General features: G+C 35.9%; 1 protein-coding gene across 2 annotated transcripts; it reads right to left on the reverse strand.

The window, feature by feature from the left end:
• Positions 1 to 4,005: 4,005 nt before the first annotated feature.
• On the reverse strand, positions 4,006 to 58,872 carry SLC36A4 (solute carrier family 36 member 4). Of its 2 annotated transcripts, XM_032167144.2 has the most exons (11): positions 58,686 to 58,872; positions 46,399 to 46,522; positions 45,131 to 45,221; positions 43,541 to 43,629; positions 42,422 to 42,517; positions 41,531 to 41,615; positions 28,831 to 29,058; positions 26,715 to 26,813; positions 23,518 to 23,687; positions 14,334 to 14,503; positions 4,006 to 9,073 (listed from the first exon to the last, which is right to left on the reverse strand). In XM_032167144.2, exons 1-11 carry the CDS (start codon positions 58,738 to 58,740, stop codon positions 8,766 to 8,768), a joined length of 1,515 nt encoding a protein of 504 aa, XP_032023035.1. In that variant the 5' UTR covers positions 58,741 to 58,872; the 3' UTR covers positions 4,006 to 8,765. The 2 variants fall into 2 exon arrangements, with proteins under 2 accessions (XP_032023035.1, XP_032023037.1); XM_032167146.2 differs by lacking the exons at positions 45,131 to 45,221; positions 46,399 to 46,522; positions 58,686 to 58,872 and having other exon boundaries at positions 43,570 to 43,618.
• Positions 58,873 to 72,089: the final 13,217 nt, after the last annotated feature.

The following is a 72,089-nucleotide window of genomic DNA, read 5'->3' on the forward strand; positions in this document are numbered from 1 at the left end:
GGGTGATCCAGATCTGTTTTTGCTGTGCAAAGTGTAATATTGATGCCTCATCTTCTTCCAGTGGCAAAATTTATCTGTTTTATACTGAAAAGTACTAATACCGGTTGAGGTGGGTTTTTTTTCCCCCCGACAGAGCACACTCTGCTGTATGTGCAAACAATATACTTGAGCAATGTCTCATGAAAGGCAATGAGCTGGAGCAAATGCATTTTCAGTTACATAATACCCATTTCCAGATATTGTGATTCTTGTTTTTTACTTTTTGAGCTATTTCTATACAATGGCCACCTTGGCCAGGCCACATAGAGATTCTCATTCTTGCTTTGCATTGAGTTGGGTTCTGTTTATGACATATACCAGAATGCACTCAGACAATAGGTAGGCTCTCAGAACAGCCAGAGAACGCCCTCTTTTGTGAGAAGATCCACAAAAAACTACTGAATAGATGATTCTTTTACAAGCAGGGAAACTTTAGGCATCAAAAGTTTAGAAACATAGCTCTGGGTGTTACGCTTTTGTCTTCTTAAGACAGAAAAGGATCACTTGCAGTCCAGGTTATATCTAATTTTACAAATAATGAGTAGGAAGTATAACTGATTTATTTCCAAAATTTAATCTGCTCATGTAAAATATAAAAACAGAAAGGGCTGTGAGGGTTTTTAATCTTTTCCTTCTTACAGACTTCACGTACCTTACTTGTGAATATGTTTTTAAGATCTGTCTGATTCATATGATTTTCTGTAAGACACTGAGATGTGGATGTCTTTGCTTTACAGTATTGTAGCCTGCTGAACTAGCATACAAAGTGGAAAAGGTCGGTCACATTCATTCAACAAAAAGACACAGGGCAGAGGACAGACAGCACAGAAAGCATGGCTTTGCCCCTGCACTTGACGATTTTAAGTACCAGAGCTCTAATATGGGCTTTTCTGTCAATTCATTCATTCATTCGATAAAATTTTTTGAGTGTCTGCTATGTGCCTGACATTCTTCTAGGCACTGTATTTTCAGAATTGAACATAATTGATCAAACTACCTTACTCATAGAGCTCATAGTGTCTAGGGTAGGGCAGAGAAGAAATGAAAAAAATGAAGGAATACGTAACTCACTCCAGGTACAGGTAAGGTTGTATGTGAAGGCTTCCTAGTAGAAGAGCCTCCTAAGCTGAATCTTAACTAAGAATTGACCAGGAAAAAAATGGAGGAGGGAGAAGGAAATCATTTTAGTATGAGAAGGTTCTGGAGTCATGCAGATGAAACAGAGTGTGTAGTGTGCTTGTGGTGCTGGCAGCAGTTTCGTGTTGCTGTAACTTTTGGGGTGAGACACAGAGTGAGGCCAGCTATGGTACCACATTAAAGAGCTCAGTCTTTGTACAGCCAGGACTGGAGAAGACAATAGATTTAAGAAAGTGACAGGATCAAATTTTCAAGCACTTATTCTGTGCTCTTGTGGGGTACTGCTGGGTGTGGGGACTACAAAGATAAGAAGACACTACAGGTCCATGATCTGAAGTGTCACTTCTGCACTGCCCACTCACCTCTTTTTTTCTTTTTGGTCTACTTTACTTTCCTATTCGACTCTAGTCCTGCTCTCCTTCGATCCACACCCAGCACACCCTTCCTCTCCCTTCAGTGCAAGTTGGGCATTTGGTGGCCAGTCCCTGTCCTTTTGCACAGAGATCCAGCATGGAGAATAACAAAACTATTTCATAACTCCTCGGCAAGGCTGACATATTAGCTTTAGTTTCTATCATCAATACCTGCTAGTCCCATGATTCATGGCACCAGAAAACTGATGACCAAAAGACCCAATTCCCTCACATTTTAAGCCATCAAACAAATCTACCTTTACAGGGAAACTTGAAACCAAATCTGTTCTTTAAAAACCAATGCACAACAGACACATAAACCATGGAATAGAATAGAGAACACTGAAAAACAACACCACACATCTACAACCATCTGATCTTTGACAAACCTGACAAAAACAAGCAGTGGGGAAAGGACTCCCTATTCAATAAATGGTACTTGAAGAACTGGCTAGCCATATGCAGAAAACTGAAAGTGAATCCCTTCCTTACACCATATACAAAAATTAACTCAAGATGGATTAAAGACTTAAATGTTAACACCCAAAACTATAAAAACCCTAGAAGGAAATCTAGGCAATACCAGTCAGGACATAGGCACAGGCAAAGATTTCATGACGAAATTGCCAAGAACAATTGCAGCAAAAGCAAAAAAATGACCAATGGGATCTAATTAAACTAAAAAGCTTATGCACAGCAAAAGAAACTAGCATCAGAGTGAACAGGCAACCTATAGAGCGGGAGAAAATTTTTGCAATCTATCCATCTGACAAAGGACTAATATCCAAAATCTACAAGGAACTTAAATTTACAAGAAAGAAACAACCTCATTAAAAAATGGGCAAAGGATATGAACAGACACTTCTCAAAAGAAGACATTCATGCGGCCAACAAACATGGAAAAAAGCTCATCATCACTAATCATTAGAGAAACTCAAATCAAAACCACAATGAGATACCATCTTATGCCAGTCAGAATGGCAATTATTAAAAAGTCAAGAAATCAAAGATACTGGTGAGGTTGCAGAGAAGTAGGAATGCTTTTACACTGTTGGTGGGAATGTAAATTAGTTCAACTATTGTAGAAGACAGTGTGCAATTCCTCAAAGATCTAGAACCAGAAATACTATTTGACCCGGCAATCCCATTACTAGGTAAATATCCAAAAGAATATAAATCATTCTATTACAGAGATACATGCATGAGTATGTTCAGTGCAGCACACTTCACAATAGCAAAGACATGGAGTCAACACAACTGCCCGTCAATGATAGACTAAAGAAAACATGGTACATATACACCACGGAATACTGTGAAGCCATAAAAAGGAATACCACCGTGGAATACTATGCAGCCACAAAAAGGAACAAGATCATGTCCTTTGTAGGGACATGGATGAAACTGGAAGCCATTATCCTCAGCAAACTAATGAAGGGGACACAAAACCCAAACACTGCATGTTCTCACTTATAAGTGGGAGCTGAACAATGAGAACACATGGACACAGGGAGGGGAACACCACACACTGGGGCCTGTTTGGGGGTGGGGTGGGAGGAGGGAGAGCATTAGGAAAAACAGCTAAGGCATGCTGGGCTTAACACCTAGGTGATGGGGTTGATAGGTGCAGCAAACCACCATGGCACATGTTTACTTATGTAACCAACCTGCATATCCTGCACATGTACCCTGGGACTTAAAATAAAACAATGCACAACCTTTCCCAAAGAAAGTTTTCTTCCAGAATTCATAAAGAAAGGTTTCTTTGGGAAATGTTGTGCATTGGTATTTAAGTAACAGAGTAGTACCTTGTTCTATCAATTAAAGTAGTACCAACCATCTTTATTTTTTTTCCTCCATCAAGTACCCCACCGGGCTTTTCATCACAATTTACATGTACCTAGTCCTATCCCTAATTTGGGGTGTGTGTGTGTGTGTGTGTGTGTGTGTGTGTTTTGCCTTTGTGTTCTTTCTGTTGCTTGCCAGAAGCACATACCACTACTAACGCTTTATAAACTTCCTGTCCCCAAAACCATTTCTCTCACATTCCTCTCACATTCCTCCTTTCACTAGTCATTTAAAAACAGTAAAACCCATTTCTTTATCCTGACACTATGGTTCCATTTTCCACAAATCTCCTTGTCTTGGCCCAGAAGCATATTTTGCAGACCTGCAATTAAAATTTACGTATTTTTTAACTTCCCAAATTATCAGTCCTTAGTATACATTTGTTGTAATATAATCGTCATTGTATTCTAGGTTATCGTAATTTATGATCCCCCTCTTGCTGAACATGTAGGTTGTTTCCAATTTTTCATATTAAAACATAATGCTGTAACACACCTTTAGGCATAGCATCTCTCTTCTGTGAACTATGATATGTCTTTATGCTAAGTTCACAAGAGCAGGATTACTGATGTGAAGGTATAAATATCTTTATGATCTTTTATTACAGGATTGGCATAATGCTTTCCCAAAGCATTAATTTTGTAATGCAAACAAAATGATTGATACATATTCTTGATCTTACAAAAGCAGTAAATCATGAATGCAGCATCTGCAGACGGCTCATCCTGCATTCATGCTGCAGGAAGTTCAGGTCACAGTTTTGAGTGTGTCCTTTCATTTTTAATCAACTTCTGCTTTTAAAACTTAGAAGTACACATTATCAACTTCCAGCATAACAGAGAATTAACCATAAAGACTGCTTAAAATGTTATTATGAGAATACTAGTGCCATTTTTAGCTTATGACCCTTATCAATGTCATTTAACCTTAGAAAAATGTATCTAAAAGGCAACTGCAAGCAAAATATTTCATTGAAAATTCAGAAAAGTTACAATACTTTAAGACAGCATTTTTCATATTCTGTTATAAAGAAAAATGTTAAAAGAATTGACTTGCGTGCAATGATATTTAGGTTTCAAACTAACAAAATCATTTTGAAAAACAAAAATCCACCCACAGCTGAATTTATTCAGGGTGTAAACGTATATTTTCCTATTTGTTATCAAGAAAACTCTAATGAAATATTTTTAGAGTGTTGTTTTCAACAGCATCTTTCTGGACCCAATTTAAATAGTAATTTAGTATTAGTATCTAGTTCACATAGATTACTGATTTGTGTGTGTGTCTGCATATACTTGTGCACGCATGCATGTAGGAACTAATTTTAATATGAAATTTCAAGAATCAGAGTGATTTGCTATTTCACTTATCATAGGGCAATAAATAGCATTTCTAGCCATTTCTTAAGCATGTTTCCTTATCTCATAGGTCAAAACCGATCAGTTTCAGAAAGTTTAGCCTAGTAAGTGCCAATGGCATAAACAAAACTAACCATAATGCTGCCAAAGTATTAATTACTACAGCCAGGAATTTAATGTTAGGAAGTATATTACTATACTTTTCAGATCCAAGTTTCTCAAATTTTCTTATTAAGGGAAGCTAGGTGAGCCAAAAAGATGACTCATTTTTTAAAAAGTCATTATTGTATATTATCGATGTTCTATATGTTAACCAAATTATTTTATTCCTCAACAGATGGTATTAAGCCACTGATGTTATTTAAATAATTTTATTTATTATTTACACTAGCTCTATTTCAAATCTTCTCCCTTTTAAATGAAGAAAGAAGTGAGGTCAAGACCTAATTTGTGTATACTGTCAGTAAATAGATCCACTACTCAGATGCTATACTGAAATCTATGAGAAGACATAAGTAAGCTATAGTAAGACTTGTGCCTTGCCACAGCTAGAAATGGCACTAATACTTTAATATTTCAAGTAATATTTTATAGTATTTTGCAGTTAAAGAGATTTTACATAACTACTATGAAACTACTAAGATTAGACAGTTAGGAAATTCAAAACATGCACATTGACATACAATGCTTGTAAATATGTAAGTGCATTGTCTAGGCAAGACACAGAAATCATTTTAATAAAGGAGAATTTAGTGAGAATACGACTAAATATAATGTGGCATTTGCTAATACAGACTTGTTTTCATTTGGTAACATCATCTAAACTGGTTTTTAACCAAGAATGCGCTGTAGTTTTACAACTCAGAAATAAATTTGTGTATGCCTGTGTGGCTTGAAAAAAAAAAAAAAAAGAAATCTGGCCATGTGGGGAAAAGAAGTCCCTCTGAAAAAAACGTCTGAGAACCAGTGTTTTGACAAGTTGACTCCGATACTGATGAAACTCTTGGGTGTAAGGGAACAGTGATTAACTGACTTAGAATGGAGCTCATTAGAGGTAAATAAAGCTTTCCTTTCTTCCCCCTCAGTAGCAGAAAAGGCTCTCAGGCAACTGATTAACTTTCAGGGAATAGTTCTTCACTGTGGTGGCCAACAAAATGCTGAAGTCATTTTAGTCACAGTGTGATGATACAAAAGCGATGAGATATAAAATTTGACAGGTGCAATCACTCTCATTTCTCCAGGCTCCCAAAATAAAAGTAAGAGCTGGTATAATCGAAATATCATCTCCAAAATCTTTAGGAAATTTTATGACTCATTAAAGCTAAATTTTCAGAGAAAACATTACCCACTGGTTATTTTTGCAAATAAAATGCATCATCAAATACCCTTAATAAGAATACACATTTAAGCTTTCCATCTAAATAGTGTTTCTTGTTGAGAATTAAAACTTTCTTCCTTTTTAGCCCCTCTTTTCTGCAATTCAACTTTTTCTTGTATTTAAAGTATTCATCATTTATTGAATTTAGTACTGGATGTTGATTCACCATTCTTATTGCTAAAGGAAGCCTGGTTGATAATATGCTCAAGATGAGTTTGTGCTGAATTTAAAAATTATTTATTGCTATGATCAATTTTATTCAAATTTCATTGCATTGGATGAATTCCATAAGGAAAATAAACAATGGGCCAAAGTGTAAAAATTAAATAACATACATAGACTAGAAATATTATCTGACAACAGGTGACAAAAACCTAATGCTGCTTCCTATTAAATAATTTTCAACTCATTTTATATGAAGCTATAAAGTTTTTTAAACATCTAATTCAAGTCTATATAATACTAGTTTCAGTGAAGATTCGTTTTTCTATAACTTCTTCTGCATTCTCTTAGTATGACTAAAGGCTCAGTGTAACAGAATTGATATAAAAGTATCTCAAACAATTACCGTTGATACCTAATGTGAATCGTTAAAAAAGTTTTGAGTCTTATGACTTTGTACCAAAATAAAGCTTCTGATATATCTTTAGGATTGTATTTGATGATCAGTTAACGATATAAGCAAAAAATACTTGAACTAAGTTAACATTTACATATAAAAATAGAGAATATATACAACTATAGTGATCTTGATGATATCTTCAAGTATAGTATACTAACAAACTAGAGTATCACCAGCCTGGGTAAACAGTTCATGTTTTAAAGTATGAATTTTTTTTAAAGTCAGAAGACAATTCTATTCTTAATAATTTTCATTTTCCCCACCAACTGAGAGATTCTTTATCTTGGTTAATAACTTGAAAAATATGGAATAATTAGAAGTTATTTGTCTGAAAGAAGCCTGGAGTGTCTCAATATTTAAAGGGAGTTTATTGATTTTTTCTAAGCATGAATCCCTTTATGGTTTATGATTCTTGTATATATTTTTTGTTTAGTTTTTAAGAGTTGGGATCTCCCTGTTAATCAGGCTGGAGTGCAGTGGCACAGTCATAGCTTACCACAGACTCAAACTTCTGTGCTCAAGGGATCCTCCTGCTTCAGCCTCCTGAGTAGCTGGGACTACAGGTACACGCCACATCAGGCTAATTTTTTTAAATTTTTATGTTTTATAGAGTCGAGGTCTCACTATGCTGCCCAGGCTGGTCTCGAGCTCCTGGCCTCTTAAGTGATCTTCCCAACTTATCCTCCAGAGTAGCTGGGATTATAAGCACAGACCACCACACCTAGCCGATTCTTTTATTCTGCTCATAATAAATAAAAGGCTGTGATAAGAAAAGCCACAGGGCTGGAAAGAGTCCACAAATCCTCTGTTTTCTGAGGTGTCTATTTTCTGCCATTCAGGAAAATGGTGCCTACAAAACTCAGGAAAGGAAGGTAATAATAAAAAAAGCTCAAGCCACAAATAGTATAGCTGGACACACATCTTACTAGCCAGGAGTTTCACCAGCAAGCGGTCTCTATTCTGTTTTAAAAGAACATAGCTTCTTTCTCTTGCTGAGGTTTATATGGCCACAGTGTAGGCTTCTTAGAGTTCCCTGATTTTCTGCTCAGGTCACATATACTATTAAAAATCACACATTCATTTTCAAAGTATTAAAATATAATCAAATAGATTCAACACTAAAATTAAGCTGAACATATTCTTTTTCTTGGACACAATGTGAGAAATAAAACATCCTGGCCTGGGAGTCAGAAGATCAGGTTTTCTTGATCTCAAGGCTGAATGGTCTTGACCAAGTTACTTCACCTTTCTAGGCTTCCTTTTCCTCTGACGAAAAACAAGGGAGTTGCACTGGATAACTTTTAAAGTCCCTTTTCAAATTTCATTGAAACACTAAGTCATGATCTTGAACAGTGCCTCTTGATTATGAAGATCAGCTACCATTAGAGTGTAAAATTAATTCTAATGTTTGCAATTTTCTGATGCTTATATTATGTTAATGGCAGTTTTCTATACTTCCAGGAGCTAATCATTAGTATTTGGCTCACTAATAAAAACATAATAGAGATTTTTTTTTTTTTACATTATACATAAAGTTTACTTTGGCATTCACAGGGATGATCTGGAGAGAGCTTTTTGTTATACATGTTCTTATTCTCTTATTGTTGAAATCCTATTCCCTTCTCAAGTGAGTGGCAAAAGAGTAGCATAAAAGAGAGATATCTTGGTTAAGGTATTTCTTACTGAGATAAAAGAATAATAGAAGTATTTTTATTCTTTAATTTTTTTATATTTTAATTTTTTCAATTTTCAGAACTTAATTTTTTGACACTATTGCTAACACTTAAAAGCAAGGATTTGTCATAGGTTTACCACTACTGGTAAAGAGTTACGATTACTTCCAAAATATTAATATTGTGCCAAAGAAAACAGAGTTTGTTACCATTTTTATGTATATAGCAATGTATTTTACTAGTTATCTTGATAATTTTCAGAAATGAGACAAAAATAGAAGACTCATGATTCTGCTTTTACTATTTCAAACCAGATGTTAAGCATGTTGAATTCAAATGTAGAAACGGACTCTGTGGAGTGCCAGCTACAACTTTGGGAGTAGGATAAATAATTTCTTCAACAGTTATATATGTACCTAACAAGAAGCCAACAACTCCAGTGAATGCTATGGAAATATTTTTCAGGACCATCCATATATTATAATGTTCTTTAGAAAATGTAAGAATTTCAACCAAAGGTGGCAGGATTAGGGCCAATGTGCTGCTGCTCACAGCTCCAACGAAGGAAATCACAATGTCTAAACGAGGAATAAGAATTGCTCCGGCACCTAGAAAATGAAAATACATTTATTTTTCTTATTTAAATGTTTGTTACTTACATGAATATTAAAAGTAGGTATTTTCAATACTGAAAGTAATTACTAAAAATAATTAATGAAAGTGGAACTACTAAACTATTGCTTGTGAAAAAAATCTGCCATATTTTGCTCTAAGCTAGAGAGAGCCAGAAAGACCAAAATAGTGAGTGACATTTCCTAGACTTTCACTTGTCAACAGTTTCTTATGTAAACAACTTTTAATTTTTTTGCTTTAAAATTCTGGGCAAAGAAGTTTTGATAGTTTATTTCCACAGCATTTGCATTACTTTGTCTGCCCATACAGCTCAATAATGCACAAGACATAGAGTGGTGGGACATAAATGAGAGAGAAGAGATAGCTATTCCTTAAAGTAGAATTCCAATTAATCAAAATAGAAGGAACAATGGAAACAGAAAAGCATTAAGCAAATACCACAATAATCACTGGATAGGAAGAGTCACTGATGAATGCTGAAATTAGTGGGCAAAAACTGGATGAGATCTGGATAGTTACAGAGTTTCAAAATATCTTCCTTCAAGATACTTATTAATTATAAAAGGAAAACTAGTACCTTTACAGTGGAGAAATATGTCAACAGACCACCTTAACCACGTAAACAAAATTAACATCACCAATAAGACACTGATACTACGATGTAATACACTGAGAAGTGCACAGCATCACTTCTGTGGGATTCTTGTTAAAAATGCTGAACTTCAACCTAATCATGAGAAAGCATCAGAAAAATTCAAATTGAAAGAAATTCTATAAAATTACTGACATTTTGAAAGTGTCAAGGTCAAGAAAGACTAAGTCAAGGACAGTCAAGATTGGAAGACACAAATGAGTATGACAGCTAAATTCAAGTGGGACCATGGCTTATGTCCTGGACCAGAAAAGGATCTTAGTGGGAAAACTGGCAAGATTATAATAAGGTCTATAAAGTAGTTAATAGCATTGTATCCATGCTAATTTCTTGGTTTTAATAACTGTACTGTGATTATGGAAGCTGTGAACATCAGAGGAAGCTGAGTAGAGGTTTTTTTTTACTTTCTTTTACTCCCTTTCTGTCTAAATTACTTCAAAATGAAAAGTTTAAAAAAAAAATAGTACTCCACTATTGTCAGCAGATTTCCAAACTGTTGACAAGTTTCCTGCAAATTCTGGTCTGGCGCTTTCATGATCTTATCAAAATGCATCAACAGAAGATTTGCAACAACCAAGACTCATATTCCTTCTTTATTTGTCCTTAAATGTTTTGTTAAATGATTTGTTGAGGGTTTGGAGTTGCCACCAGAAATAACAGCTGTGTTTGCTCATATACAGGCTGTGACAACTACATCACCACTGCCATCAATGATGATTATATCACCACATTTCCTCTTTGGGGACTCCAATTATGGCATGTGTTGGAGATATATATATATATATTCCTGTTAGTAATTTAGTTTTCAGTTTGCAGTACACTGGTTTCTCTACTTCTTAGTTTTTAACTTATGATGTTTTATTTTTCCTTTTTCTATTCTTTCTGTGGCTCTCAATATTTTCCAGGAGGTTGTGGGATCAATTTGGAACTAAGTTGCCACCATGTTCCTCATATAACCAGAAGTTATTATTTATCATTCTGTATTCAAATTATTATGAAAGCTAAAGCCCTAAAAACTGTTTTGAAATTATAAACGTAGCTTTACATCTATCTATAGGGCTGAAGTGGCACAACCCTTTATAAATGAAATAATTGACTAAAGAGGTAGAAATAACTAGCTCTAAAGACCTCGAAAGTAGAAACACTTTATAAAGTAGATTCTTCATCTAATAGATGCTTGTTATACATAGCCTTTTAACTTTGGTCTCTAGGGAGCTATAGAGCATAACTCTCAAACATAGTTAGGACCTCTCAAAATTCATTGAACATAATCATTCGTGGAGACATGTTTGTTTCACCTACTTATAGTAAGTAGTAGTATAAAAGTGAGGCCAGACAAATATGACCAGAATCTTGCCACCTGAAGAGGCTTTCAAGTTGGAATCCATTTTTCTTTGTTTATCTATAATCCAAGCTGTCACTGGTAAATCAAGTGAAATATTGTTGGAAAACTATGTGGGGGAGTACTATAGCATTTTAGAATTTATAGACAAAATTTCCATCTAGCAAACACTTTTAAATCATGAAGTATAATTCTCATCTAAAATCTGTTTAAAGTCAGATTTTAAACATTACATTACCAAAAGATATTTGCTTGTAAAAATGGCTTGAAATATGCTATTGGTAATGTTATTAGTAGACAAAGAAGTATATATACTTTTAGCCAAATCCAACATATATTAATAAAAACTCAAAGCAGAGTTTAAAATAAGGATAGTTTTATTCATTACAAATACTATGTCATTTACAGACAGCTATTATGAATAGATCTATTAAGTACTAATCAGACTTATTCAGTATTTACCAAAACTATATATAGCAAGAAAAAGAATGTATTCTTAGAGCATAGAGTTCCCTCTGATATTAAAATAAAAGCCTATTTAAGTCCATTATTTGCATCTGAAGGGTAAACGCAGATACATCAGAGCACAAAACAAAGCACTTGATATTACGGCACCAAAAACAAAAATGTGGAAAATAACTTAGCACATTAATTTTAATTATACAAATAGTTAATGATGCTCTCCACATACCTACTGACTCTAAGACAGGATATCAGGAAACAGAATGGTACTTTTCTAATCTGCAGAGGCAACTAACTTAAATGAAGGATTTTAGTGGGTTTTCTCTACAAACTACTAAAGATTTATAGGTTTTGATACTTATATAGTCACAGTCTACTACAGATTATAAAAACAAGGACTTTTTAAAAATTACAAACAGTAGAAGGATCAACAAATTAGAGAATAACAGAAGTAAATAGTACTTAGTATATTTTGTTGATTCAATTCATACACAGAATTGAAACACTGGTTTCAGTGTTTATTATAATACATTTAAAACCTCATAGTATAGGTTTACTCTTAAAAGGTATTTATGTCCATGGTGACCTTTGGCTGGTTTCTACCGCCCCTCCTCCCTCACTTGTGAGGTGCCTATATACCAGGTAACCACCTAAAGGGAACACGCAGGAGGAGTCTGAATCATTTCTAAAGTTTTTCAATTTCACTAAGAAGGTATTTTGAGATCGAAATTCAAATGCTAAATGGATACTTGGACACAACCAACATAATCCAAGCTGATAAGTCCACTTCTTTAAAGACTAATACAACAAACATGGATTCAGTATTTGGAAAGGATTATGGAACATTGAAAGACATTCAATTTTCAATGCAAATCAGGCTGAGCCTCCACTCTCATTGCTAGTGCTGCTGCACAGCCTACTCTACGAACATGACAAGGTCCCATCGACTGTCTACCCACATTTATCAGTAAAGGGCATGCCCCCAAATCTTTTCTAGTGCTTTGGAAAACAGAATAAAAAGCAGTTTTGCCATGAATATCAGTTGGCTTTTACTTTAATTTGGAAGGATATGTGCTAAAGATACAAAACAAGCTCAGTGTCCAGTGATGTGTCCCGATATAGCAGAAGGAAATATTACACAGTTTTTGTTCTCTTTCTCCAAGGCATATCCCTTATATGGATGAGAAGCTTTAATGACTTTTAACTAAAAGAAAGCAGCAGCCAAGAAAAGGCTGCAGTTCTCTGTGCTATGAACTAAGCCACTGATTTCTGGAAACAAATTCATGGAAGCAGATGTGGTGTGGTCTGTGCCTCAGCAGATTCATAACTTCAATACAACAATGCCAGCCAATGTGCAGAAATGGGTGAAGTTATAAAAAAAACCTAGACCCCTTTTCCCATTGCCCTCAAACTCCTTTACCTGAATTTCCATTACCAACTTTAAAAGACAATATACTTTCAAAATAGAATTGTCTTCCATCTATTGATAAAAATACTTTTACTGAAATTAGTCTTTTTATTTAGTCATTACCAAAATGTCAATAAAAGAAATGTATAAAAATATTTCAAAATGTCTTAAAATATCTTTTTCCTACTGAATGTTTTTTCGTTAGTCATCAGAGTATGGGCTTATTGACTTCATTCGTTAATATGATTTCTCTTATTAGTGATGTAATTCATTTAAGTACTTACTTGGAAAAATACATTTTATCTACTTTTTCAGCTTTGCATTTCCCTTTTCAAACAAAATGTAATACACTCAATTCTTTAAATCTAGGCATGAGCTCCACGGCAGGCTGCTCAAATCAATTTAGTGAGTTGCCCCTAATTTCTAGCTCTATCATTCTAAATAGTGCAAGATGTTTATTAATATCTTACACAAAGAATTTCCAAAGCTGCTTGTTCCCCAGAACACTAGTAATCTGGTCCCTGGTATCATTTTAGGCAATCCCAGTTTAGTTTGGTGATGTAATCATCTGTGTATTTGTAGTTACAGTAATGTTTACAATAATGATCATAATAACTTCCAGCTATTAATACTTTGTTAATATTATTTCTAACCCCACCGAAATGCCATAAGGAAGTTTTATCTTCATTTCATAGTTGAGGAAAGAGGGGCTCAACAATGGCATGTAACTTGCCTAAAGACACCAGCAAGTAAGTGATAGGCTTGACTTTGAATCCCCAGATCTGTCTGACTCCAACACTTACATTCTTTCCACTATACCGAACTCAAGCTCCCTTTCCATGAGTCTCTATTATGAATGCTACCTTGAGAAGGCATTTTATGATGAAGAGTCTTAATAAGAGATTATATACACTTCTTCAAATAATAAGAAAATAAGCCACTAAAATTATGAAAGACCAATACAAGTAAAATTAAACACTTTCCTGTAGGTAGTTATGGAGAAGTAAACTGTTAAAATATACAAAAACAAGAATAAAAAACCTGAGAAAAACTAAAACCAAAATGTGTATCAAAAATGGAAGGGGTCCCATATACACGTTATTTTAATCACCAGTAATGTAATTTTCAAAATAACTTCATTAGTTATTTTAAGTGTGATGGGATCTGGTTTGTGTTTTTCTTATGTAGTAGTAGAAAAATAGAATTTTAACCTGAAAAGTAACCCAGCTGGGTGAATACAATTGTTTTAAAAATATTGAAAAATACATCTTATGTAGCTTTCATTTTAAGAAATTACATCTTACGTAGCTTTCATTTTAAGAAATTCAACAATAAAAAATTATTATGATATAAATATATAATGATACTTACAAGTAATACTAACCAAGAAGGATCTTATCCCAAATTCACAGATTTGCTTCCATTTAGTATGAAATTTGGATGTGATCCCAGGGATAATGATCTCTGCTGGAACATAGAACTGAATTGAATATGTCACAAAAATGCCAAAGGAATACAGAATTTTCACTGATTGATATAACCTGTTGAAAAAAATTTTCAAAATTTAGTCATTTTTAATGTGAATTTAGCTTTTCTCCTTTATTTTTAATATTAAGATAAATAAGAAATCCAGAATACCAAATTAGGCCGGAACCTTACTAACTAAAAATTCTTGTTTATAAAAAAGGCAAATGGATCTCTAACTAAATTTCTAGATGATACAAGAACAATTCATTTTGACAAGACTGAAAAGTTTGAACATGCATGCCAGGGTTTGGGGTATATTGGTAAAAAGATTTCATTTTGGGATAAGCCAGTATTCTGAAGGGTAGACTCAGCCCTCTGAAGAGCTAAAGTTTTCTCAACTTTCTTTTTAAAAATTGAGCCTACTATATGTCTTAAATCCTGAGTCATACCCTCATCGATCTTTACATAAAAGAAAAACTCATATTAAATGTAAACATAGTTCTTGGGTGAAAATCTTTGGAGGTATGTCATTAGTTGCAGAAATGTCATCCATCTTAAGTCTAAAAGCAAGCATCTAAATGGTTTCAACTTGCAAAGTTCTCTAAATTATACATACAATCTATGTTTAAAATTACATTAAATAAAGGACAGAGTTGCTGGGTAAGGTTGTTGTTATTCTTTTGTGCAAATTAACTTATCTCTTTGTTATACAGTGCTTCAAAACAGCACAGCAATTTTCAGTTTTATAAATATATTTAGATTTCTACATTATGGACAACCTGTCAAAACTTCGCATGCATGTCTTGATAAAGGCTTTAGTAACTTTCCTAAACCCAGAAAAAGAAGACTTTTTAAACGTTGATAATGACATGAAGAGAAAAAATAGAATTGTAGGACCTAGAGGAAGGAACATTACAGAATCCACTCTTTTGGGTTGCAGAATAATAAAATTAATGTGCTGTATGTTAAAAAACATTTTAATATTTTATAACATTCAAAAGAAAAGCCCAACCATCTTGCATTTTTTAAGTAACAAAGCAGAGAAAACACTGTGGGTTCAGTGTGCTGCAGTATGGGGGCAGTGATTAACACATATGTCCTCTTTCAGCAGAAACATCTTCCCACAGTTTTCTCATTTAAGAGTTCTACTTTCCCACCTAAAATTACCATGCACAGGGAAGAATGTTTTCTTTCTTACAAAAAAATGCAATCATTTTAAAAGGATTATATTCTACTTTTGGTATATAATGTCAAGGTATATAAACCTCGACATTAATGGAGCTTTAAGTATAAATGTACTTAATATATAAGTATATAAACATCGACATTAATGGAGCTTTATTTCTGATGTCTTAAGACTTAAAGTAGTAAGGATTTTTTAATTCGACTTTTACAGTTCAGGAGTACATGTGCAGGTTATATAGGTAAATGTGTGTCATGGGGGCTTGTTGTACAGATTATTTCATCACTCAGGTATTAAGCCTAGTACCCACTGGTTATTTTTTTCTGATCCTCTCCCTCCTCACACCCTTCACCCTCAATAGGCCCCAGTGTGTGTTGTTCCCCTCCATGTGTCCATGCGTCCTCATCATTTAGCTCCCACTTGTAAGTAAGACTATGTGGCATTTGGTTTTCTGTTCCCATGTTAGTTTGCTAAGGATAATGACCTCCAGCTCCATCCATGTTCCTACAAAGAACATTATCTCATTCTTTTTTATGGCTGCATAGTATTCCATGATGTATATGTACCACATCTTCTTTATCCAATCTATCACTGACAGGCATTTAGGTTAATTCCGTATTTTTGCTATTGTGAATAGTGCTGCAATGAACAAAGGCATGTATGTGTCTTTATAATAGAACGATTTATATTTCTTTGGGTATAAACCCAGTAATGGGACTACTGCATCAAATGGCATTTCTGTTTTAAGGTCTTTGAGGAATTGCCACACTGTCTTCCAAAATGTCTTGAACTAACTTATACTCCTGTCAACAGTTTATAATAAAAGTGTTGTTCCTTTTTCTCCATAACCTCACTAGCATGTTATTTTTTGACTTTTTAGCAATAGCCATTCTGACTAGTGTGAGATGGTATCACGCTGTGGTTTTGATTTGCGTTTCTCTAATGATCAGTAATGTTGAGCTTTTTTTTTTTCATATGATTGTTGGCAGCATGTATGTCTTCTTTTGAGAAGTGTCTGTTCATGTCCTTTGCCCACTTTTTTTTTTTTTTTTTTTGAGATGGAGTCTCACTCTGTTGTCCAGGCTGGAGTGCAGCAGCTCAATCTTAGCTCACTGCAACCTCCACTTCCCTGGTTCAGGTGATTCTCCTGCCTCAGCCTCCCGAGTAGCTGGGACTACAGGTGCCCACCACCACACCTGGCTAATTTTCGTATTTTTAGTAGAGATGGGGTTTCACCATATTGGCCAGGCTGGTCTCAATCTCCTAACATTGTGATCTGCCTGCCTTGGCCTCCCAAACCCTTTGCCCACTTTTTAATGAGATTCTTATAAATTTCTTGAAGTTCCTTTAGATGCTGGATATTAGACCTTTGTTCGATGCATAGTTTGCAAAAATTTTCTTCCATTCTGTAGGTTGTCTGTTCACTCTGTTTATAGTTTTCTTTGCTGTGCAGAAGCTCTTTAGTTTAATTAGATCCCATTTGTCAATTTTCGCTTCTGTTGCAATTGCTTTTCAAGTCTTCATCATATAATCTTTGCCCATTCCTATGTCCAGAATGGTATTGGCCAGGTTTTCTTCCAGGGTTTTTATAGTCTGGGGTTTTACATTTAAGCCTTTACTCCATCTTGAGTTAATTTTTTGTATATGGTGTAAGGAAGGGGTCCAGTTTCAGTCTATCCCATATGGCTGGCCGGTTATCCTAGCACCATTTATTGAATAGCGAATCCTTTCCCCATTGCTTGTTTTTGGCGGGTTTTTCAAAGATCAGATAGTTGCAGGTGTGTGGCCTTACTTCTGGGCTCTCCATTCTGTTCCATCGGTCTATGTGTCTGTTTTTGTACCAGTACAATGCTGTTTTGGTTACTGCAGCCCTGTCATAAAGTTTAGAGTTGGGTAGTGTGATGCCTCCAGCTTTGTTCTTTTTGCTGAGGATTGCCTTGACCCTTCAGGCTCATATTTGGTTCTGCATGAATTTTAAAATAGTTTTTTCTAGTTCTGGTGAAGAATGTCAACGGCAGTTTAATAGGAATAGCATTAAAACTATAAATTGCTTTGGGCAGTGTGGTCATTTTCATGATATTGATTCTTCCTATCCATGAGCATGGAATGTTTTTCCATCTGTTTGTGTCATCTCTGATTTCTCTGAGCAGTGTTTTATAATTCTTGTTGTAGAGATCTTTCATCTCCCTGGTTAGCTGTATCCCTAAGTATTTTATTCTGTATGTGGCAATTGTGAATTGTGGCAACACAATACCATTCACAATTGCCACATAAAGATTTGGCTCTCAGCTTGCCTGTTATTGGTATATAGAAATGTTGATGTTTTTTGCACATTGATTTTGCAGCTTGAGACTTTGCTGAAGTTGCTTATCAGCTTAAGAAGCCTTTGGGCTTACTATGGGGTTTTCGAGATATAGGATCATGTCATCTGAAAACAGGGATAGTTTGCAGATCTTGTAGTTTTTCCTATTTGGATGCCCTTTGTTTCTTTCTCTTGCCTGATTGCTCTGGCCAGGACTTCCAATACTATGTTGAATAGAAGTGGTGAGAGTAGTAAGGATTATAAACAGTCTCTCAACTATGGCCAAACAAGAAGTATAGTATTCTGCTATAACATATTTATCATACAAGAGTAAGAAGAAATTTAAAAGCTGAGTAAAAATAGATGTGAAGATACACATCACAATTAGGAAGGAAAGAACTCCTTAGAGCTAACAACATTTAAAACTTAATTTTAAAAATCAGCTAAGGATGTATTTCTCAGCTTGAGGCTTAAAGGTTACACATAAATGGTCAAGTTACTGAATATATACCACATAAATGAAAGACACGTTTCCTACACTCTGATATGTAACTGTGGATAATTAAACAAATATTCTTGTTAGTTTATTAGTTTAACAGAAGGACATTCCTTTTTCTTAATTATCTTTTCACTTACATATTTTTAAAATGTGGTAATAATACATTTAATATTTTTAAAATAAAATAAAAATACATCATTTTGCATATAAGTACTATTACTTTTTTATTGACAAAGTTACATCAGCTAAGAATCTGGTTATTATTAATATCATTAATTATATGCAAATATTACTATTTGGTGTTACAAAGAGTAAAAATGGGAAATAAAATGGTGTGGATCTTTTAGAAGTTGGTATATCTACTAATCAACCAAAGAATAGTTATATAGAAACAAGAGGGCATCCTTAAAAAGTGCCACAGTTTAATATGAACTGTTTCACTCCTACTCCTTTTCTGTTTCAAGAACTCACTTATTTCTATGTTTGGAATCTATATTTTCAATCACTCTAAATTATTTTTCTCCACTTAACTTTTGTATAGCTATTATCACAATCTTTTCTTCATTTTGGTTTTAAGCAGCATCTAATGTAAGGCTTCTTTTGTACTATGTTTTAGAAATGAAGAAAGTTGAAAGGAAAAATCTACCCAGTAAACCCTCTTTCTAAAGAATAATAAACTTTCTTAAAGTCACAGGAATTTGTTTTGAGGATACAAAAAACATCAAACAACTTTAAACAACATTTAGGGTACATTAAAAGGTCTTTTAAAACTCCTCACTGCCAAAGCTCCTGAGAGTTACAGACTGTTTAATTCTTCTCTGTATATCCCTTCAATGCACTTAGTATTAATAGGTGATTGATACTTATTAAATATTAATTATCGAAATAGATATGGATAGGTAATTCTTAGAAACATGACAAATATTAATAGCACTTCAAAGAATAAAATGATTTATGCTTGGAAACAAAATCTATTACAATGACAGTAAAGAATTTAATACCTTAGTAAAGGACAGAAATGTATTTTTAATAATTATTTTTCAGCCAATATATTGAATCAGATTACAGGGAGAAAACAACTTAATGTTCCAGTGAAAATATTAGTTTTGAAAACATAGAATATCAAAATTTATGATGCTTTTATTCTTTTCCCCACATTGGCTAATAAGTCAACCTTCAGGTATGAATAACTTAAAATTTTTTAAAAACCAACTTGGGAAATAAGTTGTTGACTGCTTCTCTGTCTCTTAAGGTTGAATACAGAAGCTACCCTTGGAAATAACCTGGTAAAGCACTTTACCTCTTGGATCCTTCATGATGCTCAGGTTGAGAATCTTGAGCATTTAGCTCTGTCAAGAAGTCATCTTACAAGTCAAGGAGTTTGGAGATTGTTGCCACAGCATATTCTAATCAATTCTGAATGTTTTCTTCATTGTTAGTATTATCATTGTATCTTACTATTTGTTTGTACTGTAGCTTATTGTTACTAAAATGATTGCATAATAAATTAAAGCAATGGAATGTTGTACAAAAATTAAAATAATCCAAAGTCACATACAAAAAGATAGATGGATCTTAAAATACAATTTGAGCAAAGAAAATAACTGTCATAATATAGGTAAAATGAATTGATTTATATTATAAAAACACATATGATTATACTGTTTAAGGATCTATGTATAAGTGATAAATGTTACCAAGAAAATGATTCTCAGAAGATAGAAAAGTGGTTACGTCTAATAGTTTTACCCTGGAAGGGGCAGACAAAGGATTCTAGAGCACTGGGCTCTATTCTTGTCTTGTGCAGTGGTTATGTGGTTATTCATTTTAAAAATATTCATTATGCTGCAACTTTAAGCTTATGTTCTTGTCTCTCTTCGTTTTATATTCCATAATAAAAATGAGTTCATAAAAATAAAAAAAAAGAAGTCATCTTAATTGAGAACTATCTGCAATCCTTGCCAAGAGCCTCATCTCATTCTAGGCTAAAAAATAAGACAACTATGGTTATGTAGCATCACTAGATCAAATGCCTTGAACTAGTAAAACCTTTAAAATACATTCCTTACTTCAAAAGCTAAATGCAATATATGTACAGTATTACTCATAACTAATTTTCAAAGATGACAGTTCAGAAAGATTAAGGGTAATAATAACTTGGAGCTTCTCTAATCCATACTTGCTTCATCCTATGGCCTCTTTCTAATTCAATCTTTTCTTGCAGAAATAACCCTAATATACTCTGAGTCTTTGCCAATTTGTACCAAAAGCCCTTTATGGCTTTTCATAGCTAGTAGCCATCAGTTCTCTAGGATACTCTTATAACAGTCATTGGCTTTCATACTCCGCCAATAGAGTACATTGCACAATCTCTAACTTCCAAGGCCTCTCGTGTGAAGCACCGGAAAGAAGTGAAAGAGAGACTCATATGTAGTATATTAAGAAAGAAATCTTAGATATAATCCCGTGATTATTCTAGTCCAAACTTCTCACTTTACAGAATGCCCTGACTGTAAAAAGACAAGCAACTCTTCTCTTGTATCCCTCAGTTGTGACTATTATTTTAATTGTCCCACAACTGCAGAGTCCACACAGAAACAGACTATAGGCTGCATAAGGCATATCTCCACAGTGCAAAGGCATTAACCAATGCCAAGTTCTCTAAAGGGAAATATGTGTCTTGACTGGCTTTCCTGTTTTTTCCATATTTTTGTTCTTAGGATACTTGTACTAGGGTTTCCTCTAATGAAAGGTGGTGTCTAGCTAGACTTCCTTGAATAGAAACTATGATTTAATGGTCCCTTTTAAATCAAGAGTCTCAACTAGTTCTATTCTAATTGGAAAGTCACAGCAATGAGGAATAAGGTCAGATGTATAAAGGGGCTGTGGGAAAAGGGAAGGATTAATTGGAGCTACTGCAGGGACAGTGTCATCCTCCAAGATTGAGTTGTGAATACCAAAAGCATTCCGTCTTATTCTCGCCCACTATTTCTGCACCACATTCTTATGTGACTGGGAATACAAACCTTTCAATGTGAATGTGTGCACACTCCCACTTTGGAACCTTCCCCCTCTAAAATATTCCTTACATGCTTTTGTAAGTAAGACCAGGAAAGAATTCTGACATTATTTCTATGTACATTTTATATGTGACATTAAAAATAGTTGTCAATTTCTAAAATGATTTTTAAGACTTAGTCAAAATATTATTATTGTTATTATTAATATTACTGAGACAAAATGTCTGTTTCCCAGGCTGGAGTGCAGTGGTACCATCACAGCTCACTGTATAATCAACCTCCCAGGCTCAAGTGATCCTCCCACATCAGCCTTCCAAATAGCTGCGATTACAGGCTCGTGCCACCATGCCTGGCTAATTTTTAAATTCTGTGTAGATTTGGAGTTTCACTATGTTATGTAGGCTAGTCTCAAACTTCTGGCCTCAAGCGATCCTCCCACCTTTTCCTCCCAAAGCGCTGGGATTCCAGACATAAGCCACCATACCTGGCTCAAAATATTCTTCTAAATGAGGACAAATTATCATTCTATTTTCCAAACATTGTATAGTATTTGAAAAGATGAACTTACTACCATATTTTTTAGCTTGATTCTCTTATACTAAGCTGTTGAAGCTTCTAGTTCATTAAGCTTCTAGTTTCATATTATAAAAAAGAAACCAAAAAAGCACATTTGAAGGCCACAAAATTATATAAGTAACTATCAAGAGTTAATAAAATAAATGCTAAATAACCATATATCTTATTTGTAATTATGACTCCACCTTGAAATATATTTATAACATTTGAAACATGTTTCCATTTTGAAATGCATTTATGTTAGCTAAAGTTAAATTGTAATAAAAAAATACAGATATACCACATCTGTGCCCCTTGTGCAATCTGGAAACTATCCTAGGTCCATTTGCTCTGTCATAAATGGCTTCCTACAAACATTTGTCCTAGCAACATTTTTGACTCCAATAAATGCCCAGGATTCAAATGACTATTAAATGACAGACAAATTCTCACCAGGAGGCCAGTCAGAAGATATAATTTCTGCTGTTGTTGCTTTTTCACTAATATGGTAAGACATTTAAGATTACACAGATTTTTTTTATCCAAGTAGCTAATGTAGTAGTGTGACAATAATTCAATCAGCAATTCCAAATTTATTCTTTGCATATGTGAAAACTAAGGAGTTACCTTCCATCTTGTAAATAAGGAAGTAAGTCTGCATGGTAATCACTGCCACTACCTTTGAAAATTTTCCAAAGACAAACCTCTGGAAAAAGGAAAAATCATATACATATGATGCTTCATTTAGCAGGATATGGTCCCAATATGAAAGAGAACATTAAGATGATGCACCATTTTGTTTTATTATTTATAATGTGTCCCAACTGTGTTCTGAAAGACTTGGAAAATATACACTATGAAGCTGACCAAATAGCAAGGACCATAAATGATATAATCTATTATTTTATTAGGAACCCTAAGTGTTTGGTTTTTTTGGCAATAAGGACAGGTATTAATTTTTTTTATTAAAATGTGTCCATATTAAAATAATTCCTGTTCTACTCTTATACTTGACTTGGATTTGGAACAAACTCCAATTTTAAATATTTTTTTAAAAATCCCACAAGAACCCTAAGTTCATATTTGGTCTCCTCCAAAGATTATGAAAAAATTCCAGATTGCACAAATAAATAAATCACATTTTTTTTTTTGACATGGAGTTTTGCTCGTTACCCAGGCTGGATTGCAATGGCGCGATCTCAGCTCACTGCAACCTCCGCCTCCCAGGTTCAAGCGATTCTCCTGCCTCAGCCTCCTGAGTAGCTGGGATTATAGGCACCCGCCACCACACCTGGCTTATTTTTGTATTTTTAGTAGAGATGGGGTTTCACCATGTTGGCCAGGCTGGTCTCGAACTCCTGACCTCAGGTGATCCACCCACCTCTGCCTTCCAAAGTGATGGGATTCCAGGAAATCATAGTAAAAATTTTAAATGTTTAAACCATAAATCCAACAATACGCCTTTATCATCAAACAGTGGTACATTATAAAATATATAAACTAATATTGACAAATTCATATACACCTACCATACATCTTGGGGAAGATTTAAAGTTATGCTGCCTTTGATTTCATCACGGAAACACATATATCCTAAAGTAGCTAATGTTACATACAAAGTTGTAACAATCCCCATGCCAATATTCAATGCTTGAGGGAAACGCTTTGATTCTTTCATTTGGTTTTCCAGTGGAAGGACCTAAGAAAAGAATACAATACTTTTTTTTAAATGGAATACAAGTATTTAAAAATAACAGTGTCTCTTACACATACAAATTGGTTGTTTATAGCCTATATGCAAATTTTTTTCCTTTAAAACACATAATTGTTGAAGTACACTTCCATTGCTATATATTTATACTACCTATTTTAAACTTCTTAAAAAGATTTAAACTCATCTCTTGGCAGGCAAACCTGTTAGTTTTTTTTTTAATAACCTTTTTATTTTGGGATAATTTTAGATTTACAGAAAAGTTACAAAGATAACACAGAGATCTCCCATATACCCCTGATGCAGTTTCTCCTACCATTAACTTTTTATATTACGATAGTACATTTGCGACAACTAAAAACCAATATTGGTACATCACTATTAACTAAACTGCAAATTTCATTTGGATTTCATTAGTTTTTCCATTAATATCCTTTTTCTGTCCCAGAGTTCCATCCAGGATACCCACAGTGCATTTTGTCACCATGCCTCCTGTCTGATTGTTTCTCAATCTTGTTGTTCATTATCTTGCCAGTTTTAAGGAGTACTGGTTTGGTATTTTACATAAAGCCCCTCCATTTAGGTTTTTCTGAGGTTTTTCTTATGACTGGACTGGTATTGTAGGTTTAGAGAAGGCTAACATGGAGGTGAAGTGCCTGTCTCATCACACGTTATTAACATGGTTTATCACTGGTGAAGTTAATTTTCATCACTTGGTTAAGGTAGTGTTTGCCAGGTTTCTCTATTATACAGTTACTTTTCTTCCCTCTCATCATACTCTGTTTATTGAAAGCCAAGTCCCTAAATCCAGCCCCTTCTCTGGGGAGTAGGAGGGGGATTAGTTATATCGCCTGGAGGGAGGAAGGTTTCTAGGATTCTCATGTATGTATGTATGTATGTATGTATGTATGTATGCATGCATGTATATGAGCATGACCTTATATTTTTTTAAATAATGAATTATAATCCAATATTCTGTTGTTTTGTTACTCATAGTATTCCACTTTTGGCCATTGTAAATTCCATCAGGTTGGCTTCTGTGTCCCTTTGACATGCCTCCATTCTTTCATTTCTTGAACATATTCTTACCTTCTGACACCACAAGATGCTTTAGCCTCATCTTGCATTTCCTTGCTTCAGCCCTAAAATCAGCCATTTCTCCAAAGAACTTTGATTCTCTTGTAGAATGGTATTTAGAAATGAAGATCTGGTATTTAGAAATCAAGATCTGGGTGTGTGCTTGTTGATACTGGGGTATCACTACTTGCAGCCCCTCTCAGGAGACAGAACTAGGAAGTATATGTATGTATACTAACCCATGTATACACACATATCTGTAACTGGTTTTACATCTACCCATCTGTATCTACTGTCAAATTCAGTAAAGCTAATAATTTTTATTTTATTGAAAAAGAACCTTTAAAAAAAATTAGAAAAGGCTGACTGAAAAACCAAGTTTTTAAGGTAAATCTTCAGAGATTGTAACCATAAAATTAGGCCATACAGTGAAAGACTTAGGTAACAATAATAGCAAGTATTTACTGGAGTGTTTATGATATGCCAGGTATGATTCTAAAAGCTTTGCATGCAGCATCTTATGCAATCCTCACAATAACTCTATGAGATGATAAATCTAGTATTTTTTCCACTTTTCATATAAGTCAGTCAGTTCCATATGGAAACATTAACTGTTAATAGCAGCAAGAGGGCAGAGAACAGTTTGAATGCTCTGGAGATAATCTGGAGCAGAAATATGGGCAGTGGCCAAGAATGGTGTCAGTGCAGCTAGAAAGGGAGAGAGAGAAAGAAATGAACATTTCCTGAGGACTTCCGTGTCACACAGCATTATAGGTGTTTTATGTATAGTCTCCTTTATGGAATGAATTTGAGAAATATAAAAGAAAAGTCAACATGCCTTAATTATTGATTGAAATAGGGAACCAAGGACAAAGTAAAAGGAATCATTCCAGTGTTTCAAGCTTAAGCAACTTAAGATAAAACTGAAAGAAAAAGGAAAATGAGAAAGTAAAGCTGGTTTTGGATGAGAAAATATGTGTCAGACTTTGGAATTGGTGAATTTGAGATTCAGCGGAAATGTCAATAGTTAACTCGTGCTCATCAGTTAAAGACAAACATGAAAATCTGTAGTTACGTTTGCAACAGCAATAATTTGTAGCTGTGAAAATTTGTAAGAATTTGGGAGAATTATCTAAAGGAGAATTCACAGAGAGCAGAAACCCAAGTAAAATGGTATAAAATTTTATTTTAGATCTATTTTGTCTAGGGTTAACATAAGTAGATGTTTACAAATGGTTTTGCTCCCACACCAGATCATCAAACTATGAAACATAAACTATGGAGCAAAGTAGACAGCAAGATTCTATTTTCCCCAAGTCTACAAATGTTAGGGTTTAAATAAACTGGGAGCTACCTGAATGGAAATATTTAATATCTTAGAATCCTCAGAATCTTTGGAGTCTCTCTTGGTATTAGCTTTATAACATTGTTTCTCAAAACAAACATTATATTCATAAACCTATAGGTAGAATTTATATCCAACTCTTTTTATATAGAAGTGATTCTGCAACTATTCCAATTCCCTTCAAATAATCTCATCAATAAAATACACTTCAGATGTGCCTGAGTATGTGGGATATAGATTTTTTTTAAATTGGCCTTGAGTTAATAATTTTTGAAGCCAGGTGACGTTTACATAGGAATTCATTATACTACTCTCTAAATTTTGTATAGGTTTGAAATTTTCCATAATGAAATGTTAAAAATGATCTGGCTAATTTCTTCATTTTATAGATAAAGAAAAACAGAAGTAGAGAGCCTAAGTGGTATGTCTAACATTAAGTTCTTTGTTAGTGGAAGGACTAAACTATAATTCTAATCATGTAAAGAAAATTGAAATAAAAAAGAAAAATATGCAATTTTAAATACAGGTAGGCTATATAAATCATTGTGTTGAATTAAGATTTTAAAAAATAATAATAAAGACCAAATTCTTACCACTCCTATGCCTTCAAAAGCAAATACAGCAGTACCAAAAAAGAGTGGGTATTTCTTCCAACCAGCCACTATTGGAAGGTTGTGGGGATCTGGCATGTTCTAAAGAAAGGAAGAAAAAAAAGACCAGTTACATCTTTACTTATTCCAAATAATTTAAAAATGAAAGAAAAATCATATAATTTTGAGCTTCACAACAGCAAATGTGTTATAAAATTGAATAATTCTTTCAATAAACACTTAAAGCATCCTATGTTAAATATAGCCAAGCTGTTAGGATTTTACTGCCAAAAGCAATTGTTTCCCTCATGCCCATACATTCCATCTGAGCAAAATGCTCCTGATTACCTGCTTCCACCTGCAAGTCCCGGGCTGTGAACACTAGGTATGGCTCCTGCCACAACAGGAAATACATAAGCACACTCAAGGCCTAAGCTGAGAGCCATACAGTCAAGTCATCAACCACTGCTGCTGGTGCCCAGCAGAAATTCACTCTCCACTCTATTTTCATTGCTCTTTCAGTTCTCTAAGAGACCCGGTTCCTGACACTGGCTTTCTACCTTATAGCTCTGCTGCTGCCCAAAATAGGTTTCCTTCTTGTTTCAGTGCTTACTCTTTGATTTGATGGTTGTCATTACCCTTATTATTTGAATATCTATGTCCTGACTCTGGCTTTGATTGCTTGGTCCTGACTCACAGGCTTATTCCAAATCTCACCATCTGGACAAAGTGCACATTGGCTCTAAATGGCCACTTCATCCAGATACCCCAAGTCTGGTCCCTACTCTCCTCACCATCTTACATTCTCTGCTTTGCCTGATTGGAGGCAGAATTCAAGGCCAAGTAAAAAGGGTGAACAAAGCAACTGAAGTGTGAAAGCTCTAGGATAATTTGGGGAATAGAGAGGTCTAGAACATCTGAAGCATAGATAGAATTGTGTGATATACTGGTGATACATGACTAAAACCATATACTGGGTTTAGAATGAAAGGGTATTAAAACGTTTGGCTCATTCAATACTAAACTATTATTTAAGGCAAGCAGGATGCTATTTCACTTCTCCAAACAGCAGCTCATGCTGTTCCTTCTATTTTGGGAACCTCCTTTTCTGCTTAATTGACTCTTACATGTTTAGCTGAGGCGTCATGAACTCCGGAAAGCCTATATGAACTTCCTGTCTGTTTCCTCCCACTCAGTGCTATAAGAGAAACTACAGCTTTTGAAATTCAAAGAGGAGGGAAATGAAACACAGATCCATAATAAGAATTTATAATAAATTGCTAATGAAGATTTTACAACAATTACCTTGGAAATAATATATAAGATTAATTAGATCAAGAGTGACTAGAACAGGGATTCTCAACCTTTTTTGGGTCTTTGGCACCTTTGCAAGATGAAAGCTATACAACTGCTCAACAGCAAAACACATAGATAAATACAGAATACTAAATCTTGCAAACTATTTTAAGGGATTTGAAGAATCCCTGAATCCCATCAATAGAATATTTTAAGGAAACTGGGTTAAGAATCCCCAGACTATGGACAATGAAATCAGTTGATGTTATTGCATATACTTCAGATAAAGGGATTACAGACTAGTGTAGTGGCAGTGGATTGAAGCAGTGGCAGTAAACAAAAGTTCAGAAGTGAAAGGAAATTATAGAATTGCATATATATATATATATATATATATATATACACACACACACACACACACACACAAACACATAATATGCATCTCTTGTGATTGGTTCAAATTTTAAAGAATAATATATTTAATGAGTACCTGGTTTCATGTTTGGCACTGTACTAAGAACTCAATCATAAATCTCATAACTCTAATAGGGTAGGTATTACTATCTTCTGAAGTGCTGTCACAAAGCCAGAAGCGTATTTACCAAGATTCAAGATCTGACCACAAAGTCTGTTTAATCTCTATGTCATATACTTTTCTAACTCAGCAGCATCCCCCTAAAAGAAACCAACATTTACTCATTGTACACTGTGTGCCACATATGAAGTAGGGGTCTTTACATATCATTACTTTTGCCTCCACAGTAAACAAAATTTTACTTATATAAGAAAGATAAGAACTTAGTTAAAAACTTTTTATACTTACCCTGACAACATACTGGTAAATTATCACAAGACTGACAGCCATGGAAACGTTGGCAAGGAATGAAAGTACAAATAGATTCTTTAGTTCACGAATGAAGACCAAAAGAATTATAAATGGAAGAAAGCAAAGCATATATATCCTTAGGTCAACACTTCTTCTCTCACATGGATTTGATGAATTGGTACTATTCGAAATAAACACTTTACTCTCCAGGAATCCTTCATGAACCTATATAGGATAACCAGCAGAATAAAGAAGGGGGAAAAACTTCCATCAACTTACAATCATAAAACACACGTACAAAGAAAATTATAACCTATACACTCTACAATAAATTCCTATGATATATTTTAAAATATTTACATTTACATTTTTTCGAGATACTCTGGTTTCCTAGAAACACATGTATCAAATGTAACAATAACTGACGTAAGATAATCTTGAAAGGTAATTTCTTTTATCATACTGTAAATATAAAGTTCATTAGAAAATTATAATGATAGATTTGCTAATGTATTCTGAAACTTTGTGACTATCATGCTCACAATACCTCCAAAGGCTCAAATATCTCTTTTTGAGATCATCAAATTTGGGACCATGCTTGCCTAGGATGGCCACTGAGTATTCTCCTCTAGCTTATTTTCTTCAGATAGGAAACAAGCTCCAATTATCTCTTAGAAATATAGTCAGAGCAAAATTTTAAAATTATAGCCTAACCTTAAAACTCTTCTAGAGCAATTATTTATAAATTATCATCACTATCAATAAATATTTATTAAAAATCCACTACATTCATGCATGGCCATATGGTAGACAGTACATAAATTTTTGCTAGAGCAAAAACCTTCACAAGATAAATCAACATTATATTAAAACTTATTCAGCCATTCCTATAACCCAATTTTCAGATTTCAAAACAAATATAATTTACAGGCTCCATATATTAAAAACTATCACTGATCCAATTAATCACATAACACTACTTACTAAAATAGAAATGAAATTACAGAGGACTTTAGAAACAGTCTTAAAAATTTATAGCAGAGGCAGATAATACTATAACTAGAATACCAGTGAAAACTTATTTGCCCCAAAACAGTGTACCCTCCTTCGAACACATCAATATTGTCGAGTCTCTGGATACACACACTCTAAAAAATTCTTAAGACCTTATAATAATAATAGCTAGTGTTTTTTGAGTAATTTCTTTGTATCAGTACTGAACTACATGCTTTATATACAACATCTCACTTAATCCTCAAAATGACTCTCTAAAGTAGGTGGTAATATTAATCCCAATTTATAGTTGAGGAAACTGAGGCTTAGAGAAATTTTTTTTTAAACCTTGCACAATATCAAGCCAGTAAGTGGTGGTTCTAGGATTCAAACCCAAGCCTGTGACTCTAGAATTAGCCTGACCAAAATACTGCAACCCAGAAAGGAGGGCCCTGCCCAAGCGGCCACCTGGCCTCCACTCTTACATATCTCTCTCTAAATGTAGTAATTAAGAGGCCAACAAATCAAAAGATTAAAACACATTTCTGATATAACAATTTAAGTGTTTCTTCTACTTTAATTTTACATGTATAATCTACCATAAGCAATGTTTAGTGTCAGTATAAATGTACACATCATCTTAGACTGTAGAGAATATATCTATTAGATTTTTGCCCTATACAGGCAATTTATAACTCATACTGGACTAACAGACTCTCAAGTTACACCATGCACCATTTAAGAAATGCACAGCTCATGACTATCTTGTAACCGACCATCAAAACTTTACATTTTATTTTCTATAATTTGAAATAAAAACAAAATTGGGGATTTACATTCCTTGGTTTTTACAAACATATTTGATTGTTGATTTAACGTTCTAGTAACTAAATTACTTAGAGCCAAATACTTCTTATGAAAGCAGTATCTCCAATAATTAGATTAGATAATGATCAAAGTAAAGTTGTAACAAGGATAGCTGGCAAGAGAAAAGCAGTAATATAACCAATATTTTAAAGGGCTGTTTTAATTATTATTAGTTGCTTGGGAATTTAAAATTAATTCTATCACAAATATCGTATTTTAGCACTTTTGGCAGAAAAGTGGTTATAAAAATTCTGAGGATTAAAAAATAAAATAAAATAAAAATGTAGATACATACCTAGAGCAAGATTCAGGTAAACATTTGAGTCCTTTGGTGCCCTCTAGAGACAGAGATTGGCTATCTAATAGGACTTCCTATGATCTCACATGTTTACCAAAATGTAAAACACTGAAATAAACATTATAAAATAAAATTACTAAATTCAGTTGTTTCCATTTGAGCTCAAATTTACTAAAATCTACCACTTATTAACTTTTCAATGATTCTGTAATTTAATAATTAAAATTCCAAAGGCAGATTATGTTCGTCAGTAAAGCCAAATGAAGAATTAAAGTTATAGTACCCTATATTTATATGCTTTACATTTTACAAAGGCTTTCATAAACGTTTTGTCAGCTGAGCCTCACAATAAGTTTATGAGAAACAAGGGGATATTTTGTTACTATCCCCATTTTACAAATAAGGAAACTGATGCTAGACCAGGGATAAGGGGGGTTTGCCCAATATGTGAGTTAAAACTGAGAAAGCAGAGATTTGAACTCCTATCTTCTGATTCTACAATCAATGATCTTTGATATTGCTACATTTTTTTATTTGTAATACTGTATTCCTTCCCATTCTCCATGCCTACATACCACTATTTTATTTCTAGAGCATCTTAGAGTAAAAACAGAGAGGAACAACTGTAACCACCATGGACTAGACTCATCAGAAGCACTAGGGTTCTTTATCCCGTACTGATTGTACAAAAAGACTTAATGGGACCAAGAATAGTCATGTGGCAGTTACATAGCAGGTTTCTACATTTGTGTGGCAACTAAACCCTTAATTTTGGGGGTTAATAAAATATATTTCAATTTCATGTAGACTAAGCAGAGGGTAACAATCCTATGGTTTTTAACTATAACAGTAAGTAGCAATTGGTAAGGTTTAATCAATTGGCATGTCTACTATTGTATAATGCTATCAAATGTAAAAGAACCCCTCCGTAGAGAGTGAAAATCTCTGATCTCATGCTGCTTCAGTGACCATCTCAACTACTTTATCAAGCCTGACTGCCTTTTTTTTCCATGTTACTCTTTATGGTTCAAAAGGACTTTTACCTTTCTATCTACAGCAGGCATTCTCCTTAACTCCAGAGAATCACTTTTTCTACCTGATCTTCTTAGGACACGTGCAAAGTTAAACTTTTCCATTCAACCTGAGAAGCATCTGATAATATTTCATAGGAGAAAGTCACCAATTCTAAGCTTATAAGCATTTATTTTATCCACCTTATCTATTCTTTATGTCATACAAACACACTCACAACTAAAATCCGACAAGACAATGTCCCGTGGGGTGATGAACAATTAACATATTGGATGTGACAGAGATCTAGGTTTCAATCTAATTCCGTATGACTTACAGCACACTACTCATGTTTTGTAAGACTGCTTTCTCATTCATAAAATGAGCATAGTACGTACTTTACAGAGTAGTTACAAAGATTAAATAATGTATATCATGGTTTGAAAATATAAAATTATAAGGCACTATTAACATTATTCTTAAATTCAAATAGAGCTTGTAACTCCTTGAGAAGACAGGTATTCAAAAAGATACAGTACTACCATGTTGCACCACTCTAGAAAGGCATAATTTCCATCATATTATATATAAATAACCGGTAAGATGGTATGTCTTATCAGTTCTTGTTAATAAAAAGCCTCTTAATGGAGTTAGGAGTCCTAGGAATATGCAATTTGTAGAATTAAATATTTGTAAAATCAAAAGGATGTCCTCTATAACAAGTAATGCTAATGGAAGGACTGATGCTTTATTTTGATAAACAAAAGAATATAAACAGGACTCTAATTAACTCTAACTACTGTTACTCTTTTCTATGTCCTCTACATCTCCCTTGGCTACTTGCTCTCGCTAAGACCTTTCACTCTATTCTGTAGTCACAATACATATGAGGGAACACCTATGTCTGATGGTTTAGATTACAGATTTTTCTGCCAGAAAATGTGTATAAGAACTTAATTATTTGCAAATATCTAGTAAAAGTTAGAAGAAATAGTTTAAAAGTAGGATATTTTGAAAAAAATAATAAAATGAGGGTAGAAAGAAAAACTACAGAATTTATTGGGACTCTCAGATGCAGACAGCATCTAAGAGTACCCTCCTGGCTAAAACTGTCAGCAGTTACAACACTAATCTCTTGACACCATTCCCTTTTTTAAAAACATTTTATTATTTAATTTTTCCATAAATTATTGGGGTACAGGTGGTATTTAGTTACATAAGTTCTTTAGTGGTGATTTGTGAGATCCTGGTGCGCCCATCAACGAAGCAGTATACACACACTGCACCATATTTGTTGTCTTTTATCCCTTGTCCCCTCCCACTCTTCCGCCCAAGTCCCCAAAGTCCACTGTATCATTCTTGTGCCTTTGTGTCCTCATAGCTTAGCTCCCGTAGCTCCCACGTATCAGTGAGAACATACATTGTTTGGTTTTCCATTCCTGAGTTACTTTACTTAGAATAACAGTCTCCAATCTCATCGAGGTCATTGCAAATGCTGTTAATTCATTCGTTTTTATGGCTGAGTAGTACCCTATCATATATACATCATATGTCATATATATCATGTACATCATATATATCATATATATGTATATCTTACATGATATATATACGATACACATGATATATATATCAGTTTCTTTATCCACTCATTGATTGATGGGCATTTGAGCTGCTTCCACAATTTTGCAATTGTGAATTGCGCTGCTATAAACATGTGTGTGCAAGTATCTTTTTTGAATAATGACTTCTTTTCTTCTGGGCAGATACCCAGTAGTGGGAATACTGGATCAAATGGTAGTTCTACTTTTAGCTCTTTAAGGAATCTCCACACTGTTTTCCATAGCGACTGTACTAGTTTACATTCCCACCAACAGTGTAGAAGTGTTTGCTGATCACTGCATCCACACAAACATCTACTGTTTTTTGATTTTTTGATTATGGCTATTCTTGCAGGAGTAAGGTGGTATCACATTGTGGTTTTGATTTGCATTTCCCTGATCATTAGTGATGTTGAACATTTCTTCATGTTTGTTGGCCATTTGTATATCTTCTTTTGAGAATTGTCTATTCATGCCCTTAGCCCAGTTTTTGATAGGGCTGTTTGTTTTTTTCTTCCTGATTTGTTTGCGTTCGTTGTAGATTCTGGATATTAGTCCTTTGTCAGATGTATAGATTGTGAAAATTCTCTCCCACTCTGTGGGTTGTCTCTTTACTGACTGTTCCTTTTGCTGTGCAAAAGCTCTTTCATTTAATTAGGTCCCAGCTATTTATCTCTGTTTTTATTGCATTTGCTTTTGTGTTCTTGGTCATGAAATCCTTGCCTAAGCCAATGTTTAGAAGGGTTTTTCCGATGTTATCTTCTAGAATTTTTACAGTTTCCGGTCTTAAGTCCTTAATCCATCTTGAGTTGATTTTTGTATAAGGCAACAGATGAGAATCCAGTTTCATTCGCCTACATGTGGCTAGCCAATTATCCCAGCACCATTTGTTGAAAAGGGTGTCCTTTCCCCACTTCTTGTTTTTGTTTGCTTTGTTGAAGATCAGTTGGCTGTGAGTATTTGGCTTTATTTCAGGGTTCTCTATTCTGTTCCATTGGTCTCTATGCCTATTTTTATACCAGTACCACACTCTTTTGGTGACTATGGCTTTATAGTATAGTTTGAAATCAGGTAGTGTGATGCCTCCAGATTTGTTATTTTTGCTTAGTCTTGCTTTGGCTATGCAGGCTCTTTTTTAGTTCCATATGAATTTTAGAATTGTTTTTTCTAACTCTGTGAAGAATGATGGTGGTATTTTGATGGGGATTGAGCTGAATTTGTAGACTGCTTTTGGCAGTATGGTCATTTTCACAATATTGATTCTACCCATCCATATATATGGGATGGGCTTCCATTTGTTTTTGTTTTCTATGATTTATTTCAGCAGTGTTTTATAGTTCTCCTTGTAGAGGTCTTTCGACTCTTTGGTTAGGTATATTCCTAAGTAGTTTTTCTTTTTTGCTTAAATTACAATTTTTATTGTACATTATTTTATTGATCCTCATAGGTTAGCTCAGACTGAGGGGGAGAGGTTGGAACAACAAATACCTGGAGAGTGATAACTGTGTCAGGTGCTATCCTGTGTGTTTGCAGGTTTTTTGTTTTGCTTCGTTGTTGTTTTTTTAATTATACTTTAAGTTCTGGGGTACATGTGCAAAACGTGCAGGTTTGTTACATACGTATACATGTGCATGTGCCATGTTGGAGTGCTGCACCCATTAACTCGTCATTTACATTAAATATGTCTCCTAATGCTATCCCTCCCCCCTCCTCCCACCCCACAACAGGCCCCAGTGTGTGATGTTCCCCACCCTGTGTCCAAGTGTTCTCACTGTACAATTCCCACCTATGAGTGAGAACATGCGGTGTTTGGTTTTCTGTCCTTGCAATAGTTTGCTCAGAATGATGGTTTCCAGCTTCATCCCTGTCCCTATGAAGGACGTGAACTCATCCTTTTTTATGGCTGCATAGTATTCCATGGTGTATAAGTGCCACATTTTCTTAATCCAGTCTATTATTGATGGACATTAGGGTGGGTTCCAAGTCTTTGCTATTGTGAATAGTGCCGCAATAAACATACATGTGCACGTGTCTTTATAGCAGCATGATTTATAATCCTTTGGGTATATACTCAGTAATGGGATGGCTGGGTCAAATGGTATTTCTAGTTCTAGATCCTTGAGGAATCGCCACATTGTCTTCCACAATGGTTGAACTAGTTTACAGTCCCACCAACAGTGTAAAAGTGTTCCTATTTCTCCACATCCTCTCTAGCACCTGTTGTTTCCTGACTTTAATGATCGCCATTCTAACTGGTGTGAGACGGCATCTCATTGTGGTTTTGATTTGCATTTCTCTGATGGCCAGTGATGATGAGCATTATTTCATGTGTCTGTTGGCTGCATAAATGTCTTCTTTTGAGAAATGTCTGTTCATATCCTTCACCTACTTTCTGATGGGGTTAATTTTTTTCTTGTAAATTTGTTTAAGTTCTTTGTAGATTATGGATATTAGTTAGCCCTTTGTCAGATGGGTAGATTATAAAAACTTTCTCCCATTCTGTAGGTTGCCTGTTCACTCTGATGGTAGTTTCTTTTGCTGTGCAGAAGCTCTTTAGTATATTTAGATCCCATTTGTCAATTTTGGCTTTTGTTGCCATTGCTTTTGGTGTTTTAGTTGTGAAGTCCTTGCCCATGCCTATGGCCTGAACAGTATTGCCTAGGTTTTCTTCTAGGGTTTTTATGGTTTTAGGTCTAGCATTTAAGTCTTTAATCCATCTTGAATTAATTTTTGTATAAGGTGTAAGGAAGGGATCCAGTTTCAGCTTTCTACATATGGCTAGCCAGTTTTCCCAGCACCATTTATTAAATAGGGAAGCCTTTCCCCATTTCTTGTTTTTGTCAGGTTTGTCAGAGATGAGATGGTTGTAGATGTGTGGTATTATTTCTGAGGGCTCTGTTCTGTTCCATTGGTCTACATCTCTGTTTTGGTACCAGTAGCATGCTGTTTTGGTTACTGCAGCCTTGTAGTATAATTTGAAGTCAGGTAGTGTGATGCCTCCACCTTTGTTCTTTTGGCTTAGAATTGTCTTGGAAATGTGGGCTCTTTTTTGGTTCCATATGAACTTTAAAGTAGTTTTTTCCAATTCTGTGAAGGAAGTCATCGGTAGCTTGATGGGGATGGCATTGAATCTATAAATTACCTTGGGCAGTATGGCCATTTTCATGATACTGATTCTTCCTATCCATGAGCATGGAATGTTCTTCCATTTGTTTGTGTCCTCTTTTATTTTGTTGAGCAGTGGTTTGTAGTTCTCCTTGAAGAGGTCCTTCACATCCCTTGTAAGTTGGATTCCTAGGTATTTTATTCTCTTTGAAGCAATTGTGAATGGGAGTTCACTCATGATTTGGCTCTCTGTTTGTCTGTTATTGGTGTATAGGAATGCTTGTGATTTTTGCACATTGATTTTGTATCCTGAGACTTTGCTGAAGTTGCTTATCAGCTTATGGAGATTTTGGGCTGAGACGATGGGGTTTTCTAAATATACAATCATATCTGCAAACAGGGACAATTTGACTTCATCTTTTCCTAATTGAATATCCTTTATTTCTTTCTCCTGCCTGATTGCCCTGGCCAGAACTTCCAACACTATGTTGAATAGGAGTGGTGAGAGAGGGCATCCCTGTCTTGTGCCAGTTTTCAAAGGGAATGCTCCCAGTTTTTGCCCATTCAGCATGACATTGGCTGTGGGTTTGTCATAAATAGCTCTTACTATTTTGAGATACGTCTCAGAGGTACAAAGAGGAGCTGCTACTACTCCTTCTGAACTCATTGTGGTTTTGATTTGCATTTCTCTGGTGGCCCAGTGGTGACACAATCTCTCAGCATTTGCTTGTCTGTAAAGGATTTTATTTCTCCTTCACTTACGAAGCTTAGTTTGGCTGGATATGAAATTCTGGGTTGAAAATTCTTTTCTTTAAGAATGTTGAATATTGGCCCCCACTCTCTTCTGGCTTGTAGAGTTTCTGCCAAGAGATCCACTGTTAGTCTGATGGGCTTCCATTTGTGGGTAACCCGACCTTTCTCTCTGGCTGCCCTTAATATGTTTTCCTTCATTTCAACTTTGGTGAATCTGAAAATTATGTGTCTTGGAGTTGCTCTTCTCAAGGTGTATCTTTGTGGCATTCTCTGTATTTCCTGAATTTGAATGTTGGCCTGCCTTGGTAGGTTGGGGAAGTTCTCCTGGATAATATCCTGAAGAGTGTTTTCCAACTTGGTTCCATTCTCCTCATCACTTTCAAGTACACCAATCAGACGTAGATTTGGTCTTTTCACATAGTCCCATATTTCTTGGAGGCTTTGTTCGTTTCTTTTTACTCTTTTTTCTCTAAACTTCTCTTCTCACTTCATTTCATTCATTTGCTCTTCAATCACTGATACCCTTTCTTCCACCTGATCGAATCAGCTACTGAAGCTTGTGCATGCATCACGTAGTTCCCGTGCCATGGTTTTCAGCAGGTCATTTAAGGTCTTCTCTTCACTATTTATTCTAGTTAGCCATTCGTCTAATCTTTTTTCAAGGTTTTTAGCTTCTCTGCGATGGGTTCAAACATCCTGCTTTAGCTTGGAGAAGTTTGTTATTACTGATCATCTGAAGCCTTCTTCTCTCAACTCGTCATTCTCTGTCCAGCTTTGCTCCATTGCTGGCGAGAAGCTGCGTTCCTTTGGTCTTTGATGATGGTAACATACAGATGGGGTTTTGGTGTGGATGTCCTTTCTGTTTGTTAGTTTTTCTTCTGACAGTCAGGACCCTCAGCTGCAGGTCTGTTGGAGTTTGTTGGAGGTCCACTCCAGATGCTGTTTGCCTGGGTATCACCAGCAGAGGATGCAGAACAGCTAATACTGCAGAACAGCAAATGTTGCTGCCTGATCCTTCCTCTGGAAACTTCATCTCAGGGCACCCAGCTGTATGAGGTGTCAGTCGACCCCTACTGGGAGGCATCTCCCAGTTAGGCTACTCGGGGGTCAGGGACCCACTTGTTGAGGCAGTCTGTCCATTCTCAGATCTCAAACTCCACACTCAGAGAACCACTACTCTCTTCAAAGCTGTCAGACAAGGACGTTTAAGTCTGCAGAAGTTTCTTCTTCTTTCTGCCCTGCCCCCAGAGGTAGAGTCTACAGAGGCAGGCAGGCTTCCTTGAGTTGTGGTGGGCTCCACCCAGTTTGAGCTTCCCAACCGCTTTGTTTACCTACTCAAGCTTCAGCAATGGTGGACGCTCCTCCCCCAGCCCCACTGCCACCTTGCAGTTCAATCTTAGACTGCTGTGCTAGCAGTGAGCGAGGCTTTGTTGGCGTGGGACCCTCCGAGCCAGGTGCAGGATATAATCTCCTGGTGTGCCATTTGCTAAGACCATTGGAAAAGCACAGTATTTTCCAATGGAAAATTGGGAGTGTCCCAATTTTCCAGGTACCATCTATCACAGCTTCCCTTGGCTAGGAAAGGGAATTCCCCAACCCCTTGTGCTTCCCTGGTGAGATGATGCCCTGCCCTGCTTCGGCTCACACTCCATGGGCTGTACCCACTGTCGACAAGCCCCAGTGAGATGAACCCAGTACCTCAGTTGGAAATGCAAAAATCACCCGTCTTCTGCATCGCTCATGCTGGGAGCTGTAGACTGGAGCTGTTCCTCTTCAGCCATCTTGGAACCGGTGAGTAGTTTAATTTTTTTTGCAGCTTTTGTAAAAGGAAAAGGGGTTGAGTTCTTGATTTGATTCTCCACCTCTTCACTGATGGTGTATAATAGCTACTCGTTTGTGTACATTAATCTTGTATCCGGAAACTTTGCTGAATTATTTTATCAGTCGTGGGACATACCGTAATGTAATAAAAGCCATCTATGACAAACCCACAGCCAACATAATACTGAATGGGGAAAAGTTTAAAGCATTCCCTCTGAGAAATGGAGCAAGATAAGGATGCCCACTCTCACCACTCCTCTTCAACGTAGTACTGGAAGTCCTAGCCAGAGCAATCAGACAAGAGAAAGAAATAAAGGGCATCCAAATTAGTAAAGAGAAGTCAAACTGTCCCTGTTTGTTGATGATATGATTGTTTACCTTGAAAACCCTAAGGATACCATTCCTCTTATAGACATAGGAAAATGGCTGTGAAAGTGAGAAACCAAGCTAAAACAATCATGTAGGGGCTGAAAGAGAAGAGTTCACAGAGAAAATGGGAAAAATGGGTGTTTGCACAGGATGGGAGCAAGGAAAGTGGCAGAGACCATCAATGCAGAAATCACACAAAAGGATTAAACCCTTTCAGTCTAGAAAGTTTTACTGACACTTGTGCAATCAACCAGGTACAGTACTAGGTCTCAGAAATAAAGACATGAAAAAGGTATAATCTCTCCCAGTCCAGTGAGTTCATTTTCCTTCAGAGCCAATAACCATACTGGGTACTGATAAGCCAGGCACTCTTGGATGCTAGTTTACAGTGATGAACACAAGGGATATGGGAGTCCCTTCCTTCATGAGGCTTGCTGTCTAGTGGTGAAAAATAACTTGTAAATTAACTTCAGTACAGCATGATCAAGGCTATTTTTAAAAGTTATACAGAAGCCAGGAGAAAAACCAATAAATTCTAGCAAGAGATAAAGAAAAGGAAGGCATGGAAGGAACAGTTAAGAAAGGTTTCACAGAACAGGTGACATTTAAGTTTCCAGACATTTAAGGTTCCAGATATAAACAAAACTTTTCTAGATGCTGAGACATGGTACACTGGAAAGAAAACTGACCAGAAATCCAAGCCCTAATATCTAACTAGTTATGAACTCTTTTGTAAAAGAGGGTTTGACTCAATGACTTCTTCCAACACTAAAAATCTAAGTGAATGGCTCAAATATAGCATACAGGGATAGTCTAAATCAGGGGTTAAAAAACTATGGTCTGCAGACCACCTATTTTTGCAAATAAAATTTTACCTAAATACAGCCTTATCTATTTGTTTACATATTGTTACCTATGGCTGAACTGAGTAGTTACAACAGAGACCATATGGCCTGCAAAGCAAAAAATACTTATTATCTGGCCCTCTATAGAAACAGTTTGCCAATTATCAGTGAAATGAAGCATAGTCTATACTTGGAAAAGAGACTCAAATACACACAAATGCATAAGAACCTACACATAGGTTCTTTAAAAAACATACTCAATCATTTTGCATAAAAATATCTACAAGACAATCATATATATTACTATGTAAAATGTTTACTGTACCATGGACATGTGGATAATTAATAAATATTATTGATTAAAATAATGATGAAAGAAGAGTAGGGGATAATGTAGGAATAATGATACCAGTCATACAGAAAAGTGCTTTATAGTATTGTTTTGATGGAGGGCTTTTTTATTTTAATGCTTTCCATATTTGTCCAAATACACTGTCAATCTCTTCCAAGACTGCAAACCACTTCTTCTTAAAGCAAACCTTCATAATATGAGAAAGTTTCTCAAAGAACTACAGAAAACTGTTCATTTTTTGGACACAGCATCTTTTTATACAATGGCTATAATTACTGGATTTTAATAATGAATGCTCACTATTTTTACTTGATTTTTTTAGGCTACTGGCTAAAGCCTTATATAGTTCTTTATAGAATGTCAATGTAAAGAATATACTTCCAAAGCATCTATATATATGCTTTTGAGATCTAAGTTCCAAGTAGCTAAGAATCAGTAAATTACGTCATATTCTGATCTGAAAAAACAAGCGTTATCAGTATTATAACAAAACAGTAAAATCAACAATTACAGCAGAAATCCAACTTGCAAGAAAAAAAGACTAAGGGAAAATCTATAAAAGAAGATCATTTAGGAAAGGAACACATTTTCAAATTCAACCATGGCTTCCACAGAAGAAATATGAAGCCATAACTAGGGCTTTAGAAGAAAATGATTTCACTAACTGGAGAAAAATACTCACTTGTTTCACATTTTCGGCTAAGAAGACAATATAAACACTACAGAATCCCAGCTGTGTTATCACCAGAAAAAAGTCAACCACACTCCTGAAAAAAGATATCCACAAATGAGATCCATAAGAGCTACTGAAATGTCAATATATTTTATTTCTCTTTTCAAGAGTTTTAAAACATTTTATTATAGCATGTATTCTCCTACTCAACATATCAGGAACTGAGCAGCTCACATCAAATCTAACTTCCTGAAAATCTCCAGAAAGGCCACACTTAACTATAAACTACTCTACTAATGCTGTTCTTCTTTTAATTCTCATCTCACATGTCATCTGTACAACAGGTAGCATTTTGCTGACTGCTTATGCTTCCTTATTTTTCTAGTCCTGTATTCATCTGACTTTGATTAGCCAGAGCCACCAATAATAAAGTGACATTTAAGTAACAAGACAATAAAATAAGGTTATGCTAAAATATAGCCATACCTCAGATAAGCATACAAATACTACAACTTTATTTGAAATAATGAGACTGCAACATTTTTCTTATTTTCCTTTATTTAAAAAATTAATGAACATGATTATGTCATTATTTGACCAGGTCACGCTTTATAAACATCATTTTATTTCATCTACCCTAATGATCCCATGAAATGGGTATTACTATAAACTCACTTCATACTGAGAAAAACAAACCACAATGATAAATAATTTGATCAAGGTCAGAAAGCTGAAAAATGGTCAAGTTGAGATTAGAACCCAAGTCTGTTTAACTCTAAGGGTTACATATGTTTATTCCCCAACTTTATCATATTTTTATTTATATATATTGTTAGGTTAAAATACTTAAAATTAATATAATTTTAACAATCATATATTAATAACAGAGTAAGTACTTACCGTCCCCATGCTGCTTGCTTCTGAAGACAACTCCATGGACTCACTTCCATAGCAAAGCTCACAGTGTCACTATAACCTAATGTTGACTTTTTAAACCTGTAATTTAATGACATACATACAAAGGAAAAAAGAAAAATTTTAAGGTGGTCCATAAAACCACCTCTTGAAATAAACATAAAATAAATGGGAATTAATAAATGCAAGGCTATGCACTGACAGATGAGTTATCAAAATGTCAAGATCTGCATACTTCTAAAGCATGCCTCATAAAGTTTTAAATGTTTAAATCTGTCCTTTTTACCAGTATATTAATTTTATCTACTGCTAAAGTTTATGTAAGTGCAGAATTCATGTAACTTAATATTTGTACTTTATTAATTTAAATATTTCAAATGCCTAAAACATCAACTACATTATTCATGTCTAAATTATTCCATTCTTAGAACAGCATTATTTAATAATACATCTGTGCAAGGCTGTACAATACATTTTCACATAAACTATCTCATTCAATCTTTCCATGAGGTAGGTATTATTTCTCCATTCTCTCTGTCTTTTTTTTTCCCAAGTATACATTGTTATATAAAGCTCATAAATGATTTGCCCAAAGTTTTAAGAGTAATGTAACAACAACAAAAAAGAGTCAAGACTTGATATTAGGCTACTAGAATACATATGGTCTACTGTCAAGTAGAAGTATTTCATGATACAAAAATAAAGAAAATAGTATTATGTTGTTGACAATCTACTAACTCATACATCAGCAGAGAGCACCAAAGGCATTATAATCAAAACAGAATTACTAACACACTGAAGACCATTATGCTATAGCTAAAAATCACACCACTGTCTCCACTGCCTCTATATATCTTTTCTAATTTTTTCTATTTATACTAAGAGAAACCATACTATTTCACTAATAAGGCTACCTTTTAAAAATAAATAGATTCTAACCAGATTTAAATTATATGAAATGCTATCCTCTTCTATATTCATTACCTTAGATGTATCTATATAAGAGCTTAAAGGAAATACAAAGCACAGTAGAATGTAAGACTATATGATGCTCTAAATAAAAGATAGCTTTAAAATAAATAGGGTTAACAAATCCACATTTACCTCAGACATAGAAAGTGACTGCAACGTACCAATATGTGCATACAGTGAACAGAAATAATTCCTATAAACACAAGGCTGATTGGTCCAAGCTGTGGGAAAAAAAAATTTGTAAGGTTTAACAGAAATTCAGTAATCTTATAAGCAATGAATCAATGGATTATTCACGTGCAGTGAATAAATATTTGTTGAGCCAAATGATTAGTCACTGCGTAAGGGAAAACTAATAAACTTGATGCAGAAGGAATTTCGAGTAATAATTAAGACAACCATGTATAATTCCATCTTATTAACTTAGCTACTCAAACCTACGAATATGGAGTATAGATAACAAAGCAGGATAGAACAAAAGATCATATTTAATATCAGATGGCAAGTCTACAACTATCAGTGACCCACCATTATAATTATATGCAACTATGCATCATTATCTAAATCCCTAAAAAGCACAATATCAAATGGAGACTGTGAGCAATTTATTGCTTCTACAGACTGCTTGTTGGGTACTTACTATGTGTCAGAAACCATGCTTAGAAAATAATTATTTCAAAAAGTAGTAAATAAAATATTTTAAATATTTATTTACTAAAATTAAAGCAATGCAAGTAATTACCAAGATACAACCAAAATATTGCCAATGTTTATTTTTATAATCAAAAGTTTTATCATCTAAATTAGGGGGAACAAAACAGTCAAATGCAGAGACAGTTAAAACTGTTTTTAGAAACTGGTCTATTCAAAAAACGTTAAATATTATTTTATTACCTCATAAATGGGTTTCTCCCCTATCAAGGTTCTCTGTAATTATAACAATTAGAATAACTGCCTCTAAAAATGCTTTACATATTGGTTTTTAAAAGTTATTGTTATTACTTTTCTTTTTTTTGAGACAGAGTCTTGCTCTGTCGCCCAGGGTGGAGTGCAGTGGCACAATCTCAGCTCACGGCAAACTCCACCTCCTGGGTTCATGCCATTCTCCTACCTCAGCCTCCCGAGTAGCTAGGACTACAGGCGTCTGCCACCACGCCCAGCTAATTTTTTGTATTTTTTAGTAGAGACAGGGTTTCACCGTGTTAGCCAGGATAGTCTCGATCTCGTGACCTTGTGACCTGCCCACCTCGGCCTCCCAGAGTGCTGGGATTACAGGCGTGAGCCACTGTGCCCGGCCAACTTTTCTTAACTGTTATTTAAATTCTGAAAACTGTATATTTGACTCTAAAAAACTATACAATGTCACATTACCAATAATCTGCTCTCTATATATATTTGTTGCTATGATTACACTGCTAAATTCAATTCCTGAAAATCCAAAGTAATAATAAGATATAACTACACCTGGAAAAATCAAAGACTGTTTTAGGGTTCTGCCTTTTTTTGGCTAAATATTACAAATAAGTAATGAAGTAGAAATGAATAATTAGTATTTTTTGTTAGATATGATTATCACAGTTGACACAATTTTATCAAGACAACATCTAAATGATCATCTAAATGTCACCTTACCAGGTTATATTTGACTAGGCCAGATGTTAGGGTGCCATAAATGAGACTGATAACTGCATCTTAACTGGTGATTACAAAGATAAGTCTTACCACTATGCCTGCATTTTTTATTGCCAACGGAAGTCCTAAAAGGCCAGTTCCAATATTTCCTTTAAGAAGGTGCATAAGAGTTTGTACAAATCTGAAAAGTAAAAGTTGTAAGACTTAGATATTTTAGAACAAAATCTATTATAACATGATCGTGGTTTTAGTACTAGAAGGGAACTGAAAATCAATCTAGGCAAGGAACCAAATAATATTTCCATCCCACCACTGGGCCAGAAGTCATACTTGGTTCAAGTCCTATCTTTGCTAACTGAAAGTGGAATAACAAGAGTTATTGTGGATATTAAATGAGATAGTTAAGTGAAATATCTGCCAAACAAGATAGGAAAAAATTAAATTTAAAAAGGCTAAAGGCATCCTGTTTACAGGGTGGTTTTGTACACAGTAAAGCAATAATTTTTTTTAAAAAAGTAATTTTCTCGTAAGATATTTTGCTGCTATGATTTTCAAAACAATGTTGCGTATTTGGTTGGTAACACAGCAATGTATTGACACTACCTATGTAACCATGATACTAAACACATTTGATCTATGATTGTCAACCTACGAATTTAATTAAAAAAAATGCAAGTTTTAAAACTATATGCATCAACAGGTAAGATAAACACTAATTAATTTTTAGATACTATGAATTCTCTAAGGGATTTGACCTAAGAGTAGAGATGCCAGAGGCATCTGAAGGAAGTATCTTCATCAGGAAGAAATAAGTTGAAACAAAAATGAAGAGCAAAAAGTTTAAACTTATGAAACAAAAATGTTTATTTACCTAAATATTTTTTCAGTTTATATTCTTCTTTTCTGATCAATTGCATATTACTTTGCTTAACCATTAAACTATTATTAGAATGAGAAGTTACTCAAATCTATTAATGATGACAAAATGTCAAAAAAGGTTTTAAAAAGTTAACAATGCTTTCCTACCTCCATGACTTTGTTTCAGTATAAAGAAGCATTTACTACCTCCTGGATCATTTCAGAAGTCACTTCTCTTAACATTCCTGTTCCACTTAATCAGATATCCCTTCTTTCAAGATCCCTAGCATTTGTTACGCCTCATCACTGCAGTAATTCCTATACACTGCTCTGTGATTTAAATGCATTTCTTTCCCAAATAGACTATAAACTCATTGAAGGTGGAGACTATGTCTTATATTTGTGTCTTGTAATGTAACAGAATGTCTTGGCTGTAGAAGAAGATTACAAAATACGTACTGAATTAAAAGAAAAGGAGACTTATAAACCATAACACTTACGAAATGCCCTCTTGATCATCAAGTTGGTAATGCTTCTGAACAGGCAGAAGCTCTTGCTCATGTTCTTCATCTGATGTCCCATCAAAATTCTGCTCATTTATCAAGGGCCTCATTACATCCATATCTTTAAAAAAGAAAAACAAAGTACTTCACTATTGCTTTAAAAAGTTGGATAAAGCTGGTATAAATGAATTTTAAAATATTAGGAAACACCATTTGTACTCATCTTTACTATTTCCATCCTAAGTTAGTTCATACTAATACCCTGAGTTTTAGTACATTTAAAAAGAAACGACTAAATTTATTTGCTGGATATTCTGTTTGGAATATGCAGTGCAAGGTGAAAGCTTAAGTACTCAATGCAAAACTTTTTCTGCTTTATCCACAAGAGGTTTATAGTAAATGATCATAGAATTACACTATGAGAAATGTAAAGAAATGATCAAATATGTTTTCATCTCTGCTTAGCTTCAAATCATACTGTACAGGTAAATAGTAATCACGTTTTTAAATACTTGATGAAAATTACAAAGTGATTCCAATATTTAAAATTTCAGTATCAAAATTTGCCCTTTACCACTTTATCAGCATGTATTTCCTGAGAACAAGGATATTCTCTTACATATTCATATTATGAAATTCAGGTTAACATTGATGCAATACTCTATTTAATCTACATTCCATATTCCACTTTCATCAGTTATACCAATAAATTCCTCTTAGCAATTTTTTCCTCCATCCAGGATTATATATTGCATTTAATTGAGTTGTTCTAGTGGTTTCTTTGCCATTATATTTTTTATGATGCCTTTAATCATCTTTTTTTCTTACTTAATTTTTTACTATCTTGTTTAAGTGGTACTCTCTGACTTCTACCTATTACCTATACAACAATTAATAATTTAATTCTAGTTTTTCCTGTCTCTGTTCCTTATTTTCTCATTTTTAGCTGTATTCTTCCTACTTTGACAATACATATGATGTTTTTCATACTGTCCTTCAAATTATGTCTCTACTCATTTCTTAGACCTGTATCTACAATCAATATCAATATTCACTATCAGTTCTCTGCCAGTTTCCTCAATCATCCCTTGGCTGGAAGAAGTTCATCTTCTTAAAAGGTATGCATCAGAATGGCCTGCAGGGCTTGCTCAAACACACAATAATGGACTCCATCTCAAAGTTTCTCACTCAGTAAGTCTGGGGTGGGCCTGAAAATACGCATTTCTAACAAGTTCCCCAGTGCTGCTGATGTTGCTGGTCTGGGGACCACACTTTGAGGACCACTGCTCTGATTCCTCAGGACGGTCTCATGGGCACAGTATTCCCTGAGTTTTTACATGTTTCAAACTGTTTTTCTTTATAGCCTGGATACTTGAAGAACAACTAGATATAAAATCCTTGGCTCACACTTTCATTCCTTGAGTTTCTTGAAAATGCTGTTCCACTTTTGCCTCGCTTTTATATGCTACTTTTGAGAAGTCTGATGGCAGACTAATTTTCTCAGCCATTAAGTAACTTGTTCTTTTTCCTAGAGTTCCTGAAGATATTTTCTTTGTCTTTAAAGTCTAGTAACTTTACTACATGTCTTGGGGTTGATAATGCTAAGTCAGTTTTCCCAGGGACATAGTGGGCCCCTTTTGATATGTTGATTTAGGTTTTTTCTTATTTCTACTATAAAGTTTTCTTGGATAATAGCTTTAAATATGTATTTGGTTCAAATACTTCTTCTTTAGATATTTCAATTACATGCATGTTGGATCTTCTTTGCCTGTCTTCCATTCAACCACTTTATATCTCTGACCCTTCTGATGTCTGTCTTTACCTCATTCTCATTCATATCTATTTTAAGTGACACATTAAATTTTCATTTCAATACATTCTCCCTTACATCTTGTAATTTATTTCTTATTTGTGAGTTTTCCTATTTCTAAGCATTTCGTACACAGGAATCCTAGTTGAAGAGTGTTCCCTCTGTCACTATAGTGAAGTTCAGTTTATTTCATAGACAATGTTGAGCTGTTAGGGGTGAGCAAAAGCAGCTGGCATGTCTTCTAGTTCTCTTTCATTTCTGCAGGACCATCAATTTTCCCCATTACTTTGTTCTTTCCCTCCCTTGCCATCTGAGGGGCATCTCCACTGCTCTATTTATCTCCCACCTCCAGAAGCAATGTTTTGTCAAGGCTGCCCCCTTCAGTCCTGCTCAAATTCACATTCCTGTACTCAGTGCTATGAATTACTAACTTCTAGACCTGACCTCTGTTTAGACGTTTAACAGTTTAAATTAGACTTTCTCTTTCTGAAGGAGGTTTTCACCGTGCTTAATCCAGTTTCCTGCTCCCCGCTCTTCTTTTCCAACGAAATACTAAAGACTCCCCTCTCCCACTCTCCATGCTTGTAGCAGCAACAGAAATTTCTGTTTTTATATTTATAGATAATTTGAGGTTCATGGTATCCTTGATCTCCTAGCAATGCTAAAAGAGTAATTTCATGAATGCTTTACTTGTGCTTCAAGTTGAATTCACAGGTTTTAGGGGAAGATGTGTTGAGAGACTAGGATTTTAGCAGCCTCCATTAGCCCAGTGCCAATTGGAATTCAGCATATTCATTCTTAATAAGAGTAAAGTGATGCCTTAAGATACTGGATGATGCTTGAAAACAGTCTATACAATTATTTACATATTCTTCTTCTACTAACATAACTAATATGTGTAGAGTAAAATTCACAGAATTATCAGTTCTAAATTCCTGCAGTCAAAAATAATGAGGATTTTCTATAATTCAAAGTTCCCAACTTTCCTTTTGGCTGGTTTTTCTAACCCTTTAATCTTTAGGACATTCTCCATACATAGTTTTGTAGGATTTCCTTGTTTCTTGTTTTCCAGTTTCAAAGGTGGCACAGTCTAGAACTATACACAGTAAAAATTGTTTCCCCAGTATTAGGTCTACTGGGATATCTACTATCTCACATTTACTCTAGAAATTTATTAATTATGTTTACTTTTTGTTTGGATAAACCCTATATCCTTTTCTGTTATACTCTATACAAAATAAATTGGTACTCTTGTAAAACCATCACATTAGTTTCCTAGGGCTCTCATAATCAAGTACTACAAGAGAATTTATTGCCTCAAAGTTCTAGAGGCTATTAGTCTGAAAAAGTGTTAGGAGGGTTGGTTCCTTCTAAAGGCTGGGAGGGAAAGCTCTGTTCCAGGCTGGCCTCTCTCACTGGTTTATGGACAGTCATCTTCAAATTCACATGACATTCTCTCTGTAATCATGTCTGTGTTTAAATTTCCCCTTTTTATAAGGACACCCGTCATATTGGATTAGGGACCCTCCCTACTCCAGCACAGCCTCATCTTTTTTTTTTTTTTTTTTAAACGGAGTTTCGCTCTTGTTGACCAGGCTGGAGTACAATGGCGCAATCTTGGCTCACTGCAACCACCGCCCCTCCAAGTTCAAGCAATTCTCCTGCCTCAGCCTCCAGAGTAGCTGGGATTACAGGCGTGCACCACCACGCCCAGCTAATTTTTGTATTTTTAGTAGAGACAGGGTTTCACCATGTTGGTCATGCTGGTCTCGAACTCCTAACCTCAGGTGATCCATCTGCCTCAGCCTCCCAAAATGCTGGGATTACAGGCATCAGCCACTGCTCCTAGCCATGGTCTCATCTTAACTAATTATAGCTACAATGACCCTATTTCTAAATAAGGTCACATCCTGAGGTATGCAAGGCTAAGACAACATATAAATTGAGGGGTGGGGGGACTATTTAATCCATAACGACCATCATTATTAGTTGTATGAACTTCAGTTTCAACCACCAATATGTTAATATTTTTATTCCTAAATGTACTCCACTGCCCTCGCTAACTAGGGTTCATTTGCTTTTATTCATTTAGCTTATCCAAATTATCAGTTATTTGACCTTTCTGATTTCTTTCTGTCAGGGAGTGTGCAGTATGTTCTGTGCTGTACTAAGTACACTATCTGTCCTCAATAAAGATAGTTATCACTACCAATATTTCAAAAACGGAACAATCTGTTATTTAAAGCACACTGCCCAAGAGATCACAGCAGTAAGGAAAGTACGGAAAATGGTAAGTTTCTTCATATCTTTAACAACAATATGAACGCTAAATGATAAGTTTATTTGTAACGGCATTATTGAAGAGTTTATTTTTAATATCATTTTAAATAAACCTGGAAATCTAGAATTGTTAAAATTACCTATAAATACTAGTTTTGTAATTCACAGAATTAAGTTTTTAAAAATAGTATTACAATGTTCAGAATCCTAAGTAAAAATTAGTTGGGACCTCAGTCACTCTGAACAAACTCACATTGTTTAGCAGCTATCATATTTATTTAACTTTGTTCAACAGTGATCCCTTACACTTTTCCTTACTTCTTAAAGTCATTAATTTTCAATGTTATATTGTCTAGAAAACATTAAACATGACTTACTGTGAAAAATAGCTTTTCATATATATATATATTTGCTTTAAATTCATCTCATCCTTCACGTTTAAAACCTTAACAAAAATTTAATTATTCCTGGGTACAAAAAACACAGATAGGTAGGAGGAATAAGATCTAATGTTCTGTAGCACAATACAGCAACTGTAGTTAACAATAGTTTGTTTATGTATTTCAAAATAACTAGAGAAATGGATTTGAAATGTTCCCAACACACACACAAAAAAGGATAAATATTTGAGATAATGGATATCCCAATTATCTTGATTTGATCATTACATATTGTATGCTTATATCAAAATATCTTATGTACTCCACAAATATGTACAATTATGGGCCCACAAAAAATTTTTTAATTGAATTATTCCAGGAAACTCCTCTAACTCTCTTATAATGAGATTAAAGTAAGTTAATTTTTCGAAGTTTAAATAATTTCAGATAAAAATACTTCTTAATAGCGTTAGGAATTTAAGAAGTACATATTTATTTACTATGTTGATTCTACCATTAAGGAACCATGCAATGTGACATTACTAGCTAAGTTCTAACTATGCACTTAAATATTTTTCTTTTTTTTGAGACAGAGTCTCACTCTGTCTCCCAGGCTGGAGTGCAATGGCGTGGTCTTGGCTCACTGCAATCTCCGCCTCCCAGTACACATTTTTCTAACTGCATCTGAAAAATCTCTAAGACTTTCCCTCCAGTTTTAGTCTACGTAGAGAGGTAACATTACATACTAAAAAATGTGTATCTGTTAAACTAAGTAAACTAAGAGAAGGTAAAGCAATCAGGTTTTAAGACTGAGCATATCAACTTGAATGATATAAAACAGCTCTTGAATCTAAAGAGTAAATTGAAAGACACCTAACTAGAAATACCTAGGAAATACTTAGTACCCAAGAAATTGCATCTTTAAATGGTAAGAGCCTATATATACCTAGATCTCTGAACATTAGATTTATTAATAGAGTCAACTAGTCATTTATAACTTTTAGAAGCTCCAGGTAATACTATATATAACATGCTAAATTGTATTTTTGTTTCCAATTTAGGTATACACTATAGAAAAATGCAGTAATATGATTTCCTTACACTTAACTCTAATTTTTTAGGAGAGCTTTTAGCCCTGGCATTGGTCACAAGGCTGAGTGAGGCATTCCAGGCTTGACTACAATTGCATGCTTGAGAAACTTTAGGTTGGTTTAATGTCACCGAAACTGAAGGTAAATGTATATGGCAGAAGATTAAGCTGGAAAGCTTGATAAGTTTTCTAATCAGTGTTGTCAAGAATTGCATCCCTTTCCTACGGAAGGTTTCTGGCTCAGATTCAAGAAAGACAGCACCCATCACTACCACCATATCCTCCCCTTGGTTATTTCACACTGTGATGTCAGATGAAAAGCAGTGATGTATGAGGTAAAGAATTAGCATTCATACTCTCTCTGGTAACTGCCTGTGGAATTCCCTGAAAGACATATATATGAAAGTGGTTACCAGGAGTTGTTTTTCCTGGCACAATAGACTCCCATGGCTTACCTTTTAGTTTGCTAGTGAAAAGGATGTCAAAGACTATGATGGCTTTTATGCACATCAGCATTATAGGCGAACAATTACGGAAGCTGATGCAAAGAGGAATAAGCCCTCTCACAAAATTTACTGGTTTCTGGCCCTTCTCAAAAACCCCTATTAATAGAATGTCATCCTCACTAATATCCACTAACAATAGTCCCTCAACACAAAAGCTCTCTGACTCAAAACTGAATGTATTCAATTAAATAGGTTACAATGGTTTCCTATTCAATTTCACAAATATTAATGAGGCCCTAATATATGTTAAACACCATTAGATGCTGAGAATAATTACTAAAACTCAAAAAAAAAAAAAATCCTGCCTTCATGGAGCTCAAATTCTAGTGAAGGAAAGATTCAATAAGATAAGTAAAACAGAGATAAGTTGGATAGTGTTAAGTGCTAAGGAGAAACACAAAGATTGAGACAGAGAGCCTCTAATTTTGGATAGACAGACAAAGCAGGCCTCACTGAGAAAGTGGCATTTCAAAGAAGTCCTGAAGAAGGAGCAGAAGTGAGCAGCGTGGATATCCTGTGGGAGGGAGAGTAATCTAGGCAGCAGGAACAAAGGCAAAGGCCCTCAGGATGGGAGTCTGGTGTGCTTAAGGAACAAGGAGGGCAGGGTAGCCAGAGAGGAATGAGTGTGGGGGAGGAGTAGGGGATGAGATCAGGTCAGAGGTGACAGAAGGCAGACTACACACAGCCTTGTAGACCATTCTACGTGACATGAAAAGCCACTAGAGCAGTGCCTTCCAATAGGAATACAATATAATATAAATGTAAATTTACATTACACAAATATAAATTCTTCTAGTAACTTTTTTACAAAGAAAAAAGGAACAGGTGAAATTAATTTTAATATTTTATTTAACTTGATTATCTAAAATATCATTTCAACATGTAATCAACAGTAAAAAATTAAGATATTTTAGATTCTATTTTTCATACAAAGTCTTTGAAATCCAGCATGTATTTTACACTTATAACATATTTCGGTTTGAACACACCACATTTCAAGTGCTCAATAACCATATAACTAATGGCTATTATACTGGACAGCACAGCACTAGAGAGTTTTGGACCTTGGAGTGATATCATCTGATTTACATTTTAACCAGATTCCTCTGGGCCTATTTTCTCATATGTACAATGAAAATAATAACTTCTATTACATAGGGGTTTTGTGATGTCATCACAAATGATAATATATATGAAGGCATTATATACATTACATATATGTTACATAGATAGAATATGAAGAATGAAATAATGTATATGAAGCATACAGCTTAGACCCTGGCACATAAATAAGTAATCAATAAACACTTTTTTTGTCTTCCTCCATATATTAGAAGCATATTAAGCTGTATAGGATTTCTAAATGCCAATCTTTGACAAAAATTAGAAATAATTTGATAATAATTAATACTTCTGAGCATTTATGACCTATAAACGGTGCTGTAAGATTGAGTATGCAAAGATGGGCAAAACGTGTTATATCTGCCAGAAGGAAATAGAGATTAGTGAGGGAGATAAACACTTAACAACTCAACATAGTAAACAGAGTTAAGAATATATGAAATAAAAACTGACACCCCAAAGGAATTAAAGATTATAGAACCCAATTTACATTACATATAATGTCTATTATTTTCCCCCAATGTTTTGCTGTAATTTTTGGCTAAGGACTAAACTGGGCAGCTCTGGAAAATGCTGTGATAATTAATGTAAAAATTAATGATGCCTTATAAACTAAAACACTATTAAGGAATAGGTGTGCCACCTATTTACGAGTGGAGAAATTATATATAAATAAGAAACACTAGCTTGACTCAATATTATACAACATTTATTATACACCATATATCTGATGTTAGGTGTATTACATAGTACACCATAGGGATACATTAATGGTGCATACAAATGGAACATTCTTAAATTAGGCAGTGCTTGTATGCTCTCTTATTTGCCAAGAAAATTGTTTGAATCTCAATTTTCAAGCCTAAAACCAATATAAATTTCAAGTTGTATACAAAATGTTCTAAAATCACATTAATTTAGCAATATCCTATGTATTAAAGTCTTAAAAACCTTTATTTCTTTCACCTAGTAATTCTACTTCTGGCAAGTTAGTGTATGCAGAAGAGGATTTTGCACAAGCATGTTCATTAAAACATTACTGATGTTGAAAATTGGGAAACAACCTAAACATGCGGCAATCAGGAAACTACTAAATTAACTAAGGCACAGTCACTTTATGAAGTATTGCACTGACATTAAATTATGGTTGTGAGGTCTGAGTAAAACAGGGAAAAGTGTATCATATGCTAAGTGGGAAAAAGCTAAATATCTGCAATATGATTACAATCATGTTTTTAAAAATTAAGTAGAAATAAAGGGAAGTAAATATATCAAAATGTGAACAAGTTTACCAGAATATAGATGGACAATTGGATCATTAGTGTGCTTTTCCTTCTCTGGAAAATGTAAAAAAAAAAAAAAAAAAAGTAGTTGTAGCAAACTTGCATTACTTTTGCAATAAAATTTAAAAATCACTTGTATTTTGGCAATAGAAAAACTACAAGAAAGTAGAAATAGTTTCATTTTTTAAAATAACATAATATTGTCACCCGAATCTATAAACTACTCTCTAGATATAAAATAAGAACCATAACTATTTTGTTCATTTCTGAGGTGGAAGAAATATACACAGCAAGAAACTTTCCAGAGGTCCCTATGGGATACGAAATAAAGTGCAGACCTTAAGCTATTTACATACCTTATGAGAACCTGTATCTTACCATCTCTACCAGTGCTTTTCATATAAATACCCATTTTTGGAAATTCTTTTTTTTAATTAAATAACAGTTGGTCATTGTAGAAAATCAGAAAATATATAAAGAACATTTTCAAAATTAAAAATTACTTCATTACCCAGAAATTACTACTGTTAACATTTTAGAGTACATGTTCACAAGCACACACACATACACACAAACAACTCTCATGTGTTCCCATTCTGTCTCCTAGCTTTAAATACTATCTATATGCTGACAACATCCAAATTTATATTTCCAGACCAGACCTTTCACTAATGCTAGACATAAAATCCAATTGCCTACTTGACATCTGTACTTTGATATCCAACGTACATCTCAAACTTAACATGCCCCAAACTGAACTCGTCTTCACCAGCAAGCCTGCTATTCCTGCAACTTTACCCATTTGTATTAGTTATCTATTGCTGTATAACAATTTATGGCTATTGTCAGGAGCCCTCAGTTTTGTGCAACATGGAGCTTTCCTTATGGCCGCTTGAGTCTCCTCGCAACATGACAGCTGGCTTTCCTTCAAGTGAGTGATTCAAAAAGAGAAGGCAAGGAGGAAGGCACAATGCACTTTATTATCTAGTATTGAAGTCATACATCATTTCTACCATAATCTATTCATTAGACACAAGTTACTAAGTCCAGCCCCCACTTGAAGGGAAGGAAATTAAGTTTCTCCTACTTAAGAGAGAAACATCAAAGACTCTGTAGGTATATTACAAAACCACCATAACATCCCAGGTAATAACAATTTCATTCTTCTAGATACTCAGGTCCCTGGAGTCTTCCACGTCTCCTCCGTTTTACTCTCTAACCCTCATCCATTCTGTCAGGAAATCACACTGGTTCTTTCAAAATATACCTAGAGGCTAACTACGTCTATTCACCTCCACTGCCACTACCATACTGCTCTGAAGGACACCCCCACATCTTTCCTGAATTACTGAAATATTCTCCTGCTTTTACTTTTGCCCCTTTACAGTTTATTCGTCACATGGCAGTCAATGCAATCCTTTTAAAACAAGGCAGATCATGACACTCCTCTGTTCAAACCTTGCATTGGTCCCCCCTTCCCTCAGGGTAAAATTCACAGTTTACATTACCTACAAGACCCTACATAATTTGGCCTCATCGCCACCTCCATCACTCTGCTTCAGCCACTTTGGCCTCCTTGCTATTCCTTTAGTTATTCTTTCTGCCTGGAGTAGTCGTTCCCCAGATATCCATTTGGCTAATTTCCTTACCTCTTCCAAGTCTTTACTCAAATTGTACCTTTTCAATAAGGCCCATCCCAACCATTTTATAAAATACTGTAAACTGCCTAGCCCCAACCCTCATTCCTGATTTCCCTTACCCTGCTCTTGTTTTCCATAGCACTTTGCACCTAACATACTATGTAATTAACTGCTTATTGTCTTTACTGCTTACTCTCTGCTTCCTATTACTAAGTACAAGCTCCATAAGAACAGGAATTTGTATCTGTTTTGCTCACGATGTATCTCAAGTGCCTAGGGGAAGCTCAGTGAGTATGTGTTGAATTAATGAAAATATAAAACTTAAAAAAACTGAAATAATTTGAAACTTTTTTTCAGTTAAAGAAAATGTACATGCTGAACATTTTCCATATCACTTTTAATGGTAGGCAGTATAAAACTATACCACAATTTAACCAATTTCCTTTCATTGTACTTTAGATAGTTAACAGCTTTTCTCTATATACTATAATGAAAACCTCTTGACATAAGTATTGGTTACATTACTTATTTCCTCGGGAAATATTCAGAAGGAGAATTGCTGGGTCAAACGATAAGTACATTTTTTTTTCTTTTTTTTTGAGACAGAGTCTCGCTCTGTTGCCCAGGCTGGGGTGCAGTGGCACGATCTCGGCTCACGGCAAGCTCCGCCTCCCGGGTTCACGCCATTCTCCTGCCTCAGCCACCCGAGTAGCTGGGACTACAGGCGCCCGCCACCACACACGGCTAATTTTTTGTGTTTTTAGTAGAGACGGGGTTTCACCGTGTTAGCCAGGATGGTCTCCATCTCCTGACCTTGTGATCCGCCCGCCTCGGCCTCCCAAAGTGCTGGGATTACAGGGGTGAGCCAACGCGCCCGGCCGATATGTACATTTTTAAGGATAAATATATTATCCCTTTTCTGCCAGCAATGCATGAGAATACCCATTTCTCCATATCCTCACTAAGACAGGTCATTAATGAATGAAACCTGAGTTCACATTTAGGTTCTGCCATCAATAAGCTTAAAATTACTATATCTATAAAATGGAGATCATGATAGCACCTATCTCAATTGCTGTGAGGATTAAAGACAATGCATAGGTAAAGCACTTAGCACAGTGTTTGCACACAGTAAGCATGCAATAAAATGTTAAGTTTATTGTTTCTGTCATTATTACGGCCTGAAAAAAATTCCACTGCAAAGTGCCCTGCAGGCTATTAGAGGGGTAACAACCTATCAGTTACTTATAATACGGTATTTTTTAAAGTTCAACCGTTTTCTTGAAGATTCCATTTAGATTTAATTTTTTAATTACATTTAATCAGCATCGAATGAAAAATACTCCCAAGTACAGTACATATAACTGGGAGAGCGATCATTTTACCACCCTGATCCTTACTTTTTTATTTTGGACAGCGGGAAACCATAAACAAACACGCCCTGTCGCCAAGAAACAAGATGGGAGGAAAGCAGCAAAAAACAAACTTTGCCAAGTGAGCAAGCTACAGGTATCTCCTGTTCATTCTGGTCGGCACGACCTGTTCGAAACTCTGGGATAACAAGGAGTAAAATGAGGATTCATCTGGAGATTCCGAATGGGGCTGCAGCATTTGAAAAGCAGAACAATGATAACTTCCTTAAAGCATCATTGGGAAAAAAAACCGTGAGTCGCGGCGCAGGCTCTCGCGTCTTTGACGTGTACCCACAGGGCCCCGCCCCACTCAACACACACTCACCCACACGCGCGCGCGCAAACACACACACACACACACATTTTAACGCCCTATTCAGGCCTGGGCTTCGTCTGACCAAGCTCTCGGGTTCAGATAACCGGTTCCTTTGCGGATGCTGACCACGGGGTCAGTTAGCAATCAGGCCTCAACTCATTCCAAACGTCCTGGGGAGGTTTGTTTGCTGGGTTTAAATTAGAACCCGTGCTAGTCCCACAACCTCAAGAGCCTTCACACATACACACACACACACACCGCCGCCCACTCGGCACACACACACACACACACCGCCGCCCACTCGGCCCCACGTCTTTCCCTGTGGAACCCGGATGCGGACGGGCGCGGGGCAGGGTCCGCTTCCTCCCGGCCGTGGGCGCACCCGACCCCCGCACAGACCCCTGCCCACTTCAGCCCCGGGTCCCTGCCCACGCACAACACCGACCTAGCTCCTCGCGCCTCGCCGCCCCGGCCGCCGCCGGCGTCGCCGCCGCTTCCATCTCTCGCGGGTCTCCAGGACGCCGCGGCCCGGGTGCTCACTCTCCCGCCGCTGCGTGGCCGGCGTCAGGCCCAGGCCTACCTCCCCTGCCCGGAGGGACCCGCGCCTGGTGCCCGCCTCCCTGCCCCGGCGCTCCCCACCCGCGCGGCGAGGAGCATGCGCAGTGGGACAGCCCGGCTTGGCGGGCACTGCCGGCGAGGGGCGGGAGGGGCCGAAGACCCGAGGACTGCTGCGAGGCCGGGTTGGGTAACCCGAGAGGAGAGTTGTGGGTAACCTGAGATCAGCGAGGGTGGGACCTTAGAGCTGGCCGAGACCCGGGCCCATAGCTCCCTGGGGGTTTTAAAGATGACCGCGAACTTAAATTTGGGGCGCCTGTCCGTATGCAAGGGGTTAGCGTTCTGTAAGTCACCTTGGAGAATGCGAAGAAGGACAGGATTTGTCCCTTACCCATGCGGAGGTTCTGACTACTCTGGTTATTCGTCTCCCTGTTTCTATAGTTAGAGTTACAGGAGACACTTAAATAGAATTTAATTAAGTCATATACAATTTCACTTTCAGGATATTTCGATGTCCTTCCAGATATTTGACGTTGACCGTGGTGCTGAAAGAAAATTAAGGTATAGACTAAATGTACTGATGTAGTTTCAAATCCTCCTAAGCACCATACATACATTATCTTTAATTCTGACGACAATCTGTGAGATAATTCTAATATTTACATTAATGTTAAAGATGAAGGGACTAAGGCACGGAGGTAAGTAACGTGTCTGGGGACAGGAAGCTTGTACATGGCAGAAGTAGAATCCTTCTGCCTTCAGAGCTGGAGCTCTCTAAAAATATGCAAAGCTGGCCTCCCAGATGGGTACCAATGAATATTCGATGAATCAATGGATGAAGCAAGCTTTTGGCTTAAAAGGAAAATATTTATTTTAATTTTAAAATTGCTTTTGTTTTTTTTTTCATTTCATAGTTCTTGGAAGTCAGTACACCAGACAATCCTTTTTATTTGTGTCAGTTTCATTCAGTGGGGTTGCTTTAGGAAAGGGTTTTTCTGGGGGGGGAGGGAGGTCTGATTAACAGTCACTGATGTAACTATATGGCAATGGTGTTAAATATTTAAAATTCTGAGATTAAAAAGGTACGCAGTTACATGCTATTTACATCTTTCCTCCTGTTGCATCCTTTGTAGGCTTTCACTAGATAACTAGTGATAATGACAGTTTGCCAACCCCTTTTTTTTTCCTTTAAGTGAACCCGATTTGTTCACATACATACACATGCAAATCCCAAAAAAAAGGTTTTATTTGAAGTGTTCCTGACAAATAAAGATGTAAAGGAGATTTTTTTAAAAAAGAAGAAGAAGAAGAAATCTATTCTGGAACATAACTAGAGCAATGTTTCCTAACCTGTGTTTGGGTGGATCACCTGGTTAAAGATCAGCAGGAGAGAAGACAGGCATCAGACAGAAGTTATAGGACTAAGGTAATTTTCCATAAACCACTCATTATAATGAGAACATGTGGGACAGCATCTTAAAAGAACATTATCCTTTGAGTGTTAAAAGGGATCAAAAGTCATTGTCCCCTAATCTCAGCTTCAGGGAAAGCAGATCTGGCAATATGGAAGGAAGAAAAGCTTGACTTGTAGTATAGGCCTGAAATCTTTTGAAGAGGCTTGGGCTGAGGCAGGAGGCCAGGCCCAATGTCTTTACAGTGATGTGGAGATAAAGCAAGTGATAACGATGATCATAAGATTCAAGAGAAATATGTTTTTCATGCATCTCTACTTGAGAACATATTTACTAGGACTTCTACTCCAGGTCTTATAAATTAGAAGCAGATATAAAGTACAGCTGTATCAAAATAGAGACATTATACAGAATGTGACAATTTGAACCCTGGAAATTCATTTCTTTTCCTGACTTTAACTTCTTGGGTCACATCTTAACTACTTCCTTCTTTGCAGCTGCAGCACTTTGTTCATATCTCTGTTACAACACTTCTCCACTTATAATTATTCCTCTTTCTGGGCTTTATACTATCCTGTATACTATTATGTGCAAGGCACTGTGCTAGGCCTGTTGAGGAATTAACTGTATTTGTCTTTGTCCAAACAGGCCTAGCACAGTGACTTACACATACCAGTCACTCAATGAACAGTTGTTGAAAGTTACTGAATATAGCCTCATAGGTATATGAAAGGAAACATTTAGAAGTCTTTAATGTATTCAAGCACATTTTACGGCGCACCTTCCATATGTCAGGAAGTATGCTAGATGCAGGGGCTAGAATGGCAAATAATGTTGTTATGGTCCCTACTGTCGTGGAGTTCATAGTATATAGCATGTGAGAGAACAGAACAAAACAAAATACTAAATATGTCATTACAATTGTTGGTGAGGAAAATAACAGGGTACCACCAGGGAACCTACTTTAGATTGAGACAGACAGGATAGTCTTATCTGAGGACACTTAAGCTGACACATCAAGGTAAGAAGGAGTTGGCTGGGTGTGTGTAGAGGGAAGAGCATTTCCAGCAGTGAATCTAGCCTTTCCTCTTTTACAGATAGAGAAATGGTTCTGTTTTAGACACCTGTGGAACATCTAGGTAGAGTTGTCTATTATATAACCGTTAGATCTCTGAAGTTTTCTTATGTGAAAAATAATGTCACCAACCTTACAAGTTGTGAAGATTAAATGAGATAAAGTATATAAAGCATTAACACATTGCCTGATTCACAGGAAGCATCAAATAAAGTGAGCATATTAGCTATAGTTTTTTTTTTTTATTGCAATACAGAGGCCAATTCAAACTAGCTTAAGCCAAAAGAGAAATTTAATGAGGATACTGAGATTGCTAGAACAGAGATGAGACTGGGCTCAAGACAACTGATTCTTATGCCTCTGAGACTCTCCTCTTCAGTGATCGCTTTTCTCTGTGCATCTGCTTGTGTGTCTGTGCAGGTTTCCACTGCAGAACTCCTCTGCTTCTCAGGTTCACCTGGTAGGAAACATGTTTCCTAAAAGCTCTCAATTCTTTTATCTTAGAGTTTGAGTGATCAGAAACATTCTGGTCCCTTTTTCTCGGTTTCAGTTTTAAACATTTCCTAGGGAAGAACTGTGATTAAGTCACCTTGGATCAGATTCCTACCCCTGGACTAGTTAAGTAAGTGAGTGTTGGACAAAGTCATATATTGTGGTAGTTCCTGATACAACCATGTAGATGACATTGTGGAGAAGGAAACGGTTTTCCAAAGGAACAGCTGAGCAGACCGAATCCTATGTATCCTCTCTATTTGATTCCCCTCTATGTAAAATATTACTCATTTTGTATCCTAAGGCTGTTTTATCCTCCTCTGTTTTCAGTGGAAATAGAGACAAGCTTCTCACCATCTTCTCATTAATATCTGGCTTAATGACTTCTTTATTCTGGTTCTCTTAAGAGGTTCTTTGTTGGAGTAATTGTTCCTGACAACCTTACTTTTATTAAGAATAACTTGATTTTATTTTACTCTTTATGACAGATTTAGCAAATTGAAAAAAACTGAGAACTAAGTGCCTGGGAAAGAGAAATGATGCAGATAGCAGAAGTTTAACTTCTTAACAAGCCTCTGCAATATTCTCAAGTAGATTTTTAAAAAAGATATTGCATCTATGAGACAGGAATAGACTGCCATAAAAAAAAGGAATAATCGGGGAACAGAAAGTAGAGCCAAAAGACCAAAAAAAGAGCAAATTGAAAAAAATAAAAATGAAAGGATCCATCCAGCAATTCCAATATCTTAATCCAGAAAGAGATTAAAGAGAGAAGGAAAAAAATCAAAGTAATAATGTGACAGAATTTCTCAAAATTGAAGAACATTTGTTTCCAGATTTGAAGAATTCACTGAATGCCCAATACAACAAATGCAAACAGACCTAAGTCAAGATATATCACTGAAAAATTTTTAGAACATTTGAGAATAATAGGAAGATTCTGAAAGCTTCCCCAGATGAAAAAAAATGGGGGTGAAGGCAATCACATTCAGTTGGAGTCACATCTGACTACTCCTAGTAACATCATAAGCTAGCTGGAGGGAAATGGAGCATAGCATTCCAACTTCTGAAGGAAAACACACCCAACTTGGAATTCTATACCTAACCAAACTATCAATCAAATGAAACAGTAAAATAAATACATTTTAATATGCATAAAAGCTCAACGTGTACTTCCCATGTGCCCTTTCTTAGAAAGCACTGGAGAAATGCTCCACCAAAATTAAGGAATAAACTTAGAAAGAAGGAGATATGGGAGTCAGGAAACCAGGAATTCTGCAAAGGAGAGAGGAACTCCCAAGAGGATGCCAAAAGGAAGTTCCAGTATCGCAGTTATGCACCGGGCCTAGAGAGCTACCAGTCCAAATTGGGTCAAAAAGATAGAAGGCACCAGGAACAGCTATCCCCAAGGACAAAAGAAACAGTGAAACTGATTGATAATCTGAAAAGGATGCAGAATTGGACAAAGAGATGTTATTTAGAGCTGTAGGGAGGGTGAGAAAACTTAGCCACAGATGTGAAGAAAGCCAAGCAGATGAAAAAAAAAAAAAAAAGGCAACTAACTCCAGTTAACATAATAGTCATAAAAGAAACAAAAGTATAGTACACCATTTTGCCTTGGCAGTGAATAATACATGCAGAGGCACAATAATAAAAATGTGAATATAGTGGATAATGTATTATAACTCTCTGAACATATGAGTGGAGTGAGGAGAAATTATCTGTATGAAGGATTATGTAAAAGAGCTAAATTCTCACTTTTCATAGTTGCGAGAAAATAGTATCTAAAATTGAAAAAATTAATAGTGCTATAAGCATGTCATTTAGAAATATGAAGGCAAATACCAAATGGAATTACCAAAAGAGTTCAAAATATTTGCCTCTTGAAAAAGGAAATTGTAGCAAGCTATAAGGCAAGAATTTATTTTGTATTATGTTTTATTTGATTATTTAAGCTAATGCATAATAAAAATAAATGTAAATTTCCAAAAAGAAAAATATCATAGTCTCTACCAACTACTAATTTTTATTAAGACAAATATCCAACAAAGTCATCTATAATATTTATTGTTTTTTAAAGTCATGTATTTTCCTGCTCTGTAGTTGTTTTCAAGCTCTTTGTCTTTAATGCCAATCATCCCTATGACAGAGGACATAGCAGTTTTAGATGCTAAATTTTTAATGACTGGGCAAGACTATGAAGAAAGTGAATTTTCTGAAAACTCCTTTGAAATTTCATGGTCAAAATGAAAGAGAACCTTTGGTTAAAGATTATTGACCCACAAGAAATTGGTTTAAAATAATACTAATTTACCCGACTGCTAATACATTTTCTTTTAAAGGTTTTACACGTAAAAATGTATCACCAACTATAAATTATGTTTTTTTTTCATTTGGGTTGGGACAGGGTAAATTTTTCACATGATGTGGAAGTTTTTTTTAGATATTGAATGAAACACTATTGTTTCACTAACTGACCTAAGAAAGTTTCCCTAGAAAAGTGTGACACTCTAGAGAAAAAGGAAATCTAAATTGAAAAACCAGTTAACAGAATTTACATTATCTTTTCACAGAATTTTGCAACAATACTCAAGTTTATAATCATGATACAGAAAACTAAGCATATAATACATGTTATTGCAAAAAAATCCTCTCAACAATAACCAATCTAAAACATATTTCTGAAATGTTCATAAAGTTTACATTTATAGAACTTTGGACATTTCTGAAAAGCTCGTGAATTATCCACTGCCCACCCCCAGAGCTATAATCTGAAACCTAGTCTGTGTATACTTTTCTTTATTGTAATTATTATGACTGTAGTTGACCTCTGAACAATGTGGGTTTGAACTGCATGGGTCCACTTACATGCAGATTTTTTTGAATAAATGTATTGAAAAATTTTTTGGAGCTTTATGACAATTTGAAAAAACTCACAGACGAACTGTATAACCTAGAAATATTGAAAAATTAAGAAAAATTATGCCATTAATGCATAAAATATATGTAGATACTAGCCTATTTTATTATTTACTACCATAAAAATAAACACAGATTTATAAAAAGTTAATCAAAATTTACATGCACAAACACAGACTGTACCTGGCACATTTCACAGTCAAGAAATGTAAACATACATGAAGATGCAGCATTAAATCATAATTTCTTAAACTCAACTGTAATACATATGGTAATACTGTAATAATTTCATAGCCACCTCCTGTTACTATTGGCAGTGAGCTCAAGAATTGCGAGTATCCACTTAAAATGCTCTGTGATGCTAATCATCGCCATGTGAGCAATTTATCTCTCTAGTAAATTGACTATTGCTATAAAAAGTGATCTCTCATGGTTCTTGCCTGTTTTTCACCACGTTTAAGGCAATACTATAAACCTTGAATAACACCATGGAACCCATACAAAATGCCACTAGTGATGCTGAAAATGCCCCCAAGAAACAGACAAAAGTCATGACATTATAAGAAAAAGTCGAATTGCTTAATATGTACCATAGATTGAGGACTGCAGCTGTAGTCGCCCACCATTTCAGACAGATGATTCATCTCATAAACAACAGAAACTTATAGTATCGACAAATACAGTATAGTACTGCAGATGTGTTTTCTTTTTATTATTTTCTTAATAACATTTTCTCTAGATTAAGCATATAGTATAGAATACATACAACGTATGTCATATGTATTTTTATGTTATCATCAAGGCTTCTAGTCAACAGTAGGCTATTAGTAGTTAAGTTTGATAGGAGTCAAAAGTTAAACACAGATTTTCTTTTTTTCTTTTTCTTTTTTTTTTTTTTTGAGGCGGAGTCTCTCTCTGTCAGGCCAGCTGGAGTGCATTGGTGCAATCTTGGCTCACTGCAACCTCCACCTCCCAGGTTCAAGCAATTCTCCTGCCTCACCCTCCCGAGTAGCTGGGACTACAGGTGCGTGCCACCATACCTGGCTAATTTTTGTATTTTTAGTAGAGATGGGGTTTCGCCATGTTGGCCAGGCTGGTCTTAAACTCCTGACCTCAGGTGATCCACCTGCCTCAGCCTTCCAAAGTGCTGGGGTTACAGGCGTGAGCCACCATGCCCAGCCTTAAATACAGAATTCTGCCTGCACAGGGGTTGGTGTCCCTAACCTATGCATTGTTTAAGGGTCAACTGTACTATCTGTATCAGGAAACAGATTAAGTACCTTATAACCTTCTTCAATCATCTTCCATTTTTTCCCTCGAGATTCACTTTGCTTTCTTTTCTGTGTTGCTCTGTGCCCTGGAAGACTATCCTATATAGAGTGCTTCAGTAGGTTCTTGAGATCTGGCTTCCAATTAGGTTTGACTGTTAGAGGTACGGGAGGGAGATCACAGGACAGAGGTGAAATAAGTTAGAAATTCATTCCCCTAGTGCTCTCCTTACCGAATCACTACAGGTTGGCTGCATCCCTCTCTGAAGGCCACAGATTCTGTCAGGCAGCCCTCTCCTTCCTGTTTCTGTCCAGGTCTAGAAAGAGGAGTGCTCCTCCTCTCCATTGCCTGCCCTAAAATACTACATCTTTCTTTGTGGATATTTCTAAAAACTCGGTGTCTTGGTCAGTTTGGGCTGTTATAACAAAGTACCATAGATTGGGTGGCTTATAAATGAAATTTACTATAGTTCTTTTAATTTTTATTTTTTTTTTGAGATGGAGTTTCGATCTTTTTGCCCAGGCTGGAGTGCAATGGTGCTATCTCGGCTCACCGCAACCTCCGCCTCCTGGGTTCAAGCGATTCTCCTGCCTCAGCCTCCCTAGTAACTGGGATTACAGGCATATACCACCATGCCCGGCTAATTTTGTATTTTAAGTAGAGATGGGGTTTCTCTGTATTGGTCAGGCTGGTCTCAAACTCCCAACCTCAGGTGATCCGTCCGCTTCAGCCTTCCAAAGTGCTGGGATTACAGGCGTGAGCCACTGTGCCCGGCTTTTTTATTATTATTATTATTTTTTTTTTTTTTTTTGAGACAGAGTCTCGCTCTTTCACCCAGGCTGGAGTGCAGTGGCGCAATCCTGGCTCACTGCAAGCCCCGCCTCCTGGGTTCACGCCATTCTCCTGCCTCCCGAGAAGCTGGGACTACAGGCACCTGCCACCATGCCTGGCTAATTTTTCGTATTTTTAGTAGAGACGGAGTTTCACCGCCCACCTCAGCCTCCCAAAGTGCTGGGATTACAGGCATGAGCCACTGCGCCCAGCCTGATTTACTATACTTCTGTAGTAACAAAGTATCATAGCTTGGGTGGCTTATAAATGAAATTTATTTACTATAGTTCTGTAGGCTGGAAGTCTGAGACTAGAATGCCAGCATGGTGGGTTTCTGGTGGGCCCCCTTATAGACTGCCAACTTCTCATTGTATCTTCACATGGTGGAAAGAGGGTGAGAGAGCTCTCAGGGGTCTCATCTACAGGGTTCTAATCCCATTCATAAGGGCTCCACTCTCATGACCTAATTACTTCCCAAAGGCCCCGTTTCCTAATACAATCACTTTAGAGGTTAGCACTTCAACATATGAATTTAAGAGGGACACAAACAGATTATTGCCCCTGCCCATACCATTGTAAATAGTTCCAACTCTAATTAGCAGTTTGTGTATGTGGGCTATCTGTTTCCTAGCAAGATCCTTATAAATGCACATACATAATCTCTTTGATTTATCAAAAAAAAATTCAAGTATTATCTCCATTTTACGAATTAAGAAACTTAGATTAAGAGAAGCAATTTGCTCAAAATCCAATAGTAAAGCCAAGATTTTAAACCAGGTCTAAATGACTGTTGTCTCCTCTATCACATAGTCTCTAGAAACATTTATTCAGACAATAGATAATCACATTCCCATCCCAAAAAGTTCTCAAAATTTGGATTCTTACAGACTTTCATTGCCCTCTCAATAACTCTTTGGGGATACTGATTTATACAGGCCAATAATTATCAGGTAGGAGTACAGCAGTTACTAAAGTAGCTGTTTTCTTGATTTTGACCCCTATAAACCCTGACACCAGGCTATCCCCAGAGCCCTAGGCACCAGGCCTACTTCAGTCACAGGGAGGGCCCTGAGAACTCAAGCTAAAAGCCCATTCCCTTGCCAGGGCAGCCTCTGACCAAAGGAAATAAATCATGCTGCATAGAGTGGTACATAGGTGCCAAGTGAGGGCTCTTTCTCAGATGCCATGCATTCTCCTTATCATCCATCTATCATCTCTAGCTTTTTCTCATTTCTTCAGGGCATTTTTTTTTTCTGGAAACAGGATCTCACTCTGTCACCCAAGCTGGAGTGCAATGGCACAAAAATGACTCACTGCAGCCTTGACCTCCTGGGCTCAAGTGATCCTCCTGTCTCAGCCTCCCGGGTAGCTGGGACTGCAGGTGTGTGCCAGCATGTGTGGCTAATTTTTTAACTTTTTGTAGAGATGGGATCTCATTTTGTTGCACAGGCTGATTTTGAACTCCTGGGCTCAAGCTGTCCTCCTGCCTCGACCTCCCAAAGCACTGGGATTACATGCATCTGCCATCGCACTTGCCCTCTTCAGGGCTTTTAAATTGCAGCAGAATTTCCTGAAATCTCCTCCACTCTTCTCCTTTACCCTTCTTCCTGGCCAGTCTCAGGAGGGCCCTACTGAGGATATACTGTCCCAAGACTGGGCCATCAGATTGTAAATTATCCTGGAAAAATTGTTCATGGAGGCTCCATTTTTCTGCCTTTTGGCAGTGGGGCAGGAACGGGGGCAAAAAACAAGGTAGAATAAACAGAGTGACGTTTGTTCAGTTTAGTACTGTTAATTAGATCCTTGCTCTTTGTCTTTTCTTCTGTTAGTCATATCTAAAAGGTAATAAAAGTGGGAGTCCTCATATCATAATGGTCTAATTAATTTTGTCAAAAGCACTAACAATAATACATATAACAACAAAATCTAATTTGTATTGAGTAAGGCCCCATGCTAAGTGCTTTTCAGCTTTACCTAATTTATCCTGTACAACAGTAATATAAGCAGGTGTAACAGTCCTTCATTTTTAGTTGAAAAAGTTGAGGTTTAGGTTTATCAGCATGACAGCAGGATTGTGGAACTTCCAGGACTTGTCCCTTCCCAGAAACATCAATTTGAATAACTGTCCACTCACAAAAATACCTTCATAAGAACCAATAAATCCAGATGGGCAACTACAGCACTTGGGTAAAGCACAGAAATAAGAAAAGATGAAGAGCGTAGGAAGGATAATTTCACATTGCCTTCATCCCTTCTCCTACAAGCCCTAGCAGCACAGCATGAAGACAGAAACCCTCTGCATGGAGGAAGTAGAGTGAAGTGAGCACCCAACTTTTCCACAGACACCAGTGCCAGCCCTGACCCCATGAACCAGCCCCCAGAGTCCCAGGCTCCAGGCCTAGCCCAATCACAGGCTGGCCCCTGCAAACTCAGGCTTGAGGCCCATCCCAGTGCCAGGGAAGCCTCTGTGGATTCAGGCTCCTCCCAATGAACCCAGGCTCCAGGCCCACCCACCCACTGACCTAGGCACCAGGCCAGCCCATCAACAACTCTGCCAGTCAGTTCACACAGAATCTATAGACAGACTGAGTGGTGAAGGGCTTTCCCTGCCAAAGTTAATCAGTAAAGTTTGGAGAAGATGCCTATGTCTTCCAATGTGTAGATACCAACACAAGGCCACAAGGATCAAGAATCAGGGAAGCATGACACTACCACTAAAACAAAATGAAGTATCAGTAACTGACCCTAAAGAAATGGAAAGCTACTAACTGTCTGACAAAAAAGTCAAAATAATCATCTTAAAGAGGTTCAGTGAACTACATCTGAATACAGATAAACAACTAAATGACATCAGGAAGATAACATGTGAACAAAATTTAAAGTTCAAAAAAGAACTAGAAACCATAAAAATGAACCAAACAGAAGAACCTACCAGGAATTCTGTAGCTGAAGAACACAATGACTGAACTGAAATATTCAATAGAGAGCTTTAATAGCAGATTCAATTAAGCAGAAGAAAGACTCAGTGAGCTCAAAGACAGGTCATTTGAAATAGCCCAGCCAGAGAAAGAATAATAAACAACAAAAAGAATAACAAAGAGTGAAGAAAGCCTACAAGACTTATTGGGACACCATCAAGTGAACTAATATATGCATTATGGGCATTCCAGAAGGAAGAGAAAACTTATTTAAATAAATGACAGAAAACTTAACAATTCTGGAAAGGGAAGTGGACGTCCAAATCCATGAAGCCCAAAGAACTCCAAATAGGTTGACCAGAAAGAGGTCTTCAGCAAGCCACATTATAATTGATTTGTCAAAAATCAAACACAGAGAATTTTGTAAGCAACAACAGGAAAACAACTTGTTACGTAAAAAGTAACCCCCACACGACTTATCAGTGGATTTCCTAGTGGAAACCTTGTAAGCTGGGAAAGAGAGTGGTGATATATTCAGAGTGCTGAAAGAAAAAAACATCCAAGAATATTGTACCTGGCAAAGCTGTCCTTCAATAATGGAGAGAGAAGAATTTTCCCAGACAAATGAAAGCTGTGGGAGTTTATCACCACTAGACCTACCTTACAAGAAAGGCTAAAGGGAGTTCTTTATGCTGAAATAAAAAGACACTGTAGTGAATCATAATTTTATATTTCCTGAGCATCCATTTTAAATATATGTTGAAGTTTCTTATGCCAGAAGCAGGGCTTAGTCACCCTTAACACATAGTTTCCAGTTCTCTGCCTTCTCATAGTTCCTCAGTGTGGTTCATCCAGTTATCTGTCTTATGCAATTGCTTCTTAATGACCACTTCCATATGGAACAGCTATTAATAGATACAACTTATCTGACTTATCCTACTGACCCTCCCACCCCATAGGAAATGCTCACATATGCGGCAGTGACCACCTCTCAGTCACAGCATGACTCCGTGGAACACTTCTCTACTTGCTCCAAACTCAGCAATTAGAACTCCTTATGGAAAACCTGGTTAGGTAGTGCCCTGCACCCTGGTAAAGGCTTTGGCCCACAGTTCCCTCTCTTTCTTTTGCTCCCCACTCACTGCTTGAGTGAGAATTTCCTCAACAGCCCTCTCCTTCCCATTGGCCTGGATTTGTAAGTAATACACTGCTTCTGTCGTTTCATGGGTTTTGTGGAATTGCCTCCTCTGTGTCTTACTTGATTGGTGCACCTGAAGCATAAATTCTTTTCTGTTCAGGGCTTTCCTAGAGAGTGGCTATCTTGGTAGAAATAAACAGGACAAAGGTCACAAGAGCCATAAGGGTGTCTGCCAGTATAAAAAAGTTTCCTAGGAGAGAGACACATGATCACAGGTAGGACACTTAAACATTAGGTCATCCACCAGAATAAAGAAGTATCACATCAAAGGTACACTGTTAGCATCCATAACCAAATCCCCTGGACCCTCACGGCAGGGCTAGAGTTTATAGCCACTCTCACAAAAGACCTCAAGACCAACCTAGAAAGAAAAAAATACAAGTTTTTTCTAGATGCTAATTAGTAACATGAAAACATGTAAAAGTATAAAACTCATTGGTAAAAGTGAGTATATTGTCAAATCCAGAATACTCCGATACTGTAATAGTGGTATATAAATCATTTATAACTCTAGTATAAAGGTTAAAAGACAAAAATAATAAAATAACTATACAATAATTAGTTAACATATACAATGTAAAAAGATGCCAATTTGTGACATCAAAAGCAAAAAAGGTGGCTAGGAAGTAGACGTGGAGTTTTTGCATGTACTTGAAGTTATTATCAGCTTAAAATAGACTGTTATAACTATAAGGTGTTTTATGCAAACCTCGTAGTAACTATAAGACAGAAACCTATAGTTGATACACAAAAGATAAAGAGAATGGAATCAAAGCATACCATTATAGAAAATAACCAAATTACAAAGAAAGACAGTAAGAGAAGAAAGGGACAAAAGATCTACAAAACAGCCAGAAAACAGGTAACAAAATGGCAATAGTAAGTCTTTACCTATCAATAATTAGCTTGAGTATAAATTGATTAAATTCTTCAGTCGAAAGACAAAGGGCAGCTGAATGGATGAAAAACAAGACCAAACTATACGCTGCCCACAAGAGACTCATTTCACCTTTAAGGACACACATATACTGAAAGTGAAGTGAGGGAAAAAGATATTTCACGCAAATGGAAACCAAAAGAAAGCAGGGATAACTATACTTAGAGCAGACAAAATAGACTTTAAGTCAAAAACTGTAAAACAGAGACAAAAAAGGTCATTACATAATGATAAAGGGATCAT

This window comes from Hylobates moloch, unplaced genomic scaffold (assembly GCF_009828535.3).
Source record: "Hylobates moloch isolate HMO894 unplaced genomic scaffold, HMol_V3 SCAFFOLD_11, whole genome shotgun sequence".
Lineage (NCBI taxonomy): Eukaryota > Metazoa > Chordata > Mammalia > Primates > Hylobatidae > Hylobates > Hylobates moloch.

Bases quoted from the DNA above. Each gene is read 5' to 3' on its own strand.
- SLC36A4 (XM_032167144.2), bottom strand. From the start codon at position 58,740: ATGGAAGCGGCGGCGACGCCGGCGGCGGCCGGGGCGGCGAGGCGCGAG. The intron at 26,814-28,830 runs GTAAGTATAAAA...TCCTTTCTTTAG, and splicing joins TTTACCAGTATGTTGTCAGG to AACATGCCAGATCCCCACAA. The intron at 9,074-14,333 runs GTAAGTATCATT...TTCATTTTCTAG, and splicing joins CTTCTTGGTTAGTATTACTT to GTGCCGGAGCAATTCTTATT.